The 72,089-nt window shown below is 42.1% G+C and overlaps 1 protein-coding gene and 1 non-coding gene across 10 annotated transcripts; one reads left to right on the top strand and one right to left on the bottom strand.

Moving 5' to 3' along the window:
* Positions 1 to 14,953: 14,953 nt before the first annotated feature.
* Ctnnd1 (catenin delta 1) lies at positions 14,954 to 71,775 on the bottom strand. 9 transcript variants are annotated; one of them, XM_042675566.1, is made up of 22 exons: positions 71,479 to 71,775; positions 57,329 to 57,437; positions 43,064 to 43,184; positions 41,571 to 41,860; positions 38,926 to 38,997; positions 37,756 to 37,908; positions 36,831 to 37,366; positions 32,037 to 32,500; positions 30,128 to 30,311; positions 29,366 to 29,483; positions 28,592 to 28,745; positions 28,143 to 28,160; positions 27,615 to 27,683; positions 25,144 to 25,271; positions 24,894 to 25,044; positions 24,041 to 24,233; positions 23,585 to 23,699; positions 22,386 to 22,473; positions 20,169 to 20,231; positions 18,683 to 18,786; positions 18,199 to 18,276; positions 14,954 to 17,895 (listed from the first exon to the last, which is right to left on the bottom strand). In XM_042675566.1, the coding sequence occupies exons 4-22, from the start codon at positions 41,763 to 41,765 to the stop codon at positions 17,884 to 17,886; spliced, it is 2,895 nt and encodes a 964-aa protein (XP_042531500.1). In that variant the 5' UTR covers positions 41,766 to 41,860; positions 43,064 to 43,184; positions 57,329 to 57,437; positions 71,479 to 71,775; the 3' UTR covers positions 14,954 to 17,883. The 9 variants fall into 9 exon arrangements, with proteins under 9 accessions (XP_042531500.1, XP_042531498.1, XP_042531501.1 ...); XM_042675564.1 differs by lacking the exon at positions 57,329 to 57,437; XM_042675567.1 differs by lacking the exon at positions 57,329 to 57,437 and having other exon boundaries at positions 14,954 to 17,892.
* On the top strand, positions 63,029 to 63,135 carry LOC122105394. Its single transcript, XR_006147023.1, has one exon. It is a non-coding gene; the product is annotated as a U6 spliceosomal RNA (small nuclear RNA).
* Positions 71,776 to 72,089: the final 314 nt, after the last annotated feature.

Genomic DNA, 72,089 nt, shown 5'->3' with positions numbered 1-72,089 from the left:
TTGTGGTGCTAAGGATTAAACCAAAGCCCCCATACGTGCTAGGAAAGCACTCTACACCAAGCCACACTACCCAATCCAAATATGTTTTAACAACTTCATAGATGTTAGCTATCTCCTTTGAGTTATATGAGCAGCCATTGATGCTTGATGGCGAGGTCCATGTACCAGGGATGGCAAAAATAATGCTATTCTATCTCAATCATTCCATTTATTAGATGAAGCATTTCTACACAGAGAACCACCCCCTATTTGGAAGTCTAGCAAATCACATTCTGCTTACATTTCTAGTTTTGCACAGCATTCATATGGCATAAATAACTTCCACATCTTCTCCAATAAGCAGAATTCTAATTATCCTTTCAAACCAACCCAACTACCCCCTCAAGGAAGCCTTGTCTTCCATTCGGAAAGTCTGTCTGTCTTCTAAATGTTGGAAGATGTCATTATAATAATGCTTACCTCGCTGATTCATTAATATATGGCACTTCAAAAACAGGAAGAGCCTTAAGCCCAAACATCTATAAAATTACTGTACAAATATTTGCCAGATAAATCTAAGAAAAGTCATTTCTCTTAAGTGACAATATGTAGAACATAGGTTAAAATAACTATTACCAAAATATGGGTTGCCAGAATCCAAGTCACCCTACCAAAAGAAAGGCAGAATCAGAGTTGAACTGCCAAATATTCAGTCAGGTATTTACCCGGCTCAGAAAGGAGAGCTTGGGGCTGACCTCTCAAAGCTACACAGAAGGCAAGAATCAGGTTGAGCCAGGTTCCTTCCCAGGAATCTCATCAGAAACAAGTTAGAAGCAATTAGTCTTTTTAAGTAAGACTCTAAGCCAATCACACCCCTGTCTTGCTTGTGTGCTCATTTCAGGCCAAGGCCAGGGATGTGAGGACTAAGGATAGCAAGCAAGGCAATGCTCAACTTTTCTGGCGGGGGATACGAGGCCAGAGGAAATTTATTTTCAGATCTAGGGAGGTGAGTGGAGGTGGGGCATTCACAGGATGAACCATAGACAGGAGTGGGCAGAGCTGTACATTCAGCTTCTACCCACAGAATCATAGGCGCTGGACCCAGGTCCAGCTTCCACTCCTGTGGAAGTGGGTTATACAGTTTCCACGGCAGCCGCAAAACAGCGGCCCAGAAACAGGAAGACAACAGATGTCAATAAAAATATGCCATAAGGAGGGGGTAACAATGCTCAATAGGAAATGTACTTATTACCTTACTCATGTAACTATAACCCCTCTGTAAGGTATCTTTGCAATAAAAATATATGTTAAAAAATATGCCACAGACTTATAATGGTCGTGAGGAACTTAAGGTAAAAACACACAGGAACATATGGTAGAACCATGCAAACCAAATGGAGAGATGTCCATGACATATTTCATGGAAACCAACAGCAGAACAACACATACATATAAAATTACTTCATTAGCAAAAAGCCTATGTTCATGAATCAAACTACTAAAGGACTACTTAGGAGCAAAAGGGAAAAAAGAAAGATAGTGAATAACATCATAAGACATTGTAACTACATAATACATTGTAACTTCATAATACATTCATATATATGAAAACTGTATAAAGAAACCCAATGAAAGCTGTTGATCAATAGGGGATGGGAGGTTGTGGGGTAACAGAAACAGATTCTGTCCCTCTGGGTGGATATTAGCAGGGGGAAAGGGTAGGCTAGGAAGGATGAAGGAGGTTGAACACTGTTCAAATAGATTATTTGTGACTATAGAAATAGAACAATGAAACTTGTTGGAATTGTTTGGGGAGGTGGAAGAGGGCAGGAAGAGAAGTGGAAGGGTGAGATTGATTGATACAGTATAAACATGTGGAAATGTTACAGTGAAGTTACCCTCTGTATAACTAAAGTAAGCTAATATTCAGTTAAGGGAGAGGAAGGGGAAGGGACGGGACAGGGAAAGAAAGGGGAGAGGGGAGAGGAGGCGAAAGAAAGAAAAGAGAAAGAAGGAAGGAAAGAAGGAAGGTTGGTTGGTTGTAAAAAAGAGAAAGGAAAGTCTATCTGGTATATACACATAGAAAAAGGTATCTGAAAAGATAAGCAACAAATGAATAATAGTTATCCCTTTAGGAAGTGACTTCTTTTTTTGGTCAGTCCTGGAGCTTGTCCCTCAGCTCTTCAGCCTAAGGCTAAAGCTCTACCACTTGAGCCACAGCGCTACTTCCGGTTTTCTGTGGTTAACTGGAGATAAGAGTCTCATGGACTTTCCTTGCCTGGGCTGGCTTTGAACCATGATCTTCAAATCTCAGCCTCCTGAGTAGCTAGGATTACAGGCATGAGCCACCAGTGCCCAGCTGGGAGTGACATTTTTAAAAGAGGAACTTGAACCTTAAATATGCTATACTAAATTTTGTCTTTAAGAAGTTACATAGGCTCTTGTGACTTAATGTTTATGTGTGTGTTAGCAGATGTGTGATTGATTCAAAGGCCTCGTGCAGGCTAAGCACACACTCTATCATTGAACTTCATGGGCCACGATTTTAAAAGTTCATCCATGTATGAGGTAGGGTGAGGGTGGGATGTGAACTTGCTAAAGGAGCATGCACATCTTGCTAGAGGTGGGACTCCTGGGTGGTGACAGGCTCTGCCAGCAGAGGGCACCCATACATTCATTATCTCCCCCATCACTGGTGCACACTGAACTGCAAACCTACACTGAACACACTGTGCTTGGGTGCTGTTCTTACATTATAATGGAATGCTGCCCCATAAGGACAAATTCCCAGCCTGCCTTGGTCCCATCTGGCCCCTGAAAGCCTGGATTATGTCGTAAGAGGGAAACAGAGTGAGCCTGAATTGATGTTGCAATAGGTGGGTTGGAATCAGGTTGGGTGAGGAACAGATCAAAGGGGATGTGTGTTCCTAGTCCTACCTACCAGTCTTTCAGGATCAGTCTTGAAAGAGCTGAGGATCTCTGCTGGACACTGTCGAGGAGAGCATCACATTAGGCTTCTCCTTCCTTCTATCAGCCACAAAGTAGAATATAGTTCTGCCCTACTGACTATGCTTGCTCACCTTTCTTAGAGGGATGAAATTCTGAACAGAGACCTAAAACTAGAGATTTGTGGTTTGTTATAGGTTTGTAGGTAGGATGCGTAGAGTGGCAACAACTAGAGACACAGTAGGAGAGAGGAGAGAGGGGAAAGGAGAGGGAGGGGGAGGGAGAGAGGAGGAGGGAGGGAGGGAGGGAGGGAGGGAGGGAGGGAGGGGAATCGTGGGACAAATCAGAGAAGTAGGGAGTACAGAAATGTGACAGGTCAGGCATAGGCTGATAGGGGTGAGCTAGTGTTCATTTTGCCCTGCTGTTACTACGGTCCTTCCTTCAGGATAGTGTACCCTAATTTTACAGCAGAGAGAAAGAGGTAAATGAGAAATTGAATTCTAGGGGGTTGGGGGGGGGAGGGGGAGGATGGGAAGGGATGGGAAGGGGAAATAAAGGAGGAGGCTACAATGCTTGATAAGAAATGTACTCATTATCTTGCCCATGTAATTGTAACCCCTTTGTACAGTATTTTCACAATAAAAAATAAATAAAAAGTTGAAAAAACAAATTGAATTCTAGACCACAGACTAAGATGCACAAGATATTTTTTTGTTACAAGATTGCAAGAACAGACAGGTTCTAAATGCTCACATTTATGATCCTAGTACTCAAGAGGCTGAGATCTGAAGATCCCAGTTCAAAGTCAACCTTGGGCAGGAAAGTCCAGGAGACTTTTAATGCCAATTAACCAGCAAAAAGCTAGAAGTGGAGCTATTGCTCAAGTGAGCATAGCACTAACCTTGAGTGAAAAAGCTAAAGGACAGTACCTAAGCCTGTGTTCAAGTTCCAGTACCAAAACCAAACATATAATATATAATATGTATTACATGTTATATATAAATAGCAAAAACATTTAACATATCCAAAAATGAAACAAATCAAAGCCATCCTCACTAGGTTTTACTGCTGGTTATGTCTCTGTACCAGGAGGTTACAAAAACTCCTAAAAATAAATAAATTAAAAGTCTTTGGGGCTGGGAAGGTGGCTCAGTGGTAGAGCGCTTGCCTTGCATGCATGAGGCGCTGGGTTTGATTTCTCAGAACCACATAAGCAGAAAAAGTCGAAAGTGGTGCTGTGGCTCAAGTGGTAGCCTTGAGCTGAAGAGCTGAGGGACAGCGCCCAGGCCCAGAGTTCAGGCCCCACAACTGGGGAGGGGTGGGGGGAAGGAAGGGAACAAAAGTCTTCTAGGGCTGGGAATGCAGCTTAGTGATAGAGTCCTTGCATAGCACGTATGAAGCCCTGGGTTGGATTCCTCAGTACCACGTACACAGAAAAAGCCAGAAGTGGTGCTGTGGCTTGGGTGGTAGAGTACTGGCCTTGAGCCAGGGAGGCTCAAGGACAGTGCCCGGGCCCTGAGTTTAAGCCCCGGGAATCACAGGCAGAGAGTTTCCTGACTTTTCAAGCTTTCCTTTCCCCTCTCAAATAGGCTCAGGTGCTCTTCTCCCACTAACGCTCCATGGCCTGCCCATATATCCCCACACCTCAAAGTACAACCTAAAGTTGACCACCAGATCTAGACCTAAAACCCAAGTCTCTCTCTCCCTCTCAATCCAGCAACTCATGACAAACTTCCACTTCAATGTCTCAGTCACATCAACCTCTTTGCTTTTAAGTAAACATATCCAAAGCATCCTTTACTCTTTACCCTTTCCCAGCTCCATCAGTGGTTATTTCCAGCCAAATACTGGATTATCATCCTTAACTCATCCTCAGTTCTCACCTTGTGATCTGCCAGTTCTACCTTTTATACATCTGAAGCAATTTTGATTAGTAGTTTAATACAAAGGATTTCAAATCAAACAAATCTGACCAAAGTCTGACCATTGCTTCTCACCTAAGAAACATTAGGAAACTATCTGAAGGTTTAATTTCTTTATCTGCATGATGGGGATAATTAACACATAAGAAGTAGGGATAATTCAAGCCTTTAAGCACAAAGCCAGAAAATATTTGTTATTATGTATGCTTATGCCATTCCCTTCCATACTGATTGGTATAAAGATTAGATGACAATATAGTCAAAATACTTGAAAAAATATCTTACAAACAGTAAGCACTAAACACTACCTATTGCTATCATTATCACATAGGCCTGAGAATGATAAACTTTTCTCTACACAGTGATCTAAAAGTCTGGGCTGGGAAGGTAGCTCAGTGGTAGAGTGCTTGCCTTGCATACATGAGGCTCTAGATTCGATTCCTCAGCACCACATAAACAGAAAAAGCCGGAAATGGCACTGTGGCTCAAGTGGTATAGCACTAGCCTTGAGCTGAAGAGCTGAGGGACAGTGCCCAGGCCCAGAGCTCAGGTCCCAAGACCAACAAAAATAAAAATAATAAATAATAAAAGTCTAAGTTGCCATTAATTCTTGCTCCAGTTTCCTTTAACTGGTCATTCAATCTTTCCCCTCCATACTAATCTCTAAATGTTGTCCTCCGGGCAAAGTAATTTACCACAAGTTCCTAGAGGATCAAGGCCTGTGGTCACTATAACCTCTATTACCAGTGCAAGGCTAGAATGTAACAAAGTACTATAAATTCATGTAGCTTTTTTGTTTGTTCTTTCATTCCACTGGATCTCTTCATGTCTCACGTGGACTTTGCATAAAGATTACTTATCTCTCAGACATTCAGAAAAACTTGGGTATTTTATGGGGAAGTCTTTCCCCACTTTTTCAGCCTATATGTTATCACAAGTTCTACAAGACTTAAAGATGCTTTCAACCTGGGCACGACACAAAGTGATATCTAAACCCTTACTTTAATTCCTGCAAGGATTGATTGTTTGTAAAATGCCTAGAATGGGGCCTGGACCAAAGAGATGTAAGAATCCATCAAATAGCTAGTGCTATTATTCTTTTCCTAATCCAGAGGGCTGAATACATACATTACTTGCTTGTTGTTTTGGATTTGCCCCTTGAAATTGTCTCTGAAGTAGCTGGACATAAGAAGTGAGCAGTAAGAAAACATAAAACATCTATGATGGACATATGCAGAAGTACCTGGCCATAAGCCCAAAAATACAATTGCACTTGCTTTTCCAAGTGCAATTACATTCAATGTCTTATTTTCTTTTCATGCTGTGTAGGTTTAGTAACCAAGACAAGAGGCACCAAAAGCTTAATAAATCCACTGTGGCTACACAGCTAAGTGACCGACTAAAAGCTTGAACTCAGGCAGACTGATTCTAAAACCTGTCTTGGTGCTGAGTAGTTTTCTATACATTACTATTCTGAATCATTTCAAAAGTATGTGGGCTTGATCTCAAGATACTAACTTCAATGAAAAGAAATAGGCTTTAAAGCAACAGGTATTTAAATAAGACATTCAATGTCACATGTTGATGCCATGTAAAATCTCTGGGTTTGCAGTGTAGATATGTTTCAGGTTTATCACAAAGGAAAGAAATGTCTATTACAAAACGATCCTGTGATGTATTATCCACAGTCCAAAATCTCAGTGAATGCCCCAATGCCCTTCTTGTAGCCCAGAAAGTGACTAATGATGCTGAGATGGGCTTGAACAACACAACGCTTCCCCTTGACCTCTCCTACTTTATTGCCAACAGATGGACCCTCACAGAAGGCTGGTCTCCATCATGGCAAAGGGTGGCTTCAGCCAATTTCAGCCCAGCCCTTCTTTGTTTGGAGCAAGCCTTACTAGAATACGAGATACTACTCAGCCAAGTAAGACTTTAGACTCAAAAATGTATGAGCAATTTATGAGATGAGGTAAGATCCGTAAGAGAGTATTCTGTTCTGCCCTTCCTTCTGCCTCTAAGCCAAGCTGACCAACCTAGAGAAGCCAATGTACTTAGGTTTAAATTAACTTGGCATTTCAGAGATTGTCTTTGATCTGTCCCCTTGGTCTTATCCTTACTCCTCTCTCTGCTCTTTTGTGCACACATCTATTCAGCACCTATTTATTCACATGCCAAATGTTCATGCCAGCACTGGGATACAGACACAACTAGGTGCCTACCCAGTACCTCCAGCCATAAACATGGAAGCTTAGCTTGTTCTAGCAGAAGCAGCACCAGGGCTGGGAATGTGGCTTAGTGGTAGAGTACTTGCCCAGCATGCATGAAGCCCTGGGTTCGATTCCTCAGTACCACATACACAGAAAAAGCCAGAAGTGGTGCTGTGGCACAAGTGGTAGAGTGCTAGCCATCAGCATAAAGAGGCTCAGGGACAGTGCCCAGGCACTGAGTTCAAGCCCTAGCACTGGCAAAAAAAAAAAAAAAAAAAAAGCAACAGCTGCAGCACTAATTCAAACTCCCCCACTCCACTTTCCTGTCTTTTTCCCTCTCTACTTGTTACATGCGCTATGACTATTTTAGTGGTTTATTCTAGCTAATATGTATATTTCCACCAAAATCTTGAGCAGTATTATCATCCTGAAATATAAGGACCCGAAACTTTCAAAGCTCTCACCATCCTTCCTACATAGGAATTGTTGCCAGTGCTCTGTACTTCCCTCATACAAACTACATAGTGCTTTTTTTTTTTTTTTTTTGGTCAGTCATGGGGCTTGAACTCTGGGCCTGGGCACTGTCCCAGAGCTCTTCAGCTCAAGGCTAGCACTCTACCACTTAAACTACAACACCACTTCCTGTTTTCTGGTAGTTAATTGGAGATAAGAGTCTCATGGGCTTTTCTTGCCCAGGCTGGCTTTGAACTGCGATCCTCAGATCTCAGACTCCTGAGTAGCTAGCATTACAAGCATGAGCCACTGGTGCCCAGCCATATTGCTTTTACAGCATCTATATCTGTTAAGTGTGACTTTTTAACCAACTTTCTATCTGAGATGATTTTCCTCCCACCTCTAAGACATCCATTGTAGTACAAATTCTGCTTCTGTCTGAAAATGGTATTAGCCCTTGGGTGTTGGGTTGGGTTGTTAGCTTCTTTTTTGCTACTGCTGTCCCAGTCTCAAACAAGGCTTACAGAACACACTTGCAACCAATTTGTTAGCCCTTTCTTAATAGGCAGTGTCTTTAGGTACAAGCTTCTTTGATAAAGTTTTTTTTTTTTTTTAAAACGTAATGGAGACATTTGATTTGGGGGATTGTTTGGATTTGGATTTTACTGTTGATGCTAAAAAGTTACACACTTGGCTCTTTTCTACAGATAGTATTATCCTCTCTAGCTCTCTAAAATAGTTTTCTATGTTTTCCCCTAGTACCTCAACATGGGTTGCTGTGTATGTGTGTGTGTGTGATTACAGGGTTTGAACTCCAGTTCTTGTGCTTGCTGGACAAGGGCTTTAAACACTAAGTCATACCTCAGCCCATTAATTGTTTTATATCTGAGTTTGGTACCTTTATATCTGAATTGGGAATCAGGAGCCAAGTCCTAGGGCTTAAACTCAGGGCCTGGGTCCTGTCCCTGAGCTTCTTTATGCTCAAGGCTAGTGCCCTACCTCAGATCACAGTGCCACACCCAGCTTTTTCTTACTAGTTTATTGGAGATAAGAGTCTCACAGACTTTCCCGCTTGGGCTGGCTTCCAAAGGCAATTCTTAGATCTCAGCCTCCTAAGTAGCTGAGCCACTGGTACCTGGCTATATTTGAATTTCTTTAAATCATCATTTTTTTAAAATGCTGTCTCTTACTATTTTCCTCCTGAAGCTCCAAATCATAGCCATTTGATTCTCTTACTCTATCCCTATACCTCACTCAGATGTTTCTTTTTTCTTCTTCCCTCTTTTTTCCTTATCTGGAGTGCATTCTAGATAATTCGTTGAGAACTGTTAATTCACTAATATTCCTTCAACTTATCTAATCAAACCATTGAATGTTAGCTGCAAGTTTGTTGTCATTTCTAACTCAAAAAGGGCTTCCCTTCCCCCAAACCACAAACCTGCTGATTTATTGTTTTGAGACAAAACCTCAAAGCATAGCCCAGGCAGGCCTTGACCTCTCCATCCTCCAGTCTCCGCCTCCCAAGTGCTGGAATTTCAGGCATGCACCACCATGCCCCAGTCTGTGGAGTTTTAAATCTCACTTTCAAAGCTTTTTCTTTTGTGCTAGTACTGGGGCTTGAATTCAGGGCCCCAGCACTGGACATTAGCTTTTGCACTAGTCTTGTTCTCTACTGCTTGAGCCCCATATCTTCACTTTTTGGCATTTTGCTGGTTGATTGGAGTAAAGGGTCTCAGACTTCTCTGCCTAGGCTGGTTTTGAACTTTCATCCCCAGATCTTAGCCTCCTGACTAGCTAGGATTATAGGAATGTGCCACCAGCACCCAGCTTGCTTTAATCAACTTCAATGCTCTATACATCCCTTCAACTTATATGATGCTGTCCAGTATTTCTGTACATCTCTCGTACAAATTACATATTGCTTTAATGGCTAAGTCTTACTTTAACAATATCTTTGCTCAGTGTGCCTAAACTCCTATTTTGTTAGTCGGTAATAATGCCAACGTCTTCAGTATTTGAAGATGAGCAATGTGCCCATTTGTTTCCATTTTTATTCATGCTGCCATATTTGTATTAAAATTTTTTTGACCAAGGCTGCTCAGTTGCCTTGAAAGTTGACCTATGGGAATTGTTTTACAGCTTCAGAATTACATTAGCATCTAGAAACTTTCTAGAGGCATGACCTAAATTCCACTTTAAAGTCCCCATTCGAGGTTTTTTGAACCACACAGGGAGCCTAAATTTAGGCTGTGAATTCACATTTTTTCTAGTTACCAAGACTAAGAAACTACGAAAGTTTGCATCTACTCATCTTTACACTGAGGGTAAGAAACTTCATGTGGGAACCTACTAGAATGCTCGTCTTCATTTCACGTGGTCCCTGGATGCCTTAGGTCTGCGGAGTTGGGCAACTTGGGTGGAAAAGCTGCTTAATCAGATATTTTTTGAGATTCCAGCTTTGGCTTCATCTTGAACAACGGGTTGCTTACTTTTCAGCCTCTTCAGCAATTTTAAGAGTATTTTTTAAATTTTGTTTTACTTGAGTAGCAAGAAAAAAAGAAAAATATAATTATTGAGTATTAGATATGTTTGTTCACCTAAGAAACCTTCAAGGATATTTCTTTTAAAAATAAAAATTAAAAAATGGCCCACACCTGTAATACTAGCTACTCAGGAGGCGGAAATCTGAGGGTTGCAGTTGGCAAGCAACCTGGGTAGGAAAGTCTGTGAGACTTTGTTAAGAGCACTAGCCTGGAGCAAAAAAAGCTCAGAAATAGTGTTCAGGCCCTGATTTTAAACCCCATGACCGACCCCCAAAAAGTCTTTTGGAGTGTAAAGATCATTTATTTTTATTTAGTGGTTATACTTTTCAACTTTAACAATATTTAACGTTTCTGCCAAGATAAAATAATAAATTCAATTATGTGTCTTTAAAAAAAATTTTTAAGGGGGGCTGGGAAGGTGGCTCAGTGGTAGAGCGCTTGCCTTGCATGCCTGAGGCCCTGGGTTCGATTCCTCAGCACCACATAAGCAAAAAAAGAAAAAAAGCCGGAAGTGGCGCGGTGGCTCAAGTGGTAGAGCGCTAGCCTTGAGCTGAAGAGCTGAGGGACAGTGCCCAGGCCCAGAGTTCAGGCCCCACAACCAGACCAAAAAAAAAATTTTTTTTAAAGTAGTTTTTAGCCAGGCACTGGTGGCTGAGATTGTTGGTATCAAGGTTCTAGGCCAGTCCAGGGAGAAAAATTTACAAGACTCTTTCTCATTGAAGAGCTGGACTTTGGTGGGGACCACCTGGTTTTCTGGCTATAACTACTAGGAAGTCTATATGACCAAAAAACTCTCCTTGGGCAGGGAAGGTCTATCTAGCTCAAAAATTATAAGCAGAAAATAAGGTAAGAGGTATGGCTCAGCAATTAGAACACACAAAACAAGCGAGACCAGAATTTAAATCCTGAACCAAAAAACAGGTACATTTTTCTAGAATTGGGTTGTAGCTCAGTAGTTCAATGCACTCCAGTGGGAAGCACTGGGTTCCTGGCACCAAAAAAAAAAAAAAAAAAAAAGTGGTTCTTTTTGTTGTTGTTTTAGGGTACTGGAGTTTGAAGTCAGGGCCTCATACTTGCTAGGCAGGTAGATGTTCCACTAATTGTACCACACACACACCCCAAATCAAAAGTTGTTTTTGCTGGTTTTGGAGCTTGAACTCAGCACCTAGGCCCTGTCCTTGAGCTTCTTTGTCCAAGGCTAGCGCTCTACTACTTGAGCCACATCTCCACAGCTGGCTTTTTTTTTTAAACATAGTTTATTGGAGTCTCATACTTTACTTCAGATCTCAACCTCCTGAGTAGCTAGGGTTACAGGTGTGAGCCACTGGCACCTGGCCTAAAAAGTTATTTTTATGAATATATTTACCCAAAATGACAGCCTAAATTAGTTGCAAATACTCACACCATACTCTTCCTGTCCGACTCTGACAAGAATGAGTTGTGAAATAAACCAAGCTAAGCCTTAAAAAGGATTAAGATGAGGAAAAAAGCAAAATGACTAGACACGTAATCTTGGCCATATATATATATATAAATGTTTAAACATATATATATATATGCACATCTGAGGGAAGCTAGGAGGAAGACAGAGAATCAGAGGGAAAGGGAAAAAATACAACAGAGGGGCCTATCAGTTGCACTGGACATTGATGAAAATGAACCAAACAACTCAAGGGCAACGATGGGAGGGAGGGAATGAGAGGGAAAGAGGGAACAGCTCACACTAAGCAAAAACAAAGAAGTATACATATCACCTGATGTAGAAGAAATAGCTGTATTGTCAAAGCTTATAGAATTCACAAACTATACAGACCAACATAATGACAATTTGCCTTGTGAAGGTTAAAATGTTTGTAACTTTAACTAAGTATCACTATCCTACAATACTGTGAAATTTGTTAAATTTATGTAAATCACTTAATCTCAATAAAAAATTATTTTAAAAAAAGAAATGACTAGAACATGACAGAATAGTCCTTATTTTTCTTTACGTAAAAAATACCTGTGGGATTTACACTTATCTGTCCATTAGCACTGGCAAAAAGACCAAGGTAGAAATAAACCCCTTTGTGACCTCAATCAAAATGGAAGAGCCTATCCTTTTCACACTTGTAATCCTAGCTACTCCAGAGGCTGAAATCTGAGGATCACAGTTCAAAGCCAGCCTGGGCAGGAACGTCTATAAGACTCTTAATTTCACAATTAATTATTTCACAATTAACCACCAGAAAACTGGGAGTGGTGCTGTGGCTCAAGTGGTAGAGTGCTAGCCTCGAGCTGAAGAATTCAGGGGCAGTACCCAGGCCCAGAGTTCAAGCCTGGAGACTGACAAAAAAATAAAAAATAAAAAAAGCTCTTGACTACCCATACTCACTCATTGATAGCTGACACTGCTCTCTACCTACTGCCTAAAAAGTGAAAAACTTAAAGTCAGGTCATACATAATGATGTAAACAGAACACTGTGATTATTATAACCATGTTCTACCTACCTCTCTTCCTCTAGCTCTCCATCCATGTCTGCCACCAAATTCTTGGTGGAATATCTGAAGGATTAATGCTTTACTTAAGCAAGTTGATGGCAGGGGAGTCAGGTGGACTAAATTTTATGAGAAAAAAAAAAACGTTTGCTTCTAGCAACTTCTTCATTTTAGGATTTCCTGAGGTAGAACCTCTTTCTGGAGTCAAGTTTTCCAGACCTGATCTCTTTAGCTTTAGACAATTGAGACCACTTGCTTCAGTTAATGAATGAATGAATGAATGAATGAATGATCTCTTCAGAAGATTCTGCTCTAAACACCGTCACAGCCTCTCTCCTCTCAATGGCCTGAGTACTACCTGAATAAGTTGTAGGAGATGCCACATACTAGCCTCTCAAAATACTATGCAAGTCATTCCTTTACACACCAATTCCTTTATGAGTTCTCTAAGTTATTATCACCCATTATCTCCAACTCTTAAGAAAGTAGTATTGCTGTTGAGTTGGAACTAGTCATTGGAGCTCACCTCAAGCAACTGTCCACATAGATCATCTCAGATCCAAGTCCCACTTATTGAATTTCCAAAACAGAACAAGGGGATCTTTCTAGAACAGACACAAAGGCCTCACACAGACTATGCATATTGGTATTGGTATATTGGTATTTTCAGCAAATGGCTTAGGTAACTTATACATACTTGCTTGGGTCATAAAGTTCTAGTTGGTCTATATTTGTACTGAAAGCACCAAGAACCTTTAGATACAAAAATGGACAAAATGAAAAAGATTAGTCCTTAGTTCTTCCCAGTGAGAAACTTCTGCTTCATAACACAGTACTACAGTTTAGATAGAATAACTGACCAAATGAGGTCACAGATCTGAGCTGTCAGAATGTATATCAAAGCAATTCATTACAAAATTACAAACAGCGGTCTCACATCTCTCTCTCTCTCTCTCTCTCTCACACACACACACACACACACACACACACACACACACACACACACACACACACACACGCAAGCCATACAAGTCTTCATCATAATCTTCAGCCACTTCCAGAAAAACAGGCTTTAAATAATCTTTAGTCAGGTACCAGTGGCTCACACCTGTAATCCTAAATACTCTAGAGGCTAAGATGTGATGGCTGCTCTTCAAAGCCAGACTAGATAGGAAAGTCTGAGACTCTTCATTCCAGTTTATCACTAGAAGCAGGAAATAGAGGTGTGGCTCAAGTGATAGAACACCAGTCTTGAGCAAAAGAGCTAAGCGACAGTGCCCTGAGTTTAAGTGTCAGTACTGGCACAAAAATAAGTAAATAAATAAATGAAAATAAAGGATATTCAAGAATGTGGGCACATCTTGACAAAATTCGAAGGATTTCTGATGGTTGGTGTAAACAAGTATTATCAAAAGGCTTAAAAGAATTGCTTACACAGAAATGGAGGGACAAAGGGTGAACAAATGCAGCAGTCACTAGACACTACATTGAAAATGAACTATACAACTTGTGGGTGGGAACAAGAGGGAAAAGTTGGGAGAGAGCAACGGAAGAGGTGACACTGTCCAAAAAGAAATGCACTCATCATTGACTTATACAACTTTAATCCTGTTGTGTATCACCTTTATAGTAACTATAAAAAATATATTTTATTAAAGAATTGCTTAATATGTCAAGAAAGTTGATAAGGCTTTTATAGATTATTCTAACATCTCACTTTAGATTAGAATATACACCTTTTTTTTTTTTAGACAGTTTTGCTCTGTTGCCTAAGGGCTGGCCTCCAATTCATAATCCTTCTGCCTCAGCCTCTCAAATGTTGGAATTACAGGCTTGCTCCAAACACCTAGCTTGACCTATGATCCCAGCTACTCAGGAGGCTGTAGCAGAAAGATTTTAAGTTTGTGGTATGTAGGATACATAGTAAGACCCTGCCTCAATTAAAAAAAAAAGTCACAGATCTTAGCTACATGGAATTCTTGTGGATTGCAATCTATGAGAAAGATCCCATCTGTTTCATTCTTTAACCTAAATTTAACCTCTACAACAATGCTTGGCATATTTCTCAAGTGAGATAAAACAAATGCAACAATCCAGAATAAAGAAGAGTGACATTTTATCAACTAGCTCCATGCTAGTGAATAATAAGGAATGGAATGGAAATAAAATACTGACCAGCAGCCAGGTTTTTCTATATAAATAAAAACCATCTCAAACGGGACTACCAAAGCTCCCTGAAAGACAAATTCTAGTGGCTTTTTGGTCTTTTTTTTTTTTTTTTTACTTCATCCTTCTAAGACTATTATTTATCAGACACAAATTAAACCTTAAATTGTCACAGCTATAGAGCTGAGCTTTCCTGGTCTCCCTAGTGAAGTTCTCAAACCCAAGTTCTAGTTCAACAAAATGAGACAGGGCCATCAGGAGCAGCTGTATAATTTTAATCTAAAGATTTGAGGATACAGAAAGCATTTTACACAATTTTTTTTGAGGTTTTAAATTATATGACAGGACATAAGGGCCCCAGAAAAATAGGTCTTTTCTCATAATTAATCCTTGGCATCTGCAGTAAAGACGATTCCCTGGTAATCTAACAAGTACTTATTAGTCCCTCCCCAACACAATTTAGTAAGATGTCCTGTCAAATAAATAGCCTAAACTATAACATATAGCCTGAGAAGTAACAATATGGCCCAGTGACCAATACATACATACATAAGCCTTTTTTAAATTCTATATTTGTTTGTTTGTTTTTTAATTAGGATGGTGACTGGAGTTGCTAGCTTCTTATCTTCTACTAACAGTGTGATGTTCAAGAGGGCCAAGAGTTAATTGTAGAAGGTACTGTTCAATGTTAGTTTTGCCAAATGATGCACAAGGATCCCAGTGAAGGAAGCCATTAATTGTTTGTTTACACTTTAGTTTCCTATCTCTAAGTTAGCTATAGGCTCCCCATGCTCTATTTCAGTCACATGTAATTTTTAAGACTCTGCAGTGGGGTGGGGGGGAAATGTTTCACATATAATTAAGAAGAATGTTGCTTGATAAGAGCTGGGACTGAGCTCAAAATAAATCCATCCTGGCAAAACCTCCTTCTGCTTGCTCTGGAAAGAAAAAAGAACACGGACTGATACATAAGGAAGTAACCAAGATGAAAAGGAGGGAAGAAATACAGCTTGAAGTGAAGAAATGACACAGATCTCCCACATACACACTTTAAAAACTTTATTTATATAAAAAACTCATTTGTTTTTAAAAGCATTAACAAGAGAGAAAGAAAAAAAGAGGAAAGGTATGGAGCAGAAGACATGCCCCTTAGTAGTGTTCGGTGGGAAGGTGGGATTTTTGGTTCTCTGGAATTGAAAGTTTAGTGTTTATATAAATGAAAGAGAGGAAAAAAAAAAGTGTAAGGTCCCCAAAAGCCATGGCTATTCTATTACCCACACCCCACCGAGAACAAAGAGCACCAGGAAGAGCAGAGGAGGACAAGAGAACCAAGAGTGGAGCCAGGTGTGAATGGGGCAAGTTCCCCTGTGCAGTATGCTCTGAGGGTCTGAGAGCAAAGGACTCCTTGCCAGAAAAGGCAGATGAAGTGGAAAGAAATGGGGGGCAGGGGCAAAATAAGGAGGTTAATGCATGGGGAAGGGGGTTGGTGGGTTGTGCACTTTTCTCTTACCCCATAGCCTCAATATATTAAGGGAAGGGGAAGAGAGGGATAAAGAATTCCAGTTGAATTTTTGAATAGAGCTTTTAGATTAAGGAAAATAGAAGGTAAATAAGGAAAAGGTTCCAAAGGAAAAAAAAAAAAAAAATCAACCCACATAGCAGCTGATTCCTCTAGCCCAACCTAAATAAACACTAAAGTGAGAGCGAGCATACTGGGGAGAGGGAAAAATTGAGGAGACCATATAATTTCCTAAGACTTCTTCAGAGATGATAACAATTCTTGATAACTAAGGAGTAAAAGTTGGACACTCACTCCTGTGACAAATTCCCCTTTGAGATTCATCAGGGTGAGATTTTGATAAAAGCCTAATCACATGCTCTTGAGCAAAAAGCTCAGTATGGCTGAAATGAAAGACTACACCAATCTGCAGTAGGGAATCTGAGGTTCTCTAGGTCACCTCTCCTTTCTGCTACCAGGGGATAAGAAAGCAACAAAATATAACTCGCAAAATCATGAGAAATGAGACTGCAGAGGTAAAGAAAGGCACATGGAAGGGAAGGAGGAGATACACCCCAGGCCAAAGGCACAAAGAAGAGGCAAAGCCAGGGGCAATCTCCACCTTGTATGGGTAAAAGGGACAGGAGTTATGTACATCAAGTCCTATAGTTGGCCAACCAATCCAGGAAAAGAGGCAAGGGCCTGTAAGGGTAGGAAAGGGAGAGATGGGGCAGGGAGAGGGGGGAAGCCAACTTTGAAGCTTCCTGACAGTTTCAGACTAACCACTTCATGTACATTCCTTCTAGCTCCTCTTAGAGGTTCCTCTTCTTCCCAAAAGACATCTTTCTGCTCCTCTCAACCATAAAGTCTTCTTTGATATTATGTATACAGTCTCTTGCAAATGGCCAGGCCAAGTTAGCAGACTTAGCACTGGGCGGGAAAAGAGGGTTAAGGACAATCTTGGTAAAGGACAATGGAAGCAGCCCCAGAGTTGGCCTGAGGCTCACAGAAGAGAGGGAGTCTGTAGATCCTTGATGGCGCCGGCCTCAGAGAGGAGGAAGCAAGAGTTCTTGGGTTCTCAGTTTCAGTTCTAGGAGACCTTCACTTACTCCAGGGCCCTTGCCAGGTGGAATGTGCCAGCCTTCTTTGCTTCAAAAATAGCCACTGGAGTAAGGAAAGAACATAGACTTCCCATTCTCCAAAAGAAAAAGAAAAAGTCCCTTCCTCACCAGAAAAAAAAAATAATCTTAAGAATCATCAGTTTATCAGACTGCTGGACATTGCATACAGAGCATGTAACTTCCAATTCTTCCCACGGCTTCCAGTGAACATCTGCACTCTCTCCCTTTCTCCACGCAAAACCACAAGTTCCAGGGAGCGCTGACAAAAAAGAGCTAATCTGCAGCAGTTTCTCAAGGTTTGCAAATAACTGAGTCAGGTTTCTTGGGAGAAATTGGAGGGGTCGCAGGGTGGGACAGGGGACAGGTCAACGAAACCTCGATGGAAGAAGTTGGGAATTTATGGAATGAAGGCAGCCACTTTGGGCTATAAAGGGCAGGAGGCAGCCTGGCAGTTGGCACAATAGTCCAGCGAAGAAAGGGAGAAAAAAAAAATCATCAGTCCATTTCACCACCAAAAAAATAAAAGTACATATATTATAAGCCCAGATGGAGCAAGGATAATAGTTCTAAATCTTCTGCTGTAAGGAGAAAAAAAAAGAAAGAAAGAAAGAAAGAAAAGATGTTAATAAGGTTGGGTAGAAAATGACCTGAAAAAAACAGTTGAGCAAATCTGGGCAAATGAAAGCACCACACAACGGAGAATCAGATCACCAGCTGCATGTCCCAGTCTTGGAAGAGGTAATAATCACAGAAGCAGAGCAGCCCGGCCCCACATGGCTGAGACTCGTGTCTCTGGCCTGATCAGATCAGTGATTGGCAAACTGCTGGCAGACAGGAGCCTCCTTCCTCAAGGACCATTTGGGAGTGACTGGAGGACATACCATGGAGGGGTAAGACACTTGGTCCCCCTCATCATCCAAAACCAACTCTTCCTCCAGAGATTCCTGCCCCTCGTCCAGCTGTGAACACATGCCATTTGTTAGTATGAGAGTAGTGATAAGCACCTCATAGGTGTGTGCCAGACCTAGAGAAAATCTCAAAATTTGTAAATCCAAACAAACATGATAGTAAAAAAAGGTGAACCATTCATATATAGGCAGGAAGAGGGCAATATACGACAGATTAGTTGATGTTAGTTCTATCAGAAGCACCTCCATATGAAGATGTAATCTCCCTCCTCACAACTCCCTCAGTGTAGAATAATGGCCCAAGAAATCCCAAGATGGGGGGAGGGAGAACAATTCTTTTTTCCTGGAAAATTCCTAGCAGAAAAAGATGCTATCTTTCTCTTCATAGCTTTTTCTTTTTTTCTGTTCAAATCGAACCAGCTTTAGATACACAACAGTATATATAAAGAGGATTTACCATCAAGGGTGTGCCCTTCAATGGCTCCATGTCACCTAGATCCCCAGATCGATCCAGTGTTCTGTTATGGTCCCCTCTTTCATTCAGTGTGGAATAGTTGTTATCTATTTAAAAAAAAAAAGTACACAGAAACTTTATATTCTCATCTAATATACAACATATATCAAGCAGATACATGTGAAGGAAACATCACTGTTGGAAACTTTGCCTAATGTTTCAAAAAGCCATTAAAGTCTGATGGCCCCAGACTTAAAAGGAATTCAAATAAGGAAGATGATATATATGAAAGACCCAGGACTGGGACTGGGACATCCATTAGACCCGAAGTTCAATCCCCATTCATTGCAGAAACAAAACACCCAGACTGTGACACATGGTAATAAGGCTAAACTGAAGACACTGGTCTTTAAGAGGTATTCAAATTAAGAGGAGTTGGAGGTATGGTACAGTAGGTAGAACACTAGCCAATGATTGAAAGTGTCAGGTAAAAAGTTCAAATCTCAGTCTCAAAGAAAAAAAGAAATTAAGAGAAGAGTCACAGATGCTGCAATAGGAAGGCCCTGACAAAGGAAAAGTCACTCTGGACCATTTGGCGATGAAGAGAATTTAGAAAAGCACATGTGAAGGAGATTTCAGTAGAAGCAAAGTTGTTTTTAAATACAGAATGAAAAGATGGAACAGCAAGTGGACAGCTAGTCTGGAAAAGTGCATGAGGAAAAGACAAAGAGGCAGACTGGTGCAGAATGTGATGGGCTAACTTGAGACATACAAGCTGGCTTCTGTAACGATGGGGGAAGCACAAGAAGACTTCCTGAGATGTCTGAGTACATGAAAAAAAGGAGATGAATCAAGTTTTACTAACATTTACCACATACTTCCAAATGGAAATAATCAACCAACGTTCTTTTAGGCTAGTAAATGAGGGTGTTAGAAAACACTACAGTAGGCTGGGAAGGTGGCTCAGTGATAGAGTACTTGCCTTGCATGCATGAGGCCCTGGGTTCGATTCCTCAGCACCACATAAGCAAAAAGAAAAAAGCCAGAAGTGGCACTGTGGCTCAAGTGGTAGAGCGCTAGCCTTGAGCTGAAGAGCTGAGGGACAGTGCCCAGGCCCAGAGTTCAGGCCCCACGACCAACAAAAACAAAAAACAAAATACTACAGTAAGCCAGGCACTGATGGCTCATGCCTGATAATTCTAGCTACTCAGTAGGCTGAGATCTGAGGATCGCGGTTCAAAGCCAGCCTAGGTGGGAAAGTCCATGAGACTCATTTCCAATTAATCACCAGAAAACTGGAAATGGCACTGTGGCTCAAAGTGGTAGAGTGCTAACCTTAAGCAAAAGAGCTGAGGGACAGCACCCAGGCCCTGAGTTCAAACCCCATGACCAACAAAAAAGGAAAAAAGAAAACACCAGAGTGATGGTCAGCTCTATACATCCCAATGCAATAGTATTCCATATTGTTAGGCAGGAAATAATCACCTACCTAATAATTTTGTGTTTGATCCCATATTACTCATTTGAATTTCTTCCCGGTCAGGTTTCTTATCTATATGGAATTAGAAAGTTATCCAAGTTAAAAGCTAGATTTTCAAAATGTGCATAACACATTACAAATTGCCCTCTGGTCTGTCCTCCTTCCCTTCCTTCAATGAAATTTTTAGTTATCACTCATTACGTAAACATGAGTCCAAGTCTATATCTGTAACAAGCACCCAAGGGACTCTGAGAGATCCCTTTCCTACAGACTCTAAATATGAAAAGCACCTCCATTTATGCTAGAAGTTTTTGAAAATTATTCAGCATCAAAGCCCCTCTGTGATCTTAAAAATTATAATCAAGTCAGTGGGGATACAGCTCAATGGTAGAACAATTTTGTAGCCTCAGTGATATCCTAATAAAAAAAAGGCTGGGGGCTTTGTCTCAAGTAGTAAAGCAGTAGAATGTGTGTTAGCCAGCATAAAGCCCTGCATCTAAACTCCAGTACCACCAAAAAGAAAAAAAGGGAAGCCAGGCGCCAGTGGCTCACGCCTGTAACCCTAGCTACTCAGGAGGCTGAGATCTGAGGATCGAAGTTCAAAGCCAGCCTGGGCAGGAAAGTCTGTGAGACTCTTCTCTCCAATAAACCATTAGAAAACTGGAAGTGGCCCTGTGGCTCAAGCGGTAGAGCACTCGCCTTGAGCTGAAGAGCGCCAAGGACAGCACCCAAGCCCAGAGTTCAAGCCCCACGACTGACAAAAAAAAAAAAAAAGAAAAAGGAATATAGGAAGAGAGAGAGAAAGAGAAAAGAAGAATAGGAGGAAAAGGGATAAGAAAGAAAGGGAAAGGGGGAAGGAAGAAGAACAAGAAAAGAGAATATAAAGATCTAGGAATGATATAGTAGCTCAAGTGACAGAGTACTTGCCAGCAAGCCCAAGGCTCCTAAGTTCAAATTTCAATAACACCATCAAAAATATTAATAGGGTGCCAGTGGCTCACACCTGTAATACTAGCTACTCAGGAGGCTGAGATCTGAGGGTTGTGGTTCAAAGCCAGCTTGGGCAGGAAAGTCCATGAGACTCTATTCTCTAATTAACCACCAGAAAACTAGAAGTGGCACTGTGGCTCAAAGTGGTAGAGCAAAAAAACTCAAGGACAACACCCAGACCCTGAGTTCAAGCACCACACCAACCAAAAAAAAAAAAAAAATAGTCAGGCACTAGTGGCTCTTGCCTATTAAGCCTAGCTATCAGGAAGCTCTGATCTGAGAATTACAGTTCCAAGACAACCCAGGCAGGAAAGTCCATGAGATTCTTTTATCCCTAATTAACCACCAAAAAGCCAGAAGTGGAGCTGTGTATCTTAAGTGGTAGAAGCACTAACTAGCTTTGAGCATAAAAGCTCAGGTACAGTGCCCAGCCCTGAGTTCAAGTCCTAGGACTTGTGTACACACGCACACGCACTCACGCACATGCACACGCACACACATGTACACACACACACACACACACACAAAGGAAAAGATAATAAATGTGTAACTTATGATCTAAGTAAAAGAGGAAAAACTTACAAAGCAAAATGTATTCATCATCTCCTGAAGAAAAATGTGTTTGTTTACATGGTAAAAGGATTTAAAAGCTATAATCCAAAATAATAATGGTTTTCTGGTTATATTATTTAGTATTATATAAGAATTTAAAAGAGAAAAAAATAAAGAGAAACTAGAATTCACTGCCTAGTAATTTTAAGTTCATGAAAAAAAGAGAAATGGTACCCAAGCTAATTGTTTATTTTGAATTCAAATGATCATATCTATCCTCTTATGCACAATGGTGCACACCTGTAACACTCAAGAGGCTGAGACAAAATGAACAAGAGTTCAAGGCCAGTTTGGGCTACAGAGCAAGACATCTTATCTCATAAAACTCAAAGGGTTTAGGGAGCAATGCATTATTGTCCTCTCACAATGACTAGCTCATTGAGAAACAAATATGTGCTCTATTTCTTAGTTTAATAAGCTCATTAAGGAATAGCAGGAGTCATAGGTTGGGTGAGGTAGTGCACATCTGTAATTTCAGCATTCAGGAGAGTGAGGAAAGAACACTGTGAATTCAAAAATTGTCTTGGCTACCTAGCAAGATCAAAGCACCTTGCCCTCTCCCCACAATAAAAAGGAACACAGGAATGGCTCAAAGAAAAAAGGTGTGTCTGTTGGGTTCCATACCTGGTTTTTGGTTCCGGTCAATGAGAGGGAGAGTACTATCATCATATGAATGACTGCTCTGACTTCTAGAAGCATTATTTAGATTCACCTGTAACAAATATAAAATGCAATATCATAGAATACTAAATTTGAAATACACCTACATATTTTTAAATCCCTCTTCCAACGTGGCCTACTTCCCCAACTCTGCACCGCAATTATGAGTTCCTTCCTCAGCCTATTTTCACATGCATATCTCCCACCCCCTGCGACTCCTCATTCATCTTATTTCCTAATAGGTTTAAGCATCTAAGTTCCTATTAACAACTACAACTCTTTTTTTTCTTTTTTTTTTTTTGCTGGACATGGGGCCTGAACTCTGGGCCTGGGCGTTGTCCCTCAGCTCTTCAGCTCAAGGCTAGTGCTCTACCACTTGAGCCACAGCGCCACTTCCAGCTTTTTCTGATTATGTGGTGCTGAGGAATCGAACCCAGGGCCTCATGCATGCAAGGCAAGCACTCTGCCACTGAGCCACCTTCCCAGCCCCAAACAACTACAACTGTTAAGAAAGGAAACTTGCCAGGTGCCTGTGGCTCACACCTGTAATCCTAGGTACTCAGGAACCTGAGATCTGAGGATCACGGTTCAAAGCCAGCCCTAGCAAGAAAGTCCTTGAGACTCTTATCTCCAATACACCATCAGAAAACTGGAAGTTGCACTGTGGCTCAAGTGGTAGAGCGCTTGCCTTGAGCTGAAGAGCTGTGGGACAGCACCTAAGCCCAGAGTTCAAGACCCAGGACCGACAAAAAAGAAAAAAAAAAAAAGAAAAGAAAGAAAAAAAGAAAAAGAAAAGAAAATGAAAACTATTGGGTTGAATAAATATTCTACATAACGAAAAAATAAGCTTCTATTTGTATTCCTGAACAAAAGTACAAACACTTATGCTATATTAGAAGGAAAAGTCTCAGAGAATAGTAAACTCCCTGAAAGTGTCGGGATAGGTTTGAGATAGTCACAGGAGTCATCATTCATTACATCAGTACTCACTGCAAGTTATGACATGGAAGACTAGAGCTATTTCAGTGCAGCAATCTCTCACTAATTGGAAGACTTGGGTCAAAAGCAGATTTAGGGGGATGGTGAAATAGAAGAAACTAAAGAATACAGAAGTATTAACTACAACTGAAGGGGGGCGGCAGTCTTGGCTTTCAGAATTATACCTGAAAATCTGATTTCTTCCATCCTTCTTTTTCCAGTGGCTTCCGCAGTTCCTTATACCCCCAGATTGTCTGTAATACAAGTGCTGCTGCTCGAACCTCTTTTTCTGAGCGATTCCTTTTGAAGAAAGTAACATCTCATGAAATTTGGATATGTGAGAAGGAATAGAACTTAGCACCTGTATCCTCTAACAACATATGAATATAAGTACCAAAAAGGGTAAAAAAAAAATCGGTCTTTTACCAAATCCTGTATTCTGCACCAAATACTAAAATAATCTTGTTTGAAGAATCTATTACCAATTTATATATCAGTATTTTGACCGAAAATAAAGAAGCAATAACTTCATATTTCACAGGCAAAGGGTAATAAGGGGAAATACTCTCAGGAGGCAGAAACGCAAACCCCATATCATAGTCAAATTCCTCCAGCTATGAATGTTGTAATTTAAGACTCACCCTGACTTGTTGATCAATACCAGCTTCTCAATACCCTGTGTCTCTCGAAGCTTTTTGGCAGCCTCCAAGTTTTCAGCAATGACTTCATTGATGGTATTCAAAATAGAGACCACAGTATCCTCAGAGAAATTCCAGGAGGAGTTCTGCTGTCCTCCTGGCAGATTCTTTACCAAGTTAGGAATAGCATGTTTACCTATAGCAGTTAAAGGCAAAGTCAGGTCATTATATGGTATATACTGGTCAAATGAAGTAAAAACACTGTCCATATGAATCCAATTCATTATGCTATAGGATTATCATATTAAAGGACAGGAAACAGATATGCAGTACTGTCTGGTCCTTCATTTCTTCCCCCTTCTTCAATCACATTCATAGTGTGAATACTGAATATATCAAATGTGCTACCCAGTCTTCTCTGGTACTCTAATGAGAACTATTAAATACTGTAGAAATTCAATTCAGTGGTCATTATAAACTTAAAGAATTAACAAATTGGGCTCTGCCATTAACTAGTGATCTGGGCAGATCACTTTTGTGATCCAGTTTCCTTATCATATTAAGAGAAAAAAAAGGACTTTGGTAAAATGGTGAGGAGAAGATAAAGACACAGAGAAAGGCTTAACAATAACTAGTAACAATGTAGGTACTTAATAAGGAAGAGTCTTTTTTGTTTAAGAGCATAAGAACCATTTCTAAGAACCATTAAAAGATGAACTCTCAGCAATGTGCAGACATACTAACTGTAAGGCTATAGCCCCAGCCTTCCCTTCTGTGATTTTAGTAAAAAAACTGCCAATAAGCACCTGCTCAATTACGCACAATGCTAACCACTCGCTGGCATTCAGCTCCTTACCGATTAGCTCTTTGTTGCGAGCATCCACGGCCAGATTTCTCAGTGCTCCAGATGCAGCTTTCACTACTCGCTCATGTTCATTGGTCAGGAGGTCAGCTATGGCAGAGAGCGCCTTCTCTTGACGCAGAGCAGAGCGGATGTATCGACCATACTAAGTAGCATATGGAAGTAGCAGAACAAATTACCAATGGCAGCAAACTAGTGACCTAAGTTGTCCTACTTGCAAATCCATTTTCTAATGAATACTCACTGTCCAGCGCCCAGCACACAAATTCTGGATGGCTCCAGCAGAAGCTTCAAGGATAGCAGGAGTCTTGCTCTCCTTAAGGAGTGAGATGTATATCCGAACCACCTCCGGCTGAAATAAAAGCTCATAGCCTGTACGAGAAAGAGCCGGGAGGGCAGAAGATGCCAATCACTACGACAAACAAGACTTTGGCTGTTTAGAGTCCAGTCTTATCACTACGGGTGAGGGGATTTACGCTCCTAAAAACAAACTCAGGGCCTTGATTCTATACCTCATTCTTTCATTCATTTATTCATTTTGTGGTATTGGGTTTAAACTCAGAGATTCAAACTCAAGTTTACTAAGCCAACCGCTCCAACCCTTTTAGCTTTTGTTTATCTTTTTTTAGATCAAGAGGGCTCATACTTTTGCCCGCATTGGTCTCACCTCAGACTGTGATTCTCTTCTCTCTCTGCCTTCAAGTTCCTGCAATTACAGGTGCATGCCACCACACACCTTGTTGTTGTTTTTTTTCTATTGTTATTATAAAGGTGATGTACAGAGGGGTTACAGTTTCATAAGTATACCTTGTTGGGTTTTTTCTGAGTGTTTATAAAGCATTTTTTTATTTTCCTATTGTAAAGATACTGTACAGAGGGGTTACATTTACATGAGCAAGGTAGTGAGTACATTTCCTATAGAGCATTGTTGCTATCTCTTTGTTTTTCTCCTACCATTCCTTCCCTCCCCCAAATCCTCCCTCCTCCCCTACCCCCAAGTTGTAAAGTTTTCAACATAGTGTTTTGTATTATCTCATTGTTACAATGGGTCAACCTGCATCCTTGTTTCAGCATTTTGTTATTTCCCTTCTAATCCCCAAATTAGAAAAATGTATATATAAGATGCAGGGCACTGGAATCACATACAGTGAAAACAGGTGTTATACCATGGGGGGGAAGAAAATACAAAAGAAGCAAAAAAATCACAGTACATTTAAAAAGAAAATAGCAACAAATTAAAAAACCTCTTGTGTCCCTATCTTGGAGTTCATTCTGCTTAGCATCATTTTATATGGCACACCTTGGTTTTTTTGGCTTTTTTTTTTCCAGTCATGGTGTCTGAACTCTGGGCCTGAACACTGTCCCTCAGCTCTTCAGCTCAAGGAGAGCACTCTACCACTTGAGCCACAGCACCACTTCCAGCCTTTTCTGTTTATGTGGTGCTGAGGAATTGACCCCAGGGCCTCATGCATGCAAAGCAAGAACTTTACCACTGAGCCACATTCCCAGCCTCTACCCCTTGTTTTTTAATATAGGGTCTCGTTAACTTTTTTGTTCAGGTTAGCTTTGAAGCACAACCCTACCTCCCAAGATTTGGGTTTTTCTTGAGAAAGAGTCTGGCCATGTAACCATGCAAGCCTTAAGCTCATGAGTTTCCTGCCTAAGCCTCTGAGTCCTGAGGTATGCATCATCACATATGGGTGAGTCCTTGCCTTCATAAGAATTAGGCCATGGTAGGGCTAACGTGTTGCTTTAGAGTGGTAGAATGCTTACCTTACAAGTGTAAGGCTCTAAGTTCAAACCCCAGTACCAGAAGGAAAAACAAAGGACTTGATCCATAGTAAAAGCAAAATGGAGCATATATCAGCTCATCAGGTTCAGCTCATCTCTCTCCTTCTTCTTCACCTTCCCCCTCACCCCCCAGCTTATTTTGGCCTTGGTTCTACCATGAGCACTCTAGAAATTCATTCATCTCATTCACTGCATTCAAGGTTAAAAAAATTCCTTCTCTCAAATGAATTACTTATAATTTAACCCAATTATTCTCCCTACCATTACTGTTACAAAATAAGAGATCACCATAGGTTTAGCAATATTTACATTTTTTAATAGCCAGGGACAACTATGAGCTTCATGTTGATCAAAACAGTGATTCCAAAGATCCTAACTATGATGGAAACTTCTTTTAATATTAAGGTTTATGAGCCCCCGAAAAGTCCAGTAACAAGGTAGCTAAGTTTCCTGCTCTAGACTACCATTGAGACCTTTCTCTATCCTCAAGTAACCTGAAATGCTGCCTAAACAAGCAGTCCTTCAGAGGTCACTGGTGTAAACTATAAAATTTTCCAATACTTTCACTGTCTCTTTCACCATAAGTTAAAAAGAAAAAAAAAAAAAAAACAGGGTTGGGAAGGTAGCTCAGTGGTAGACTGCTCGCCTCACATGCATGAGGCTCTGGGTTCAATTCCTCAGTACTATCTAAGCAGAAAAAGCTGGAAGAGGCACTGTGGCTCAAGTGCCTTGAGTTGAAGAACTGCGCCCAGGCCCACAGTTCAGCCCCCAAGACTAACAAAAAACTAAACTAAACAGTAAACATATTGTACAAAGTCAGCTGTTACCATGCCCAGATACCATATCTGTATGTTTTTAAGACCCTGGGAGACTAAGCGGGCGGGGGGGGGGGGGGGGGGGGGGGCGGGCGGGAGGGGAACCTACCTCGAGCAGGACTAGTTCTTTTTGGAAAATCCACTGTATCATTTGCTGGATCCTCTGTGGGCTTCTTCCCTATAGAAACAGGGAGGGTGGGGAAAGGCAAGGAGAATAGGGATAAAGAATTTAAGAAAGAATATTCCATAACACATTTTTTTCCTGCATTCTTCAGTCAGGATCTTTGGATCAAAGATGTATCAAAAAGGCCAAAAGAAGAGGAGGTCCTCCCATACTTGACCTAGCAGGGGGCTATGCAGAGACAAAGGACAGAAAACAAGCAGCAGACAGGCACAAGGGTGACCAGTCTTGTGGCTATGGAACTGAGTTCTGAGAACAAACATTGCTGCTCAGAAATAGCATGCCATTAGCCATGAGCTCAGAAGAAATCAAACTTGGAGGTAGGGGGGAAGGTGTCGGCCTCAACTGAATTTTCCTACATGCATTCACAGAGAAGGGTTAAGCAAGGAGATACTACCGAAGCTAAAACCAAAACATGCAAATTAGCAGACAGGTGCCTTAAAAGATTCCACTCACCTCTGGAGAACCACTCATCTTCCAGTGCATCACCAAGGAAAGCAGAGGAGACAAATGAAGGAAGAGAAAGATGTCAACAGGATCACAGGCAAGTAAGCAGGAAAGCACAGAAAAGAAACATGAAAACAGAGGAAACACAAAGGAGGAATGGAGAAGGCCCCAGATTAGTTGCCTTTATTGTAATAGTCACCGATACTGATCTTCTACTACCACCAGCACCACCACTACCACCACCACCACCACCACCACCACCACCACCAAGCAACACCACGACCAGCACCACCACCACCACTACCTTGATTGAGACATAAAACACAAAGGAAACAGAAACAGAGCAAAAGACAGTCAAGAGCAGGCTAAATTCCATACTATGTGCAAGTTCCTAAAACTAAGTTCCTTCCTTCCCCTGTCCCACATTAAAGAGCAAGAAGCGAGGAACTAAGACTCACCTTTACCCTTCTTGGTCCCAAAGCAACTGGCAGCATGTGGCCCAGTATTGTTGGCAACACTGGGAGGGGCTTCTTGGTAACGCTCTGCCTGTGGGATCTCCCGATGAACTTGATAGGATAAATTCCGAAGGAGACAAACACAGTTCTCCACAAGCTTAGGGACCCAAGAGAAAAGGATGAATCAGAAGATAGTGCGTGCGTGCGTGCATGCGTGCGTATGTGTGTGTGTGTGTGTGTGTGTGTGTGTGTGTGTGTGTGTACACATATGCATGCATGAGAGTTCTGGGGCTAGAACTCAGGGACTGGATGCTGACTCTTAGCTAGAAGGATAACACTCTAGCGCTCTACCAAGACTTGAGCTATAGCTCCACTTCCAGCCTTTTGGTAGTTCATTGGATATGAATCTCACAAACTTCCCTGCCCAGGATGGCTTCATACCATAATCCTCAGATCTCAGCCTCCGGAGCAGGTAGGATTATAGGCATAATTGTGGATTTAATGGCTTTTGCCACTATCTGATGTATGACCCCAAACTCAGATCACTGTTTTTCCTACTTAGAAAATGTACAATCTTGGAAGTTCTTCTAAGCACCTTTAATACACACATGTAAAAGAAATTCTACTGAAAACTATTTCCTTCTAAGCTGAATATTCCCTTTAGGGAGAAAGGGCTAGAATAACTATTTTATATAATTTAATAGCCTGAGGTGGTATGTCTTTACTACAGGTACCTTGGAGATATAGTGAGTGGAATTCACTGGCTCATTAACCTACCTTGCTGTCTGAATCCTTCTGCCCAATCTCAGCTTGCACAATGAAAATGAGAGCATCAACTAAACCATCACATTCCCGAAGTTTCCGGCGAGCTTCACTCCTCTCTGAGCTTACATTCCTGAGGGGAAACCAAGAGGTGCTTAAGAAGACTGAAAACCAGGAAAGCTCTCTTAAATAACCTTCAGCATCAACAAGTTTCCTCAATACCTTTTGTATACACTCTAATGAGTACCTATTATTAGAAGCAAGACATTAGAGAGAAAGTTGACTGACTGTCTTCTGAACTTGTATAACCCTGTGAATGGGTGAAACGTATGAATCCTGTTTAGTAATGGACACCAAGCCTGGTATGTAACTCAGTGGAAGAGTACTTGCCAAGTATATACAATGCCATGAGTTTTAAACTCAAACCCAAGAAGAAGAAGAAGAATGTTTTTGTTTTGTACTTCTTTGTGTATGCACTGGCATTGGGTTTGAACTCAGGGCCTGGGCACTCAATGTCCCTTAGTTTATTTTTCACTCAGGACTGGCACTCATCACTTGAGGCACAGCTCCACTTTTTGGTGGCTCACTGGAGATAATAGTCTCATGCCCTTTGTCTGACTGGTCTAGCTTCAAACCATGATCACATCTCAGCCTCTTGAGTAGCTAGGAATACAGCATGAGCCACTGGCACCTGACTTAATTTTCTTTAAAAACAAAAACAACTTTTATTAGTCCTCAAAATATCAATCTTTGTATTCCCAAAGCCCCTTCATTTACCTAAGGCAGCCAGCTGTGTTGGTGAGTACAGATTCCCACTCAATATGGCGTGGCTTGCAATCTTCATTAGGTTCCCTTTCCCAACCAGAATGTGGAATGATCACTTCATCAGTCAAGGCGTGCAGTGCATGGTCCACAATCTCCATTTTGATTGAGTCATGGGATGAGAGATTCCACAGGGTTCCTGGCAGAGACAATTAATCAGCTAGCTCTCCGATACCCAAGATAGTATGTTTGAAGAACGTCAAAGAGAGCATCTGACTCTATCATTTCTCAGGACTAAACACCATGTGGTATTATTTAAGCTTTGTTTATGACACACAGTAAAATATATTTTTTGTCAGAGCTCAATAAGATAAACTTAGCCGGGCGCCAGTGGCTCATGCCTATAATCCTAGCTACTCAGGAGGCTGAGATCTGAGGATCGCAGTTCAAAGCCAGCCCGGGCAGGAAAGTCCATGAGACTCTCATCTCCAATAAACCACTAGCAAACCGGAAGTGGCGCTGTGGCTCAAGCAGTAGAGCGCTCGCCTTGAGCTGAAGAGCGCAGAGACAACGCCCAAGCCCAGAGTTCAAGCCCCATGATCGACCAAAAAAAAAATAAAAAAATACAAAACTTTTATAAAAACCAATACATATTATAAGCAATGCTCACTGACCCATCTATACCACTTTCTCCATATTAGTACTATGGTCACTTTGGGCCACATAATGCTTTGGTGTGGAAAGCTGTCCTGTCTATTCCTGGACATTTACTCACTGGATAACAGTACTTTCTTCCCCTAACCCAAATTATGATCATTATAAAGGGGGAGGGGATAGAAATCTCTTCCAATTAAGAAGCAATCATCTATTACTTCCTTTCTGTCTTGGAATGGTGACTGTGACACATAGAATTGTGTTCAACTCGGGCCGGGCGCCAGTAAGTAGCTCACGCCTGTAATCCTAGCTACTCGGGAGACTGACATCTGAGGATCGCAGTTCAAAGCCAGTCCGGGCAGAAAAGTCCATGAGACTCTTATCTCCAATAAACCACTAGAAAACCAGAAGTGGCACTGTGGCTCAAGTGGTAGAGTGCTAGCCTTGAGCTGAAGAGCTGAGGGACAGTGCCCAGGCCCAGAGTTCAAAAAGAATTGTGTTCAATTCATACTAGTGGATAACAACCTGGAAAGCTATCATTGTAAACAAAGCAAGGACTACAAACTCAAATGTCTAGAAGGGCCAGGCAGTTGAGTTGGGACAGGCCGACATTTAAAAAGAATCACAAGACTACAAGTATTGACAGCTTTCATGTTAGGGAAACAACTTTCTTTATGACTGCAGTTAGTTGGAAATAACAGAACGTACTGACAGTTACTACAAACTGGGGAATACAGGCTTGGCCCCCAAATCAGCTCAGCCCAAACACTGACAGAGAAAAACAAATCGTCTTTACCAGCTCTTCCACATTTTTAATGGAAGCCAAATAATCTAGAATTGTAGGCAATTAATATCTTCTTAATTTTAAACATTAGCAAACAACACTTTAAAATTTCAAAAGCCTTGTATTATCTAAACAAACCTATGAGATGGCTTTAACGCACAGGTCACCAGTTTAGAACCTATAATTAAAAGTTAAAGTCTGGGGGGTTAGGAAGGTGACTTAGTGGTAGGGTGCTTGACTAGCATGCATGAAGCCCTGGGTTCGATTCCTCAGTACCACAGATACTGAAAAATCCAGAAGTGGCGCTGTGGCTAGCCCTGAGCAAAAGAAGCTCAGAGACAGTGCCCAGGCCCAGAATTCAAGCCCCATGACTGGCAAAACAAACAAACAAAAAAGTTAAAGTCTGGAAACCCCAAAGGGGCTCTCAACTTCTCTAGGGGATAACAGGGAGTCTAGTCCAGCAACTGCCTCTGGCCCAGAACTCACCAGTAATGACTTCAGTAAGGTCCATATCACGAGCCTTTCTAAGCAATCGCACCAGGGCAGGAACACCATCACAGTTTTTTATGGCAATCTTGTTATCTTGGTCACGTCCAAAAGAGATATTCTTGAGAGCTCCGCAAGCTCCAAGGTGCACTTCCTTTTTGGGGTGGTCTAACAATCCCACCAGTACTGGGATCCCCTTGAGCTTCCGCACGTCAGTCTTCACCTTATCATTGCGATAGCATAAGTGCTGCAGGTAGGCAGCCGCGTTGGACTTGACAGCATCCAGCCGGAACCCCAGCATGGCGATCACCTCTGGAAGCTCAGGCTGTCTCCAGTTTGGAGGGGGAGGTCCTCCCTTGCGCAGGCTATCTAAGCTTGCTAAACTTCCCCGTTCGTGTTGGGCCAGAGGGGCCCAATAGTACTGGTCCGATGGCACCTCTTCGCCAATCATATCTTCATAGCTCCTGCAAAGTTTTGGAAGAATCAAGAACCGAGCAGTTAAATCGAGCTTCTTGTATCCTGTCATTTATTCCTTCATCTTCTCAGCTCTAGTACACAGATCCTATCTCTCCTCTGAATGCATCGTACACTGGGCAATTTAAATCATTTTAAAGACAACTGCAATTAGGTTTAACCCTTTGTTTTTCCTGTGAAGTTTGCTGGGTCACAAAGTAACAGGCATCCAGAGAAGTTAATGCCAAAGAGCGAACCAAATTCTGATTCCTTAGCACTTATTTGAATGACACTTGACTACTATTAACTTCTCTAGACAGAGAGTAAAATAAACCTTCAGACAGCGGAGCTTAACCAAGGCAACTGACTCAGTGTCCCAGAAGTCAGCAAACAAAGCCTGGGAACAATTCTTATAAGCCCTTAGCTAAACAGTAAATGAATGAGGTGTTTACACGCAGGGAAACAGCTGGTGGAATAAGAAAGACCCTTAAACATATTTCATTATCTCAGCTTCTCCTTACCCTATTTTGGAATTATATAAGAGGAACTGAGTAGGGTGTGGTGGTACATGCCTATAATCCCACCCTTGAAAATACTAAAACAGATTCTATCAAGGTGACAGCCCACCTGAGCTATATGGCCCGGTCTCAAAAAGTAAAACAAAACAACTAAAAGGAAAGGATTCCCCTGCCCCACTCTAATGGTATTGGGATTGAACTCGGGGTTTCATGCTTGCACCCTGCCACTAGAGCCACATCCCCTCTCCCCCAGCCTTCCCTAGCTTAATTATTTTTCAGGTAGGACTCTCCAATTTTTGCTCAGGGCTGACCCAGGTTATAATCCTCCTTCCTACAGCCTTCTTCATAGCTGGAATCATAGACATTCACAGCTATACCTAGCTTATTGGCTGAGATGGAGTTTTGCCTGTTTTGGTCTGGTTTGGTCTAAACTCAGCAGGCATGTTTGAGAATGAGTTCCAAACATAACATTTTGAGTGCCTAGCCACTAGGAACAAAGCAATTGAAAGAAAAGTCAAATGGGGGATTTTTTTTTTTTAACTTTTTCCAGTACTACCAACATCCACTAGAGGGGGAGTCTGTGTTATTTATTCATAACACCAGGAAGGAAGCAACCCATTATCTGTGAGCTCATCTCACCCTATGGCTCCAAGAGAGGAGAGTCTATTGTGTGGAACTCTCCAAATAAGACCATTGTTTGTACCATGAAACCACTCCCACCGTCACTAAACCCTTAAGGTGAAGCTGAATAGAAAATCTGCCTTATGTGGACCACTCGATAGGTATTCAGTGGGACAAATCACTTAGTTAAAAAAAAAAAACTATATTATTGAACAAAATGAACAGGTTATACAGCTAAACACTTAAGAGAACAAGATGTTCATTTTACCAGGGGAGAGAGATAGGGTATAAAAAAGTACTCAAAGGATATGCACCAAAATGTTAACAGTGGTACTTTAAGTACTTTGAGGTTTCTGTATTGAGCACACTTTGTTATTTTAAGATAAGCAATTATAAGCAATGCTGGTGCTCATGCCTGTAATCCTAGCTACTGTAGTAGGCTGAGATCTGAGGATCACCATTCAAAGCCAGCGTGGGCAGGAGTCTGTGAGACTGATCTCCAATTAACCATTCAAAAACCAGAAGTAGTAGAGCTGTGGCTCAAAGTGGTAGAGTGTTTATCTTGAACAAAATAGCTCAAGGACAGCAACCAGGCCCTGAGTTCAAGCCCCACAACAGACAAAAAAAAAAAAAAAGGTAAGCAATCACAAAAATAATTACCATAACTGGATTTCAGCCACTCTACTTGCATTTTCTTCTCTTATAGACAGAAGATCAAAGTCTTTCTTTGACTTGCTTGAGGCTATGTAGCTAGTACAGAGACAGCTAGAACTCAGGTTTCTTTCAGTGCTTTGTATAAACCACTGCTTCACTATTTAAAGTTTGACCTTGTATTACTCTCCTAGGCCGGGAACAGGAAGTAGCAAATGTTCTTGCTAGTTGAGCAGGTTTCCAAGTCCAGTGCCACACTGGAACAAACCCAAGTACCGGGCCTCAAACCCTCACAACGTCCACCCAGATAGTGACAGCAGAGAGAGAATGGTCTGGCCATCCACACCCACTGAGTTCAATAACTCTTTTCTAATGAGGAAGTCAGAAAAGCAGACTTGCAGAAGAGTGAGCCATCATCCAAAACACTGCTTCAAAGATAGCAGTTATCTACTACTGCTACAGGCTGCCCCTCCAGGAATAAAAGGTGAGTCACCTGGGAGCTGGATTAGCTAACCTAGACATCTGACTCAGGCTGAGGCAATGGGGCCTCTACCCCAGCCCAGTTCAGTTCACTATTAGCCAATACTACGTAATTCATAAAGGAGGTCATAACCTCACAGGAGAAATCCCCCACCATCAAGACAACCATAAATATCCCTATTTTCTTACTATCATCTCACTTTGACAGCGAAACACTGACTCTGATTTGTTCTACAACAGACTGTGTAGCCAGCCATGGGCCTTTGCTGACAATGTCAAAAGAATCATTTTCATGTTTAAAAAACAGAATAACATGACAAAGATGATAACATGTAGCCAACAAAGCCTAAATAAGTTTGGAAAATGCTTGCTGATCCCATTCTAAAGCATCTTCTCAAGGCAACCAAGAAAACCACCACACTAGTCTAAATTCCAACTACTCAGCCTAAGCTAACTCAGGAGACTGAGATATGAGGACCAAAAATTGAAGCCAGGCAGGGCATGGAAAGCCCAAGAAACTTGTATCTCCAATTAACCACCAATAAGCCAGAAGTGGAACTGTGGCTCAAGTGGGAGAGCTAACAACAACAACAAAAAAAAAAAAAAGCTCAGGGCTGGGAAGGTGGCTCAGCGGTAGAGTGGTTGCCTTGCAAGCATGAGGCCCTGGGTTCGATTCCTCAGCACCAAATAAACAGAAAAAGCCGGAAGTGGTGCTGTGGCTCAAGTGGTAGTGCTAGCCTTGAGCTGAAGAGCTGAGGGACAGCACCCAGACCCAGAGTTCAGGCCCCATGAGCGGCAAAAAAAAAAAAAAAAAAACTCAGAAAGCTCAGAGACAGTGCCCAAACCCTAAGTTCAAGCCACAGGATGAGCACAAGCGAGCGTGCGTGCACGCACGCACGCACGCACACACACACACACACACACACGCACGCACGCACGCACGCACACACACATGCATCCAATCATTTCTTTTTTCATCATCAAAGAATCCCCAGGGACAAGTAAAGTCAGAAGAGGCAGACCTTTTGGGAGTGTTGCTAATGTATATCCTTTGATGTATGCCCTTTGTAACCAAATGTAAGACACAAAGTATAAGGGCTTTGTGAGGTTAAGGGTATTTTTGTTATTGTTTTACCACTGAGATTTAGGACCAACACAAAAATGGTTCTTAAAATATTCCCTTTGGGGCTGGGAAGTTGGCTCAGTGGTAGAGCCCTTGCCTTGCATGCCTGAGGCCCTGGGTTCGATTCCTCAGCACCACATAAGCAAAAAGAAAAAAAAGCCAGAAGTGGTGCTGTGACTCAAGTGGTAGAGCGCTAGCCTTGAGCTGAAGAGCTGAAGGACAGCGCCTAGGCCCAGAGGTCAGGCCCCACGACCAAACCAAAAAAAAAAAAAATCCCTAAACTATCCTTTCTGGCTCTGAAAGCCTAATAATCTCAACTGTGTTCCTAAGAGAAACTAGAAGCTAAAGAAATTCCCAGCAACAAGTAAGTATTCAGAGGCACCAAATGCCTCCTTCCGCAGCTTCTACCCCCAAAAGGAGGCCTCTTAGCCAGAGACCACAGAAACCACAGAATACAAGCAAAGTCCACTCTCTAGGATATAGACCAAGGACCATCACAAGTCACTTCCTACAATTAAAATATGACTTCCATTTTTTTTTTTTTTGGTCAGTCATGGGGCTGGAACCTGGGCTTGGGCGCTGTCCCTCAGCATTTCAGCTCAAGGCGAGCGCTCTACCACTTGAGCTACAGTGACACTTCTGGTTTTCTGGTGGTTTATTAGAGATACAGAGTCTCACGTCTGGGCTGGCTTTGAACCTCGATCCTCAGATCTCAGCCTCCTGAGTAGCTAGGATTACAGGCGTGAGCCACCAACACCCGGCTCAGTAATTTTTTTAAAAAGACAATTTAGCAAGTCAGAAAAGGGAAAAGCAGAGGGGGACAGGGAATAATAGATGGTTCCATAAAAGGAAAATGAAAGCAGTCATCCTGAGATCTGAGAAAGAAAGAAAAGCTACTCTCTTTCTCCTGTATTGGAAAGGACCTTCCCTTCCCCTATTCTTGCCTACCTGAGTCGTCGACGAGGGTCAGAGGGTGTCCCGGTCCGACGGGCAGTGCCATAATCAGACATCATGCCATAATCCAGGTCATCATAGGCCATGCTACGCTGGTCATCCTCTAGCCCGTAAGGCTCTGGATGAAAGCGATGCAGATCCACGCTGCTCCCACCTACCCGAACCTGGGGCTGGGGCCCATAGACATCCTGTCTACTGGGGGCCCGGTAGCCCTCCATGCTGGGCCTATACCGCTCTTCAATGCGGGTCACCCGGGACAGACTGCCATAGTTGTCACTGCCGCCCGGATAACCATCTTCATAGTGGCGGCTGTATCCGTCAGGAGGGTAGTGGAAGTTCCTAGGGAGGGTAGCAGTGCCTGCTTGGCCCACATAGGGACCAGGTCCCCCATTGCCATTCTTGCGGAAGTCACGACCCAAAGTCTGGATGTAGTTGTTCGAAACTGCTGAGGGATCCAGAGGCAGCCCATCTGGTCCCATAGGGACTGGCTGGACTGTCCGAGTTGTCACAGTCTTCACTACTTTCTTGACCTTTATTTAAGAATGGGAAAAAGAAAACCGGCCACACTAAGAAAAGACACTCTTCCCTTGGTATCTTTACCTAGAAATGGATTCTTTTCTATCATCAACCTTTCTTTTCTATCCTTTAGGAGTCACCAGCAGGAAAACTGCCCTGGCGGTAACTGTGCCTCTAAAGGAAGTTACTCCGCAGCTAAATATACCCGCTGTCTTCCTCATTCCATTGCATTTTCCTGGATCTCTTTTTATTTTTTCTGCTTGGCCAGAGATTACGGCATTTGTACAGCTCAGTCACCCTTCACCCACCTAACCCCTAACCAAGTGCTTAACCTTTCCCTTAATAGAGACCATAGGGGGGGCCTCTTCTGCTACTGCAAAAACCTCATGCAATCTCAACTTACAGTGGTCTCCGTGCGACGAGTGGTCCCATCATCTGAGGTTTCCACAGAGACAACAGACATGGCTCCCTCAGGGTCTTCCTCCGTGTAGGTCTCCACGATCTGCCCTGGCTCCTGCATCCTGGGGATGGTGCTATACAGAAGGTGACTGTGATCCTACAAAAGAAACAAGAATGTATCAATAATCCATCCTAATTAGAAGCACCAAGTGCCCCTGGAGAGAGCAGCACGTCACACATTTTGATGCTATCATATTTTAAACTTGTATAGTAGAAGTTACTCTAGCTACATTGGCAGAGATAGCGCATTTAACTACCAAGGTCACCAGAGGGTCATCTGAGTGATCCTTCAAAGGGGCATCTTATACTGGGAACATGGCTCAAGTGGTAGAGCATTGCATAAGAAGTGTAAGGATCTGAATTCAAACCCCAAAGACTGAGGGAAAAAAAAAGAAAGAAAGAAAACAAAAGGATGAGCAGCTTACCTGTAAAGGTATTTTAAGGTAAACCATAATAGTCCCCAAAACAGTTATTTTCTGACTGATTCTATGTTGTCTTACAGATATTATTCAGCTAGATTTGGGGTAGTTTTCTGCCAAGTAGAAACATGTCCCCAGCAAAAAAAGTACTTGAAGACCACCAGAGGAAAGAGACAGAAGGCAATGATAAAGACCAATGTTCATTAAAATATATTTCAATACAAAAGATAGGCTCACACCTATAATCCTAGCTACTCAAGAGGCTGAGATCTGAAAACTTCGAGCTGGAAGCCAGCTTGGAGAAACAAATTTGAGAGATTGTATCTCCAATTAAACTGCTAAAAGAAAACAATAAAATAAAATCAGAAAATAGAGGTATAGCTCTAGTAGTAGAGTCCATCCCAGGTCAAAAAAAAAAAAAAAAAAAAAAAAACTGAGTGAAAACACAGACTCTGAGTTCAAGCCTCAGTACCTGTATATGGTACACACACAAACACACATGCACATGCACACACACATGTGCATGCACACACACAAAGACATTATCTATTTTGGAGAGCTATCTTTTTGCTTTTCTAAATAACAGATGTTTATAATGTGCCAGGTACTTTGTAAGACACAAATATGTGTTAAAGGCTGGGAAAGTAAAAAGATAAAAGAGTGAAGCAACCCAAGCCTTGACCCAAAAGAATTACCTGGGGTCCGTTGAGTTTCAAATCTGCAAATTTCTGTCTCTCAAGGTCAGCATCGCCCACAAACCGGCCGTTCTGAAACACAGTCCACAAGAAGACAATTCATTTTGTGGCCTTCCTCTGCTCTATCAAACGTAAATGTCTTTTTTCCAAATGGAATATTGTGGCCTGAGGTCTTAATGCCCCTTAGGCTTAGCACTTTGCTCAATATTGAAATCAAGCCTGGGATTCGATGAGGCTGGGTGTCTGAGACATAAGAACCTAAGATCCATGAGGACACGGGGATTCTCCTTCATTTACTAGTTTTGTTTAAAGCTGTATCCTGGTGCCTTGAGCTGTGCTGTAACAGGCATTCAAAACTTACTTTCTGAATGAATAGCAGAGACTTAGGTGAGTTCCTTTTGGGAAAGCCCTAACAATATATGAAAAGTTGGAAAGACTAAGTTGGGGGAAGGTGGAGTGTCCAAATATGTTCTTTACTGTTCCATGACTTTTGGTGCTCTGCTACCACTGGGAAACACCCATTCCAAGCAGTTTTATTTTTAAAAATCTAAAGAGAAAAGTCTTCCTCTCCATATCTGAAGAAAAGAGATATCACAATCCCCCTCAAGAAAAGTCTCAACATCTTTATCATCAAATTAAAGCCAAAGAACACATTCCAAAATGTCATTCTTAGCTTCTTCTGTCTTAAGTAGTAGGAATTAACCCAATGACATCATACTATATAAAAATAAGTTTCTCTGTTCCTTTCTGAACAGAATGCAGTGAGATCCAACCACCCTGGGAGATTCTTTTCTATCCCACTCCCCTTTACATAGAGAGTAAATGCTAGAAGACAGGAAGTTAAACATTATTTTGAGGAAGAAGGAAGGGTGTGGTTTCATTGCTAAGCAGAAGTTTAAAATAAGAGACTGAAAGAGAAATCAAGAACAAGAACTAAATCCTGGAATTCCCCACTACCTCTGTATCATCCCTAATCCTCTACTCTAGTTACTATAAAACATAAAAAAGTTTTGCATGGTAGTGCACCCCTGTAGCCCCAGAACTTGAGAGGCTTGAAGCAAGAGGATCATGAGTTCCAGACCAGTCTGGAATACAGACTGAGACCCACTCTAATTAATTAATGAGTTAATTTGCAGGAATGATGCAAAGGCACAGCCTCTTTCAAACTCCTGATTATTCCCAGTTGGATTTCTGTCTTCTTCATCAACTGCAAAGCTTCTCAGTAAGAGGGAACATCTCTATCTTAAAATTTAAATAGGCAACCCAGCAAAATGCCTGTAATCCCAGCATGCAGGAGGCAGAGACAGGGAAATCGAAAATTTCAAAGCCAATCTGAGCTACACATTGACATCATGCCTCAAAGAAATTAGTAAATAAAATTTTAGAAAAGGTCTGTGAATATAACATAGTGACAGAACACTTATCTAGCATGCATAGGCCCTATGTCCAAGAACACTTATCTAGAAAGCACAGGCCCTATGTCCCATCCCCAACTGTTTTTTATTTTTAGGAATGAAACAGAAAGTTGGATGCCAATAGCTCACACCTGTAATCCTAGCTACTCAAAAGGCTGAGATCTGAGGATCATAGTTCAAACACAGACCGGGAAGGAAAGCACTCTTAACTACCAAAAAAAAAAAGCTGGAAGAGAAGGTGTGGTTCAAGTGGTAGAGGGGTAGCCTTAAGAGTAAAAAAAAGAGACAGAACTCAAGCCCTGAATTCCAGCCCCAGGACTGGCACAAAAAAAAAGATATAGACAGACAGACAGACAGATAGATAGATAGATAGATCTGGAATCTAGGTCTAGAACATGCAATGTCCCAAGTTCAAATCACCCCAGAAAAAAAAAATACTAATTTCTTATGCAATTAAGTAATCAAGAAAAAGATCTGTAAAGGTAGGCGTATTGTAGTAATAATAAGAGATCAGAAAGATCTCTTAAAATGCAGCCTATCAAGCAATGCCTAACACACACATGCAGATGCATACACACACACACATACACACTTGATTTTTTAAAATACCCCGATTACATCACAGCAGTCAGACTCCATAAACCTAGGAAACAGCAGATGCTTCTCATTTCTAACACCAAAGCTCCCAAGTCACCTCTCAGAGTGGGCCAAACCATAGACCACTGGCTCCTGTGGTTATTTAGGTTAAATAGCAGCATAATGCGCCCTCTCCATTCTAACCAACAGAATTAACAATGACCCTCCCCCCCCCCCCCAGACATGACTTATGCAGCCAACAAAAAGAGCACACAAGGACAATAAGAAACAGGAATATACAATTTATGAACACTGTAATGCCTTCTGGGAACAGATTGTTCTCTGAAGGAGACTGAACCCCCAACTTCTCCAACCACTAACTAGACATTTACTAAGCTTTTGATACAAAAAAAAAAAAAAAAAAATCAGAGAAAACAGAAGTCACTTGAGTATAGCTCCAAACGGCATTATCCGCCATTACTAGGACTGCAACCCAGTCCAGAACCCACTCTAGCAAAACAGGAAGTCAAATGCACGCCTCTCATGGCTACCCATCTCATCACCAAGAGGAGGGTGGGTAGCTTCCCGAGGATCAGAGCCTCTCTGTGACCATGCCAAAGTCCTACCTGCAGGTCTGATGGAGAGAGGGGTTACCTGATGCCGGCGGGTGAGGGTGCCGTTGGCCATGAGTGGGTTGGCATCTTGTGGTGAGACCCGGACGCGTTCCAGCTGCGCCGAGACGTGGCGCCGTTCCTCCTCCAGCGCCCGGGTCAGCTTCTCAAACTGGGCCTCTTGTTCCTTCACAGAGGCCAAGATGCTGGCGGTCGACTCCACCTCTGAGTCGTCCATGAAGGTAAGGGGCAGAGCCGCCGCGGGACAGGGTAAAAAGGAAGGTGGATCACAGAGGGAGCAGGAAGGAGGGAGAAGGTCCCCCTCACTTCACACTATCGGGAGGGTGAGAGAGAGAGAGGAGAGAAAAGATCACAGGTCAGAGGAGACAGATGAATTATTAATCCCGGAGCCAAAGACGCCCTCTTGTGGTTCTTATTGCAGGGCAGAAAGCAAGCCACCACCACCAAGCTGGGAGCCCACCACCACCACCAGGGTCTGCTCAAGCAGGGATGATGGATGGCCTTTGCCCACCAGCGCCTTCTCCACCTCACCGCACAGATCCGTGGGAAGGAAAGGCCCCTACACTGTGGGTAGGCCAGGGACGGTGTGACTGCGGGCTGTAGTCGTGATGCGAGATTAAAATTAGGCTCTCTTTTCCTGGAAGATTCTGCGGGCATCAGTTTATTCAAAGTTGTAACTCCCTGATATAAACAGGCACTTGGCTTCCTGCCTGGGAGGGACAAGCCACTTTGAGAGATAATGGGGCAATACAGACAGATTACTCTTCCTCTCCCCAAATCTCAACACTGAAACTACTGCAGAAGTGGCAAAACACACTAAGTTAATATGCTAAACTAAAAGGCCAATTGAGAAATGGAAATGGTAATAATTAATAATAATAATAATAGCCTATCATCAAAGGTAGAAGACAAAATTAAGACTTTCATGTTTCATACATTTATAAAGAGGGGTCTTTCTACCTTGTAATATATATTACAATACTAAGGGCAAAATGCATGTCTTAACTGAGACATGAGAGCCATATAATCACAAAACACTCTATGTGTAAAAATGAGTATTTTCAGAGACCTTTAGCTCTCAGGAACAGGGAACTGGGCTCAAACTCTAACGATGGAAAGTAGTTCAGTTCCCAACCTGTACACCTCAGTGGCTGGAACTTCTATGTCTCTATAATCCTGCAGAAAGCTCTAAATAGACTCTTTCCCCTTTCACATGTTCCAACTCAAAGTATCCATGTATCTAGACAGTTTATAGTGCTATAAGATACAATAAAACGCTACTTATGCAGAAACAAAGAGCTCCTCCAGTCCTTATATTAAGAAACAGCCCATGGTTAATAAATAGGCATGATGATCATACTATTAGACTCAGGGGTTTTCATGATCAGTTCAAAACATTCAGTTGAAAGGCAAGCTAGGAAATAATTCTCCCCTACTCCCCATCCTTTTATTGAAAAAAAAAAAAAGGCACTTCGATTTCTTTTTATTCTTAATAAACATATATTCCATACACACCTGTTAAAAGAAGGGTCGTAACTGATTGGTTTAACACAGAGACCAGCCCAGTCTAGATTCAAAAGAATCATGGAAGATGCATCCCAGCCACCACAGCAAGGAGGAAGCAGGAAGGAGAGAGCTGCAGAAATACGCGAAGGAAAAATGGGAATGAGAGGAAAATAAAATATACCCAATGCATAAACACCTCAGAGGAGTGTGGGGAAGTATTAGGAAGGAGAGGTAATCATCTAAAATATGACTTAGAATTGCTTACTGTGACAACTGCTCTTTGAACTTTACTCTGTTCAGATATTTGGGCTTTAGATGGAGGCTTATGTATATCTTTTATTAGTTATTTGACTTATTTGTGTATTCTTGTTAGTACTTGAACTCAGAATCCTGAGCTCTTGCTTGGCTTTCATGGTTCATGGCTAGGATACTACCACTTGGGCCACCCCTCCAGTCCAGCTTTTTGCTTATTTATTAAAGAAGGAGTCACAAAATTTTCCACCTGGGCTTGTTTTGAATCTTGCTTTACCACTTGAGCCACAGCACCACTTTTGGCCTTTTCTGTTTATGTGGTGCTGAGGAATCGAACCCAGGGCTTCACGCACCCTAGGCAAGCACTCTACCACTAAGCCACATTCCAAGCCCTTTGTTGTTTTGAATCTTGTTGTTCCAGGACTCTGCTTCCTTAGAAGTTAGGGTTGTAGGCATGGGCCATGGGCACCAGGCTTGGATATAGTTTTAGGTTCTATTAATGTGCCTGAGTTTCTCCACTTGTAATTCCACAAAGAACTATAATGGATTAGAATATGGATAAACACCCAAATATCTCCTGTTTACAAAAAACCAAACTGGAGAGGGAAAAAAAGAAAAGAATTGCTGTCAGATGCCCTTCCCCCTCCTTCCCACCCTTAAGGCAGAAACCTCAAAACCCAGTCCCAGCATGCCCATAAAGACATTGAGAAACCAGTGCAATAATCCTGGTGGGGAAGACATGTGAGGACTAGCCTAGGCTGAGCCTTTTGCTTAGGTTCTCTTTCCCACGCTCCCCAGAGCCCCACCAAGCACAAAAGCTTGGGCCTCTTTGCCTTGGCGTATATGCAGCGTTTAGCAAGCAAAAGTATCCTATCCAGAGATACCCAATAAACTCCGAATTGATTTGTCCCTAAATCCAGTGCCACCCCCCAACACCCCTACTAACCAACTCTAAGCTCCCACAATTGCTATCAACTCCTATTCTTGCTTTCTTCCAACAGGTTGCTCCAAGATCTTTCTTTTGTAAGTAGTCTTAGTCTTTAAAAAAAAAAAAAAAAAAATTGCTCCCTCTGCCAGGTGGCTCATACCTGTAATCCTAGTTTCCCAGGAGGCTGGAATCTAAGGATCAAGAAAGATCAAGAGCCAGGTGCCGGTGGCTCTCGCCTGTAATCCTAGCTACTTCAGGAGGCTGAGATCTGAGGATTGCGGTTCAAAGCCAGACCCGGTAGGAAAGTCCGTGAGACTGTTATCTTCAATTAACCACCAGAAAACTGGAAGTGGCACTGTGGCTCAAGTGGTAGAGCGCTCACCTTGAGCTGAAGACAAGGCCCAGGCCCAGAGTTCAAGCCCCACAACTGACAAAAACAAAGAAAGAAAGATCAAGAGAAATGCCCTGAGACTCTTATCTCTGATTAACAACCAAAAAACTGCAAGTAGTCGAGCGTTAGCCCTGAGAAAACAAAAACAAAAACAGAAGCTTACACTGCTTAGACTCAGGCCCTGAGTTCAAACTCCACCCAACTGCTCCCTTTTCAACTCATTCCTTCACTTTATAGTTAATTGTACATAGCTCTTATCCACTATATAAAATGACCTTCCATACCAAAAGGACCCAAATTAAGATTCTTCCAGTTACTGAGTTAGAAAAGGGCCAGTACTGGTTACCACTCTGGCAGCCTCCACCCTATAATCTTCTTTGCTCATAAAAGCTTAAACTACCACCACCACTGTACTACCAAGGGGCATACAAAAACAACACTCTCTGCTATAGGAATTGTCACCCTGCTATAAAGATCCACTTTTTACCCCCACAACTTTAATTCAACAACAAGAATTAGGAAGAAAGATTGAGGAAAATATGCAGAGTTCTACATGAGAAGGCAGTACTTCCCCATCTCCATGGCTTTACAGCTGACCACAAGGTTCTAATTTGGAGAAGACAGCACAGCTGAGGTCAGATTCCTGAATCTAAAAATTTGCAGAGATTTTTCTGCCTGATAGAGAAGAAACCCTGAGGTCTGGGTCTGGTCCCAGTCCTGGCTCTTGCCACTAGCCAACAATGGCAGTAAGCTCCTGCCATGGCCTCACCTCCGACAACAAATCATACCAGTTCAATCTAACACAGAGTTGCTATTAGGATAGGGTGAGATAATGTACATTATACAATTGTGAGGTATTAAGTTGTTTCAAGAGTTAGTTTCAATCTTCCAATTACATTACTTCATGGTAATGTCTCAGATCCAAAGTATTTTGTGAAGCAGTAGATTAAATTAACTGGATCAAGAACATAACTGGGTTCGAAAGAGTAGATGAGCTGGTTTTCCTACTCCTGCTGTGTTTACTAAGATGTTCCACCTAGGTCCCACCTTCAGTCCCAGTGTTTCTGGGACAGAAGGTGCTTCTCTAATGCCCAACAGTCATCACAGCATTACAAAGATCTTGAGTCTCTATAAGAGACCTTACTAGTTTATTACCATGGAAAATGGGAACATGGGGGGAAAATATTAATGCTTTATATTTCAAACAATAATTACAAACAAAAGTATTGTATTGCAATTACTGTATTGAGATAAAAGTAACCAAGGTCCCACAGTTAATAGCAAATTTAGAATTTAAGCTCAGTTCTATACATGCCATTCTAAAGGTGACATTCTCTTTCTAAACTATCTTGTCGAAATAAGGTAGATGGTCAAGAGCTTTATTTTTCCCTAACCATCATAGGAGAGGAGGGAAAGAAAAGGTTTCTTTTTTTTTTTTTGCTGGTCATGAGGTCTGAACTCTGGGCACTGTCCCTCAGCTCTTCAGCTCAAGGCTAGTGCTCTACCACTTGAGCCACAGCACCACTTCCAGCTTTTTCTGCTTATGTGGTGCAGAGGAATTGAACCCAGGGCCTCATGCATGCAAGGCAAGCACTCTACCACTGAGCCACCTTCCCAACCCCTCCATTTTTCTCTAAGTTAAAGAATTATTCATGTCTACATATGTATAAATAAGGGGGAACAAAAAAATGAGAGGAAAAAGAAACTATGAGTAGAAGAAGAGAACCAAGTATCAGACAATGTACAGTGGACAGTCTCATAACTCAAGAGACCTGATGAAGTCTCTTCTCCACACCATACACATCATAAAAAGATTACACTACAGACCAGAGTCTGCAAGCCATTAACTGACTTTGGCAGATAGTCAGGAAAATCTTATAAGTCTGCTCCAACACCTTTCAGATTTACCACTTCATGTTTTCAAATAAATTACCCTTTTTTTCCCCTAAAAAAAATAAATAAAGATCTCGGGTGGCTCATGCCTGTAATCCTAGCTACTCGGGAGGCTGAGATCTGAGGATGGAGGTTCAAAGCCAGCCCGAGCAGGAAAGTCCGTGAGATTCTTACCTCCAATAAACCACTAGAAAACCAGAAGTGGTGCTGTGGCTCAAGCGGTAGAGTGCTCACCTTGAGCTGGAGTGCAGGGATAGCGCCCAAGCCCAGAGTTCAAGCCACACAACCGACAAAAAAAAAAAAAAAAGTATGGCGTCAGTGGCTCACACCTGTAATCCTAGCTACTCAGGAGGCTAAGATCTGAGGATCATGGTTTGAAGCCAGCCTGGGCAGGAAAGTCCATGAGATTTTTTTTTTTCTCTTGTTAGTCATGGAGCTTGAACTCTTGGCCTAGCACTCTACCACTTCAGCCATTATGCCACTTACCATTTTCTAGTGGTTAATTGGAAATAAGAATCTCACGGACTTTCTTGTCACAGCTGGCTTCAGAGAACCTCAGATTTCAGCCTCCTGAGTAGCTAGGATTACAGGCTTGAGCCACTAGTGTCAGGTTCCATGAAATTTTATCTCCAATTAAATACAAAAAAAGCTTAAAATGGAACTGTAGCTCAAGTGTTAGAGCACTAGCCTTGAGCTTCCAAAGAAGCTCACAGAGCCCAGGCTCCTTCAAGCCCAAGGACATTTATACTCTCTCTCTCTCTCTGTCATCAGAATTCTAAACCAAAATCAGTTAACTTAAATCAAAGGCCCAGACAACTCAAAGAGTTAGACAATGCTAACCACAGTCCCTGGGATGGTTTTGTGCCACCATAAACTATATAAATATAATATCGAATTATGATTCTTAGAGGTTAAGAAACTAAGTTTGGGGGCCAGACACCAGTGCCTCATACCTGTATTCCTAGCTACTCAGGTTATGATCTGAACAACTTGGTTCAAAGTCAGCCTGGGTAGAAAAGTCTTCAAGACTCTTACCTCCAATTAACTAGCAAAAATAAAAATCTGGATTAGAGGCATGGTTCAAGTGGTAGAACACAAGCCATGAATGAGTAGAAAAAGTGGAGTAAACGTTTGAGGCTCTGAGTTCAAGCCCTCATATGAGAGATAAAGAAAGTAAGACAGACTGGGCACCAGTGGCTCAAGCCTGTAATCCGAGCTACCCAGGAGGCTGAGATCTGAGGACTGCAGTTCAAACCCAGCTCTTTCTATCTCCAGTTAACCACCAGAAAGCCAGAAGTAGAGCTGTGGCTCAAAGAGTGCTAGCCTTGTGTAAAATTGCTCAGGGACAGCACCAGGTGCTGAGTTCAAGCCCCACAAACAAACAAAAAAAAAGTAAGAGAATCTAAGTTTTCATATTTAGCTGAATTCAAATCCTAAATTTAATGAATACCTAACCATATAATAAGGTACCATATAATCATGCTGGGGATGCAACTCAGTGATGAGGGCCTAATTCCATTCCTAGCACTACCAAAAGAAAAAAACAAACAAAAAAAAAAAAAACACTAATCTATCCAAAATTCAGCCTTATTTCTGTAAAATGGAGGAATGAAAATACATAAGGTAGTTTATGAGGATTGAAAAGATCTTGATGAGGGCTGGGAAGGTGGCTCAGTGGGTAGAGCACTTGCCTTGCATGCATGAGGCCCTGGGTTCAATTCCTCAGCACCATATAAGCAAAAAAGAAAAAAGCTGGAAGTGGCACTGTGGCTCAAGTGGTAGAGCTCTAGCCTTGAGCTGAAGAGCTGAGGGACGGCGCCCAAGCCCAAAGTTCAGGCCCCACAACTGGACCCCTCCCCCCCACCACCAAAAAAGAAAAGAAAGAAAAGATCTTGATGAGCAGAAAGCTATTAATGTCACTGTAGTAGTAATTACTACTTATGAACACAAGGACCAGTGTTTTGATGTTGCTGGTAGGACTTTGGGATAAACCACACACACACCCTCTCCCATGTTCCCCTTAGTCTACAGAAATTCTTCTGTCTCTTAATGAGAAAAACAAAAATCAAACTCCAGACTGAGTCAAAAGACCAGGGGTCCAAACACTGGTTCTGCCAAAAACTAGGAGGCCTGGAAAAAATTCTAATTCAATTTCTATTACTTTTCGGGGTTTAGTTTTAATATGTCTCCCATGTCCATTCAGTTCAGGAAAGCATATGCAAAGCTATGATCAGAATTAGGCAAGAGCCCATTATGAAAGAGGGGGAGGGGCAAGCATTTGTCCTAAGATGGCAAAATCAAAAACTCACCTAGCTTTGTATTCTTGGGAAAGAAATTTCATCTTTAGCAGTCAGATTCAGATATAACTCTCTTACATCATTCCTACTGACGCATTATGAAATCAAAATCAATGCCACAAATTTATGCTCTCCTAAAAGCAATGGGAAGAAAACTCCATTTCCATGTCTTCTAGGGATATAAAAGGACTTTTTTTAATGCACTGAATGGCTTACTGCAGAACACTAATCAATAAATTATAGTACACGTATCATATCAGGACTATATGGCAGAAAATTCAAGTCAAAAAGGATTTGCCCCAAAATTCAAAGTTAACTATTCCTGTTCAGCACCAGCACACACAAAGAAAACTGCCATTTTGTTTCTAAATCAAAAGAATAATTTCCTTAACAGTTTTTCTAGGGCTTCTTATCAGGTAGAGTGCCGGTCCAAAGTCTCATGTACCCTCCCCACCCTTTTATTTGAGGTACTACCTTCTAAAGCTCCTTCAGAACAAAATTTAGTTCTCATTTCACCAGGAAGGCTCACTTCCAGACTTATCCCAAGTCTCCCAAGTCCCAGAAGCTGACCTTCATTATGATTTTATAAAAGGGTAGAGACAGGAGGATCAAGGTTCAAGGCCAGAAGACTCCACCTCAAAAACAAACTCGTAGTGTTCACTGGTAATCCCAGCTACTTGGAGCAAGGCCAAGTAGGAAGATCTCAAGGCTGGCACCCAGCAATTAGTGACCTATAGAGCCTATCTGAAAGTCTAACAGCGTCTCCAGCCATACTACCCTGAACGCGCCCGATCTCATTTGAAAGTCTAACAGCAAAAGGATTGAGGGTATGGATCAAGTGATAGAGTACTGACCTAGGAAACAAGAGGCCCTAAATTCAATTCCCAGAACCTCAAAGAAAGATTTAAAGAGGGCAGTCAGTGGTAGTGTCTGCAGTCAGATCTAACCAGGAGGTTAAAACAGGACTGTCGCTTGAGCCAGTTTGGAGCCAGCCCAGGCAAAAACAGTGTGGTGGAGAAAAAAAAGAAAGGAAAAACAAAAGGATTCAAAGCTCTGCTTACTTCACAATCATGGAGATTGAGTACCACTCAGTCACAAAACCTAGATTGTGGAAATGGACTTGTCTTAGCAGCTTCTGTGCTTCCCTGTTAATGGGCTTTGTGCTAGACTCAACTTCTCTATTGAAAGCACTCAAAAGGCTGACTAAAGCTGTCTGGCTTTAACAAGGAAGAACTGGTTCTCACTGTATTCCTCATCAATCTCTCTGATGCATTAAAGGCAAATTACCTGCCTCTTGGGAAAGAGTGATGAATTCTATCTGATCTGAGTGTCAGAGAAAATAAGGAATTTAAAGTAAACATCCAAAAATTAAATTTTCAAGTACCCCTTGTTAAGAGGGGGCATAGGGAGAGGTGGAGGGAGATGTCATTGTTAAAAGCCAGGCACAAGTTGGCACATATCTGTCAGTCCTCCTTGGAAGGTTAAGAGGATGGCTTGTGCCCAACAGTTCAAGGCCAGGTTGGGCAACAAAGCAGAACCTTGTCTCTCTTTTTTTTTTGTCAGTCGTGGGGCTTGAACTCTGGGCCTGGGCGCTGTCCTTCAGCTCTTCAGCTCAAGGCGATCACTCTACCACTTGAGCTACAGCGCCACTTCCGGTTTTCTGGTGGTTTATTGGAGATAGGAGTCTCACGGTCTCTCCTGCCCGGGCTGGCTTTGAACCGCGATCCTCAGATCTCAGCCTCCTGAGTAGCTAGGATTACAGGCGTGAGCCACCAGCGCCCGGCTCTTTTTTTTTTTTTTTTTTTTTTTAAAAGGGGGTGGGACTGGGAAGGTGGCTCAGTGGTAGAACACTTGCCTTGCATGCATGACGCACTGGGTTCGATTCCTCAGCACCACATAAGCAGAAAAAAAAGCCAGAAGTGGCGCTGTGGTTCAAGTGGTAGAGTGCTAGCCTTGAGCTGAAGAGCTGAGGGACAGCACCCAGGCCCAGAGTTCAGGCCCCACAACCGACCGCCCCCCCAAAAAAAGGGGGGGAGCAGTGGAAGGGGAGGAGCTTGGAATGTAGCTTAGTCAGTGCCAGCAAACAGGAAGTCTTCAAGTTCAATCCCCAGTACTACAACCAAAATTGCTGAGCACAGTGGTTCAAACCTTACAATCTCAGGACACAGGAAGCTGAGGCAGTAGGAACACTTGACGTTCAGGGGTTTGAGACTAGTGTAGGCAACACAAAGACAGCATCTTAAAAAATAAAAATAAAAAATAAATCACTCTGCCATCATGGTCTAGTAGGTACAGAAACCATATAACCATCCAAAACATCTTTCTTAACACTCCTTTTCCTAGCTACCCAAACTACAACATATTAAGATGGCTAAAGCTGGGCTGGCTTTGAAGCAAAGGAAGGGTGTGGCACTCAGCTAGTGAGGGGGCCCAGGAGAGAAAGGATACGGAAACAAAATCTGCTTCTTTGTATAGCTGCAACACACACACACACCACACATACCACACACACACACACCACACATACCACACACACACACACACACACACACACACACACACACACACACACCACACACACACACACACACAGACACACACACACAAACGCGCGAGCGCCACGAGGACTGGTCTAACAAGTCCTTCCAATCTCTCAGGACAGGCCACCTTCTTCTCCTCCCCCATTACCCACAAGCCTTCCCAAGGCCCTCGGCTAGGACAGATAACACTGAATTTTCTCACAATCCTTAAAGAGACTGAGACACAGAATTACTTACCTGGATTGGATCACTGGGCAGCCATGCCCAAGGTGCCTTACCCAGCCTTATAAGGAGAAAGCAGGACTTTGGGGAGAGGCAGATAAGGAAATAAAGATAAGAGGGAGGGGCAAAAAAAAAAAAAAAAAAACAGGGAGGTGTCAGACTAGAGGAAAGGGAGAGGCCAAATGCCCTCTCCTTCCGGCCAAGGGAGGGAGGGAGAGAGGGAGGTCAGGTACACAATGGGAAATGAGAAAGAATATAATTGAGATGAGCAAGTACTGTTTAACTCTTTGGTTATAAAAGAGAAATCCTAAAACGAACTGTGACACCTAATATTCTTCCCCATCCTAGGCTAGGGAAAAAAAGATATTCATGAGAATATGAAGCTTAACCTTAGGTTTTCATAGAGGCCATCCAACTGTTTCAGCTCTCTTTTTTTTTGGTGGGGGGAGGGACAGTTGGTAGTGGGGCTTGAACTCTGGGCCTGGGCACTGTTCCTGAACTCTTCAGCTCAAGGCTAGCGCTCTACCACTTGAGCCACGGCGGCACTTCAGGTTTTCTGGTGGTCAATTGGAGGTAAGAGTCTCACAGACTTTCCTGCCCAGGCTGGCTCTGAACCACGATCCTCAGATCTCAGCCTCTAGAGTAGCTAGGAATACAGGAGTGAGCCACTGCTGCCTGGCTACATTTTTTTTTTTTTAAGAGGCTACTTTTCACCAGACTCCTTAATTTTCTCTCTATGGGTTACCCCCATCCCTTTGTCCATCATTTGAAGATAGACTGAAAAAATTAAAAGCATGTAATTGAGCCAAATTTACAAGGTTCTAAAAGGAGCAAGAAGACATCCCTTCCATCAGTTTGGAGTTCATCTCCTTTAAGAAAAAAAATGGGAAGCCAGGCGCTGGTAGCTCATGCCTGTAATCCTAGCTACTCAGGAGGCTGAGATCTGAGGATCGCGGTTCAAAGCCAGCCGGGGCAGGAGAGACCCCGAGACTCCTATCTCCAATAAACCACCAAAAAACCGGAAGTGGCGCTGTAGCTCAAGTGGTAGAGCGCTCACCTTGAGCTGAAGAGCTGAGGGACAGTGCCCCACGACCGACAAAAAAAGGGGGGGGGGGGATTCTCTCCCTAAGTAAATGTCCCATTTTAGCTACAGAACAGGTTATCAGGAAGAAATGTTTCTTCCAATCTGAAAGATTATTATAAATTATTAAGTGTAATCCTCTCAATAACCTCTGTGGTAATGTCAGCCCAGTGTGTGTGTGTGTGTGTTAATGTCAGCCCAGTGTGTGTGTGTGTACAAGTGTTGAACTCAGGGCCTAGGTGATCCCAGTGTGTGTGTGTGTGTGTGTGTGTGTGTGTGTGTGTGTGTACAAGTGTTGAACTCAGGGCGTGTGTGTGTGTGTGTGTGTGTGTGTGTGTGTGTGTGTGTGTGTACAAGTGTTGAACTCAGGGCCTAGGTGATGTCCCTGAGTTTTTTTGCTCAAGGCTAGCACTCTACCACTTGAGTCATAGCTCCACTTGTGGCTTTTTGGTAGTTTATTGGAGATAAGTCTCAGGTATCAGATACTTTTCTGCCTAGTCTGGCTTCAAACAAGAGATTCTCAGATATCGGCCTCCTGAGTAGCTACGACTATAGACATAAGCTACTAACACCTGGCCCATCTTTTTTTTTTTTTTTTCTTTTTGTAAGCATAAATCTGTTGTGCAAGAGAAGTTTCATTGCTGGGTGTTGGTGGCTCTGCTAGAACACTAGCCTCTAGCACAAAAGCTCAGGGACAGCACTCAGGCCCTGAGTTCAAGCCCCACACTGACAATAAATAAATAAATAAATAAATAAATGAATGAATGAATGAATGAATGAATGAATGAGGAGTTTCATTGCAATACTCTCACACATGTATACAATGTGTCCCTAATCTCCTTTGAGCTGGACCTCTCCAGCTTCTTTACCTTTCTTTCTTGAGATGTGCCTCTGTATGTTGACCAAGCTAGTCTCAAACCCAAGGTTGGCTCAAATGATTCTCCTTCTCAGCCTACTAAGCATCTAGGACTACAAGCCACCTCGGTCACAGCCCAGATCATGGGCCCTTTCTATGATGAATAAACAACATATCAAAAGCAGTACCTTGACCAAAGTGGTGGACTACTGTGTCAGAACACAAATCTTCTCTATGTTCCTTCTTGACACATTAGAAGGAGTATGGTCTGTTCTTCCAGTGACTAAAGTCATTCTAAGTTCAATAGAGAGGTTAAACAAAAGAAAGGTTTGTGGGGCTGGGAAGGTGGCTCAGTGTAGAATGCCTGCTTCGCATGCATGAGGCCCTGGGTTCGATTCCTCAGCACCACATAAACAGAAAAGGCTGGGAATGGTGCTATGGCTCAAGTGGTAGAGCGCTAGCCTTGAGCTGAAGAGCTGAGGGACAGCGCCCAGGCCCAGAGTTCAAGCTCCACGACCAACAAAAAAAAAGAAAGAAAGACTTGTGTCTTTCTTCCTTCCTTCCCTCCTTCCTTCCTTCTTCCCTCCCTATCCCGCCCCCCTCTCTCTCCTTTAAGTAAGGCATGATGGCACAAGCCTTGGAATGACAACATTTGAGGCAGGAGGATCCCAAGTTTGAGGCTAGCCTAAGCTATATTATGGGCTCCTGTTTCAAAAGAGGAAAAAAAAGAGTCTGTGAATGGGGACATCACCAAGAGAAGATTGAGTAGAACTACTTAGATGTAAAGGTGCTTACTTCCCTTTGAAAAGCAAAATCTGGGGAAGAACAGCTTGCTAGTAATTTTACTTCCAACTTAGTCCCTTTTGATAAAGAAGAAGTACTCAGGAGGAAAGAAAAAATAAACAAATAAAAAAAAAGATACTCTGTACCAATCACCTACCTTTGAACTGGTGGCAAGCTGATTCTAGAAATCTGGCAACAGGCCATATCCTTTGATCTCCCTCAACCCGAGGGGGGAAAAAAATCTAATCACAAATTTTCCCACTCTCATTTTTAATGGGATATCTCACTAAGCCAAAACTAAAGATCAGAGTTGGGTGGGAAAGGGAAGGAACTAGAAGCCCAGAAGCCGGTGCTAGCCAGCATTAGAACAGAGGAGAGGGATTGTTCTGGCGGTATGTTAGCAATCTGCCTCTAGGGCAGCTGTCCTCTTGGGCAATCAAAGGCCGGTCTGTGTGAGTGTGCTCCGGGGCTAGCCAGTTTGGCAAAAAGTTGAGGACTCAGCCACCCAATCCACAAAGTGAGAAAAGATGCCTGTTTCACAGCTGGAATAGAGGGTAGGGAAAACACGAAACAAAGAAGAAAAGAAGGCAGGAGGAAGAGGACAAAGGGGTTCAGGTGCTATCTCAGTCTAGAGTTTAAGGGGGAGAAAAAAATCTCAGGAAACTCCCAACCATTCCCCAGTTACATGAGAATTGCCAGTAACTCTCAATACTGAAAATCAGAGAATGGGGTGAGTTTCTCTGATCTGAATCCCATAGAATGCCACCTGGAAGAATGCAATCTAAAACAGTAGGGTCCCAGCAGTACCTGGTTTGTTTTTTTGCTCCTTTCAGGCCCCCAAAAAAACCTGCAATTTATGTGCATTACATGAAAATTATGTAACATTTATCTTTGTCTACAATTCCCTCAATGAAATCCTAGACATCTATAAATAATAATAGTGCACAGAAAACTCTGTAAACTCCCCAATGATAAGAGATCGAGGCCATTTATATAACTCAAGTGCTAAAATGTAAAAGGCCATGGTCAGAACTTGCACCCCCTAATCCCTCGGAGTAGCTAGATGCTTGGAGACCCATTAGACACACAAAGACTGCTCTCTTCTCAGTGGTGCTCGGTGGCAGGGCTGCTCTTCAGGGACAAAGAGATTTCACAGGAGAACCACAAAGACATCGCCCCTCTCCCATTCCCCCACTCCCAGCTTTCTCACTTCCTGTCACAGTAGCACCAGACCACAGTCTCCCAGAAACAAACAAATACAAAGTGCTGGATTCTGGGCTGCAGGCCAACTGCATTCCAGGGCATCCTGTCTACCAATCACCAACCAGAGCTCCCACTTTACCCAGCTCAGTTCCTTATCATGTTCAGGGAAAACAACCCTCCTTCCCTGCCCCAAGCCAACACTGCATAGGACAAAGCTCAGGCCTTTAAGAATCCACAGACACTGTGTGTACAGGCCTAAGAGTGGAACCAGTGAGGGATTTTTAAGATTCCAACTTGCCAAGTTTCTTCACTTTGGAGACAGTGCACTAGGGATCTTAGAGCTAGTGTGGCTATTCTGTTCAATGCAACTACATCCCCAAGAAAACTTCATTGTGGCAATCTGATCACCAACCTGGATCCAAGTCAATGAATTTTCTCACCTGGAGAGCTACCGTAGGACCAATCCTGTCACTCACTTCCACGGTTTTAAAGCCTTTCAAACTCTTTTCCCTGAAAGCGAAGAGTTGATTCCAAAAACAGGCCCCACGGAGAACAAACAATGGCAGCAGACTCCACCCAACAGACAGGCAGTTTATCAAGTGCTAGGGGCAAAGTTCCCTACTTCCCTAGAGAACTGGAGGGAGGAGGGCCACTAGGAATTTCACTGTAAGTCTTAGCAGCTTAAGAGGTCAGGACAGTGACCTCAGCTTTTCCTGCTGGGTTGTAGATTTGCAGCCTGGTTTGGGGGGGGGACAGAGAGTCCCCTTCCTAATTAGAATCCTTAGCTGACTCCAAGAATGGACTAAATAATATTATCTCGCACAGCCCACTGCAGTTAAGCCTTAAGTCCCAAAAGCAAAGATACAGATGGAAGTCAAGTCCTATTAACCAAAGAGCTTCAAAATCTGGAAGACCAAACACCCTTTACCCTATGGTCTCTCAATTCCCTGGGTTCTCCAATCAGAGAAATTCCAAGCAATTATGCCATCTTTCTTCATCTTTTCTTTTTTGACATGCCACACTGAGGACTGAACCTGGAGCCTCCATTTTGCTAGGCAGACAAATACCCCTAGCTTTTCTCCCTTCCTTCATCCTAGTCTTCTCCTCTCTCCACTTTTTGGACCTGCTAGAAGCACTGAGGGCTAAATCCTGATCTATGTAGTACAAGAAGTACATAACGCAAAAGCTCAGTCTAAATAAAATAGCACAACTCAGAAGGATTTAGTTTTTATCTAGATCTGGTACAACCAGGTGGAGAGGTAGGACAGGAACATACACAATAGTCAGCTATTCTAGGGCAGGATAGAAAACAAGACAAAGAAAAAAAAAGCTAACAACATTATGCTTTAGAACAGAACTCAACAGCAGGGCCTATCCACTGTAAATTCTGTCACTGAATCACACAAAAGCAAGTTTATGATCTCCTTCCTAGCACCAAATCAAACTAACTCCCTTCCCCCTCCACCCTAGAATACTGAAAATATAGTTACAAATGTTAGTATTCTTACTCAGTGCTCCCTCTCACAGTCAAGACCAAAGAAATTAGTCAATTAAGGACCACAGAGTGAGATGGACATACAAAGACAAATTACGGGGGGAGGAAGGGACAGAGACTGTGAAAGAGGGGGTGAGATGGACTGGAATACAGAGGAAACTTAGGAAGATGTAACAATGTATATTATATATATACATATATATATATATATTAGTATAACTAACATAAGCTAATAAAAACAATTTAAGAACTAAAATAGTAGCACCTAAAGAGAAAGACTACTGAGATATTAAAAAAGACACACCTCAAATAGAGAACTGAACACACCTATACCAATGCTAAGGCTGCTCCCTCCTGAAGGATGGCAGGCAGGCTCTCTGCATCAAACTGAGCAAGGTGAGACAGAAGGGGAGTGCTGACTCAGAACTAGTCACCCTGGCGTCTGAGGGAGGGAAAAGGATGAGGAGTATAAATTAATCCAACTTAACTTTACCAAAGGTCCTGATTCCAAATTGTATCTCTAGCTGTTTCCAGATACATTTGGAAAAGCCAACCAAAGGAATAAAACATAGAAATCCCTGGAGGGCCCAGGGATTTAAGGGGGGCGGGGGGGGGGGGGGGAGGCGAGAGAGGTTGAATCGGTTTTGCTATCTACCTTCCCATGTCATGCTCCAAAGCAAGCCCCAAACTGAAAAGAATTAGAGCAAGGAGAGGCAGAGAAAAGAATGTGACTAAAAAAATGTAGCTACATTCCAACTAGCCAACATCCCACATAGTATTAAGAGCGCCTGAGAATCCATTCCTGCTACATGACAATTACTGGGAATCTGCTGCCAGAGTTCCAACTCCTCAGCCACCCCTCACTCCAAATACTCTGAAAAGAAGGGTGACGGAGCAGGCTTGATGAAGGCAACAGCTGTTTCCACCAAGTAACCCCCATCCCCTTTAATCTCCCCCACCCCCTGAGACCACAGTTCAGACTCACATCAAACACTTAATACAATTGACTGGTCAGTAGGAAGAAGCCCGGACTAAAATAGCAGGAAGAGTGCCAACTGGCCCCACTTGGAATGCTTTCTTGGCTCAAGTTAAAAATAAGAAAGCTTTGTTACCCTCACTCCCTTCTTGTCCAATTATTTTTTCCTTTCTACAACCTACCCCTCAGGATCAAATGGGTTACAGTTTTTCCCTCTACAACTCCTTGGCTATTTTTAAATATCAGAGAATATAAAGGAGGTGTATACAAAACTGAAAAATAATGTCAGGGAGATTAGAAGACTTCCTGAACAGCCAACCCTAATACAGGGCAGGAAAGAAAGAAAGACAGAAAGGAAGACGGAAAGAAAGGAAAGAAAGAAAGAGAGAGAGAGAGAGAAAAGAAATAAGAGCACACACAAAAGGGTAGCAAATATTATGCAACCAAACATAAACACTGGTGGAAGTCTCTTAAAGCACTAGTAACCACTTAAGAGTACTAACATAACCAGCTCCTACCCCCATCCCATATTCCAAGTTGACCAGAGTTAGTCAGTCAAGGAGGGAGGGAAGGAAGCCAGCACTTCCTTTTCAGACAGGAAGTAAATTGGCCTTTCCTGTCCAGTTCTAAACAAATTGTCCAGCTGAGTTTCAATGCTAACATCCTCTCCCGAAACTGTTCCACAATTTCAAAATGGAGAGAGGAAATGGATATAGTCTACAAGTTTCCCTTGGCCCTAGTAGGCAAGTTCTCTCTACTATGCCAAGTATTTGTATAACCTTCAAATCAATCAGAAATAACATCTGTATATTCAAACAATACCAAGTGACACAGGGGTACACCACTTCAAATTAACCAGATCCTCACCATGGCTACCTAACACGAACTAGTGGTCTTTCCCACTTCTCATTCTAAGTAACCACCTACTTGAGAAGCTTAATTCCAACGTCCAGGTTTTTGTGGTACTCAAACGTGATTGATCAAAATGACCTGGGAAGCTTTTGGAAAAACATTCAATAACCCATACCTCAATTTCTGGAAGGGGGGAATGGGAGTAGGGGGTGGGAAATTCATGTTTTCAAAGAGTCTTCATTGTAGTCTATTGGCAGTCTACTGGAGTAACCTATCCCTGACAACCCTCTAACCACAACATTTTCTTACAAAAAGTGCAATTACAAAATACATTATTTGGTCTCTTTTTACTGCTCACCAGTCAGCTCAGATCACTACACTGCACAGATTAGAGGCTCTTTGAAAGCATGGATTGTGTATAAGCATGGCTGCCATAGCACTGTCCTAAATCCTGTTTCTAAGTTCAGAGCCTAGAAGAGCTAGCTCACTTGCCAGCACTACCCTCTTAGGATTCCTGAGTTGCTTTATAGGAGTAAAATATTCCTGTTTACATTGCAGACTAAGCAACATAATTACTTTTAAAATGTCTTAGTTAAAATTTCCTCCAAGGAACAAAGAGATTATTAGACTGGTTCCATAGCGTATCATAAAAGAAGTCCAAAGTCATAAATGTACCATTTGAGGCCACTAGATGTTTCTAGCCTACTAGATAATGTAGGATAGTGAAAAATAACCAGAAACTCAATTCAAGGATAATCTAACACTTATCCAAGAAAGTCACTTTAACATGAGGTTTTAGTAAGAACAAGCAAGTAGCAAAATGTCTTTTAAAGGTCTATGGAAGCTGGATGCTCATGCCTATAATCCTAGCTACTCAGGAAGCTGACTATCTGAAGACTACAATTCAAAGGCAGGCCAGATAAGTCTGTGAGACCAATGAACCATCAGAAAACCAAAAGTGGAGTTGTGGGCCAAAGTGGTAGAGCACTAGCCTTGAGCAAAATAGCTCAAGGACAGTGCCTAGACCTCATGACCACCACCACCAACAAAACAATAACAAAAATCTATAGAAGCCAGGTGCCAGAGGCTCATGCCTCTACTCCTAGCTATTTTGGAGACTGAGATCTGAGGATCAAGGTTCACAGCCCGGCAGAAAAGTCAGTGAGACTCTATCTCCAATTAACCACCAAAAGAGAAACAAAAACTGGGAAGTGGAGCTGTGGCTCAAGTGTTAGAGCACTATCCTTGAACACAGAAGTTCAGGGATCAGCCCCCAATCCCTGAGTTCAAGTGCCAAGGACAGCACACACAAAGTTTATGAACATTTCCATGAGGAAAAAATTTATGAACATTTCCATAAGGAAGCATGTGTCACTGAAGACTTAGTAAATTAAAAAAAAAATTAAGCAGCATTAAAAGACACATTCTCAGGACAACTACAAACATCTTGGCCTCATCGGTATGTGCTGAAGTAACACAACCAGTACTTCAAAATCTTGGGGATTCTGTGATTGCCTGGAGTATTTTCCATCCAAAACAAGATAGCAACCTGACAGATAAGAGAATTAGGGGTGGGGGGGGAGGGAAGTGTCTTATGGTAGTATAGCACCCCTGCCTAAGAAGCTCCAGATCCTAAATTCAAATAATTTACCACCAAAAATTTTAAAAGGGGGCAGGTTTAGTGGCTCAAGCCTGTAATCCTGGCTACTTGGGAAGTAGAAATGAGGGGATGGAGTTGGCAGACCATGATTTAAGGCCAGCAGGGCCTAAAAGTTCAGAGACTCAATCTCAACTAATGGCTGAGTGCTGGCAGACTGGTAGAGCACCTGTTCAGCAAGCATGAAGCTCTTGAGTTCAAAACCCAGTTTCAGGGGGGAAAAATACTATTGATTGAGGTCATCTCCCAAGGATGATATTGAGTAACAGAATGACAACTAGAGAGGTACAATTAAAACGTAGAACAGAGGGTAATCAGGTCAAGTACCAGGGTTAAAACTCCAAACAGAGAGAGGAAGACAGAGAGTCTTTTACTAAGGGACTAGCTAAACCAGAAATCTTGAGAGGGAAAGTGAGAAGAGTGGGTGATTCAAAAGACAGATACTCTGGTAATCAAATACCCTCTTACTTTCCCATCCAAAGTTGACAGAGACCTTCAAGTCACTTGGTACTTCTTCCCCAGCTCCAAAGTCAACCAAACGAAGCTTCTCAGCATATATATTTTGACAGTCCTTAAGGAACCAAGCATACATATTTAGAAAGGGAAAAACAGAGCCTGACAGTTACTTAACAGGGATGATCATCACCCTTGATATGCAAAACAGAAGTATGGGTATGATTAGTCAGGCACTGGTAGCTCACACCTGTAATCCTAGCTATTCAGAAGGCTGAGATCCAAGGACAATGACCTCTAATTAACTCACAAAAAAGGGAGAAGTGGACCTACTGCTCAAGTGGTACAGCAAGAGGCCCTAAGTTCAAGCCCCAGGACTGGCAAAAATTAATCAATCAATTAATTAATTAATTACATGGTAACCGATGAAGAAAGAAAAGGGAAAGAAAGAAAACAGGGATAAGACACAGACACAGAAAGAAAAACAAGCTAGCAAGAACTTTTTGGTCAAATGAACCAAACCAGAAGCAGCAGGTAAATGTGGTAAGTCTAACATGTGATCACAAACATCAAAGCAACAAATGTACTCAAGGTCTTAGCTGTTACTTCTGTTCACTAAAAACTGCTCTCCTGGAGCTTCTACAATGGAAGAAAGATGGAGGCAAGCTGCCTCAACTTAGGAGGAATTCAGCAAAAACAATTAACAGCTGCTGTCTCTGGAGCCTGAAGTAAGGCGATGACTTGGTAATGAGGAATCAAACCCAGGGCTTCATGCACGCTATGCAAGCATTCTACCACTAAGCCATATTCCCAGCCCTCCACCCTTCATTTCTTTGGTCTTTCTCCCATATATCTTATACATAAGGCCTCCCCTGACTACTCTTTAAAAATAGAATAACCTCATTCCCATCTTATCCTCCACTCTCCATCCTACTTCCTCTGCTTGCTTTCTTCTCAACTGTAGTATCACACCCGGGTATATTACACATGTATTTGCTTATATTGTATTTGTCTCTCACAAATGTGTTGTTGTTTTGATTTGTTTTTGTTTTTTTGTCGGTTGTGGGCCTGACTCTGGGTCTGGGTGCTGACCCTCAGCTCTTCAGCTCCAGGCTAGCACTCTACCACTTGAGCCACAGCGCCACTTCCGGCTTTTTCTGTTTATGTGGTGCTGAGGAATCGAACCCAGGGCCTCATGCATGCAAGGCAAGCGCTCTACCACTGAGCTTGGTTTGGTTTTGATAGCACTGGGGTGTGAACTCAAGACATCCCACCACTACTGGCGCCACACCACCAGCTGCTTCTCACAACTAGAATGTAAGCGCTGTGAGGGCAAACATTAATGAGTTCTATTTGGCTGAATGTAGACTACAACAGATTCCATACTTTTCATTTTTCCCTAATTGTGATATTGGGTCTGTGAACTGGAGGCTCCTGCAGCCCTACCTTCCCACCTGACTGACCTTCAGCCAGGAAGACACACAAGTGGGCCACTGTGCCCTGGTTTACAAAGTCAGCCGTGGAGAGCAGAACAGCAGAGAGGTAACAGAACTTCCCCCATTCCAACAAAGAAGCAGGAAAGAAATCAGATTGGCACCCATTTTCTCTTTTAAAATAGACTCCTCTATTTTAAAAGTGTACTGAATATACACCAGCTACTTTACTTCAATGAGATGTGCCTCGCTTGCAGTGCGATGGGAACTGTAGATACTGTAATAAAGGTAACGAAAAGTTGACCTAGTTTCTAGAACAATGTCTTATCTCTTCAACCACCAGAATAAATTTTGGTTTCTTACGATATAAGATTCCTAAAACAAAAATATTTCCACCCCATAAAGAGAAATTTGCTATTTCAGTCCAATATAGAACAACATATGATGCACACACACAAAAATTGGAATTTACTAGGGGAAAAGTCAATTCCCTTTGCTTTACTGTCAATTGTACCACATGAATATAATCAATTAGGAAATGTATGAGAATCTACATCTGACTATCAAAGTCATCTGAATTACTTAGATCAATTTTCCCAAATTGCAAATGTAATCCTTCATCTCAATGAAATAAACAATAATATCCTATGAATCAGAAAGTTGGGCTCGCTTTGGCAGTACATATATTAAAACTGGAATGACACAGAAAAGAATAGCATGGCCCTTCTGCAATGATGGCACACAAATTCAGGAAGCATTCCCTATTTAAAAAAAAAATCAGAAAGTTCTCCCCTATCTAGTGAATTCACCAGCAAAATACCAGGCTGGAGGTGTGGCTCAAGTATACTGGTTTTTTTTTTTTCTTGTCGGTCATGGGGCTTGAACTCTGGGCCTGGGTGCTGTCCCTCAGCTCTTCAGCTCAAGGCTAGCGCTCTACCACTTGAGCCACAGCACCACTTCTGGGTTTTTCTGCTTATGTGGTGCTGAGGAATCGAACCCAGAGCCTCATACATGCAAGGCAAGCACTCTACCCCTGAGCCACCTTCCCAGCCCCTCAAGTATACTGTTATAGTGCCAACAGTGAGCAGGAAAGCCAAGTGAAGGCAAGAAAGCTGAGGCCCCTGAGTTCAAGTCCTGGTATAAGCAAAGAAAAAAAAAAGTGGGAAGGGGGATGAAGTGGGTCTGACAGGGCTACATTATATGTATGTAGGGAAAGTCACAATAAAACACCCCCTTGTAAAACTAGTATGTGCTACAAAAAATATGAGAGAAAGGGAGGAATGGAAGGTGGGAGAGAAAAGAAGAAAAGAGAAGCAAGAGGAAGAAAGAGGAGAACAGGAGGGAGGGAAAAGGGGAAGGAAGAGAGAGAGGGAGGGAGGGAGGGAAAGAGAGAAGGAAGGATGGAAGGAAGGAAGGAAATCCCAGGCTGGAAGAAACCTACAAGTTTCCAGGCAAGGCTTTATCTAACACATACATGGCCACAGACTGGCTTTTCCACCTAGAAAAGTAGACCCTTTTTAGAAACACACTTTTCACAGGAAGCAGTGGTGAACCCACAATTTCTACATGTCTGTTTGTGAATGTCCATAAATAAGGGCTTCAAGTACAGAATGTTTCCTGAAAGAAGAAAAAAGAAGGAGAGAGCTTATTGCAAGAAAAAGGATAGCATAACCCTGCCTTGGTTTCTGTGTAATTGTTTCCTGTACAAGCACTTCTGACTAAATGTTACCTTACTAACTCCTAGTTGGACAAGCAAGACTTGGAAGTAAAGAATCTGTTCATGGGGGGGGGGGGGGGGGGCAGGGGGAGTCTGGGAAGAGATGGGAAGGGGAAACAAAGGTGGAGGCTACAATGCTTGATAAGAAATGTACTCATTATCTTGCCCATGTAATTGTAACCCCTCTGTTCAGTATTTTCACAATTAAAAAAAGAATCTGTTCAAAGTCAAGAAGAATAAATCCAAACCAAACTCTCTGAACCCATTCTCTGCTGAAAATTTTAAAAAATTACACTTGTGATGCTCGAGTTCTGCTTCTTATACATACAGAAAGTTAAGAGTAACTTGTATTGCAGGGTTTTTTGTCCTAAGTATCAAAGTCTTTGAAGAAATTATTGTAAGATATTTAGTGTAAAAAAATTACTGTAAGACCCTATTGTTGGTCTCCCCCCTCATCCCCCCCATACCCCCCCCCTCCCCGCCATTTATACCTCATTATAGCCATTCTCAAACTGCCAGTTTTGGACAACCCCACCCATACAACTCCACTACTAAGAAAACTTATTTTCCCCAATTGTAAAAATAAATGAATAAAACAAAGTTAGCAGAGAGCATGATGGTACAGGCCTATAATCCAAGCACTTGGGAGGCCCAGGCAGGAGTTCCAGACCAGCCTGGGTTACAAGACTGTATCCAAAAAAACAACTCAGGTTTTAAGATACTTTAAAGAACATTTCATTCAGCTGGGTGCTAGTGGCTCTTGTCTGTAATCCTAGCTATTCAAGAAGCTGAGATCTCAGGATCGCTGTTCAAAGCCAGCCCTGGAGGAAAAGTCTATGAGACTCTTATCTCCAATTAGCCATCAGAAAACTAGAAGTGGAGCTGTGGCTCAAAGTGGCAGAGCACTAGCCTTGCGCAAAAGAGCTCAAGGACAGCTCCCAGACCCTGAGTTCAAGCCCCCTGACCAACCAAACAAAAAACAAAAACTTTTCATCTAACAAACAATTGAAGTGTGAGTTCATTCATTCTAGGTATTACTATGAGTTGTACAATATTCTATGAACTTTACATATCACATCACTTCATTGTCATACCAGTCTTATATGATAGCTTAATCATATTATCCTAACTTTACAGACAAGGAAACCAAGGCAGAATGATTAAACAATGTGTGAGTCAGAGCAAGATGTGAACCCAGTATGGCACCAGCATCAATGCTTTTAGCTACTATGCTATGCTGTCTTCCTCACTTATTGATGGAACACTTAGCTTCAAAATTGCCTTTTCGGTTAGCATATTGATCACAAAATATATAAAAGCGAAACATTTGGAGCAAAATATTAATAATCTGTGTCTAGGAGAATGAAGGAGATACAGAGTTACTGCAAATTTGAAATAAAAATGTGTTCCATCTAAACTGTGAGCTGCTAAGGTATAGATATGACCTTTACATTCACCAGCTTTTATCATCATACAATGGGACATGTTTTGTGACAATCATGATCAAATTACCTATTGCTGAACAATGCATAATACTTTACCTATTGCTGAACAATGCATAATATTTTAAGAAAAGTCTTTGAGGGGCTGCGAAGGTGGCTCAGTGGTAGAGCGCTTGCCTTGCATGCCTGAGGCCCTGGGTTCGATTCCTCAGCACCACATAAGCAAAAAGAAAAAAAGCCAGAAGTGGCGCTGTGACTCCAGTGGTAGAGCGCTAGCCTTCAGCTGAAGAGCTGAGGGACAGCGCCCAGACCCAGAGTTCAGGCCCCACAACCAGACGCCCCCCCCCCCCCAAAAAAAAGTCTTTGAATCATTATGATGCCCCCACTATATGCCTGAATAAATATCCATACTAGTCCCATCAACCAAAGAACTCACTGGAAATAAAATGGCCCTAAAAATGGGTATCACATTTGTTCCTGAACTTAATAAAGCCAGGTCTTATTCTTGGTACTTAATATTTAATAAGTAACAACATGCAAATCCAAGCAAATTAGGGGGAAAATGTACATTAAACACACACACACACACACACACACACACACACACACACACACACACACACACACACACACACACACACACACACACACACACACTTAGCCAAGTGCCAGTGGTTTGCTCCTGTAATCCTATCTACCACAGAGGCTGAGATCTGAGGATCGAAGTTCAAATCCAACCTGGGCAAGCAAAGTCCATGAGACTCTTGTCGCCAATTAACCACCAGAAAACCAGAAGTAGTGGCCCGGTAGCTCAAGTCGTAGAGCACGCACCTTGAGCTGAAAAGCTCAGGGATAGCGCCCAGGCCCAGAGTTCAAGCCCCAGGACTGACAAAAAAAAAAAAAAAAATACATTTTATAATTAAATACAAAGTCACACTCTAATTTCTCTCTTGTAAGTCCCAACCAGAGCAGTGGTTCTAGCCTCCTCCAGTCTCCCTGCTCGGCTATGCCAATGCACTATTGGAAACCTTAAAAGCAGCTCCCTCTTTTAGGGCAAGTAATGTCTATTTCAGCTCATATGACACTTAACCCTTTTCCCTGAGGGAAGGGAACATGAAAAAAGTATTTGTAGCTATTCATATCCGAATTACCTAGAGTTCATTCCTTCAGGCAAGTTTCCTGTTACAATTATGACTCTAAATTATCCATGAAAACTTATTTTGGCCCTTAAATATATAAACATCCCAATATAGTTCATGAACAAATTCTGTAAAAGTTCCCTGGCTGATTAAAATATATATATGTATGTGTGTATGTGCGTACACGCGTGCGCGCGCACACATACATATATCAAGGCTGGAGATGTATTTAGTGGCAGAATGCTTGCCTGTAGTTTGCTCAAAGCTGTAGGTTAAATCCTTAGAACTAGGGATGAAAAATGATCTCAAACATGCTTTTTTTTTTTTTTTTTTGCCAGTCACGGGGCCTGAACTCTGGGCCTGGGCACTTACCTCAGCTCTTCAGCTCAAGGCTAGCACTCTACCACTTGAGCCACAGTGTCACTTCTGGCTTTTTCTGTTTATGTAGTTCTGAGGAATCAAACCCAGGGCCTCATGCATGCAAGGCAAGGACTCTACCAATGAGCCACCCTCCCAGCCCCTCGAACATGCTTTTTGAAAGGCTAGTGTCCCAAACTACCATTTCAAAACCTTTTTTTTTTTTTTTGCTGGTTGTGGGGCCTGAACTCTGGGCCTGGGCGCTGTCCCTTAGCTCTTCAGCTCAAGGCTAGTGCTCTACCACTTGAGCCACAGCACCATTTCCAGCCTTTACTGCTTATGTGGTACTGAGGAATCGAACTCAGGGCCTCATGCATGCAAGGCAAGCATTGTACCACTGAGCCACCTTCCCAGCCCTCCAAAAACTTTAGGGTTTTTTTTTGTTTCATTTCATTTTTTAGTGCTGGTCCTAGGGTTTGAACTCAGAGTTTGGGCACTCTGCACTGTCCCTGAACTTTTGTACTCATGGATAGTGCTCTATCACTTGAACTACAACTCCACTTCTGGCTTTTGGAGGGTTAACTGGAAATAAAAAGTGTCACAGACATTCCTGCCTGGGCTGGTTTTGAACACAATCCACAGATCTCAGCCTCCTGAGTAACTAGGACTACAGGGAGCCTGCAGAACTATGCCTTAAGTTTTTATTAGCAGGTGTAAAAAACCCCTCATTCCAACCAGGGCTGAATTCCTCCTTGCTGCTGCTCTTTTTGGCTCTCCTTAGAAAATGGCTATACTTCAGGTTTTCAGCAAATAGCTGCCTGTTCTCAAATGATCTAAGTAGGACCCTACTTTTCATACTGTTCTTTGGAATGACTGCCCAAAAAATGGCTAAAATTTAAAATCTTCCATTATTTTCAGAAACACTGCTTAAAATAGGAGGGAAGAGGTGTATAAAAGACTGAAACCACAGTCTACCATAAAAGTTTCACAATTACATGGAAAGATTATTAATTTATGTTGTTTTGCTTCCTGTCTCAACTTCCTCTCAAGCTTTCCATACAAGTCCTCACTGATTCCTATAAAGTGCCTAAATTAACTAAGGCTTACTGAACATCTCAGTACATATAAGATACTGAGACAGGTACTAAAAAGTATGGCTAAGACGGTACCTACACCCAAATGGCTCATAGTCTAGAGGGAAGAAGAAAATAAGACAATTTAAATACAGTTTGACAAAAAGCATTGTTTGCACTATTCCCACAAGGTGGTATCATTCCAAACCAAGTGGCTGAAATTTCTCTGGATGAAGAAATTCCACTTCGAGACAATTCTAGGAAGTCAAAAATTAAGAAAACAAGACTGGGGATGTAACTCAGTAGCATAGCACTTACCTAGCATGCCTAAGAGGCTGAGTTCAATCCCCAGCATTGCTAAAATAAAGATAGCAATGGCATGCACATTCTAAGATCTCTGTTCTAAAGATCAAAAAGAATATCCTTTCTAACATCCAGTTCCCAAGGAATTTAAGAAAAAATGAATCTTTTATATATACTGTATTATCCCAGCATCAGGAAAGGATAAGGGATAGCTAAGGGATTACTGACCGTACCTGAGTTGAAACACCTCTACCTCTAGCAAGGGTTCATTTTAGCTCTAGTTGTTATTTCCATCACTCTCTGGAGAATTACAGTTTATTAGTGAAGTCCACAGACATTGTAGTTAGTCAGATAAGGGTTAATCCTGGCCTTCACCATTTATAGGTGTTCAGATTTTTGCAAACCTCAAGTTTCTGAATCTCAAATTCCTTTTGTTAAAAAAAATGGCTGTGGTCACAAATTAAGTAAATATTTTATGCTAAATGCTTAACACATGGCAAAAACAAAAAAACAAAACAATGAAAGGGAGGGTAGGAACAGGAAGACCTGGTAGTAACTAATGGGACCATCAGGTACCCAAATAGAAAACAATGAATTATACAGAACTAATCATTTTGTTATTCCAATTGATAGTGATCTATGTCTAATTTATTTATATGCCTCCTATCTCACTCATCCCTAGAGAGCAACCACTTGATAAACTAAGATTGTATCGTAATTATGTGGCTCTTTTATTTTTTCCAAGATCTATAGTCGTCTCAATTTAATACTCGCTGAGAACATGTTCCAACCTCTCTGTCAACACTGAAATCATAAGAAAGGTACCAAAACTCAAGCCAGTCAAAAGAGATCCCCACCTGAAACACAGACCACACTACTACCTTGTTCACATAACAAAGAAACCAATAGTACTACATGGGAGGCATGCAAAGAAAGAAGAATCAGTACAACTCATACTTGTTTGTCATCATTTTTTTTTACCCAGTAATCAAAATGAAGAACAAAAAAAAAAAAAAATCACAAAATAAAAGACTTACTCATCTGCACCCCTTCCTATGATCCTTGAAAGAACCAGGGGAGGTGAAGTAAGTAGAAGACACATCTTCCATCTTATCACCCCAAAGGCTCTAAACTACACACCAGTCAAAACAATGCATTGGCTCATGGAAATAGTCCCGGACCATAGTTAATATGGTGTTCATTATAGCTACACAAAGCCCAGAGTTAAAGCCGGACCCAAATCACCATCACTCAGTCATCCAGAACCTATTTTCAAACTGCCTTTGTACTCCGCCTTCAGATTCTCTCATCCCTCCCCCTAAAGGCTGAGTGGGAAACAGTCTCGGGCAGCAACAAGATCAGTCCTCCAAAGAGCCAAGAACCCTCCCTAGGCTAGATGCAAGGCAGAGAACATTTGGAATAAAATTGGAAAAATATTAAACGAGTACTGTGTTTGTATGCCCAAATGGACACACAAATTCTTTTTCTTTTCAATTGCATGTTATGAGATCCAGACATCAAATTTTTCCTGTCGTCCTCGCTTAGATTATGTTCAGAGGAACAAAGTTCTGTTTCCACCAGAAGCCACAACCTCACAAGGATGAAATCATCCTTCGAGAAATGGTTTCACTCTAGAAAAGAGGAAGTGTTCTAGTCTAAAAAGAATAGAGGAAGGGAATATTGGATCAGAGGATTATTAAATAATACCTACTAGCTTAAAGCTAATGAGTAGCTTACATATCTTGTTCCAATTAAGGAGGTGTCTATTCTAGCTATAATTTTCAGATTGATTGGCATTTAAAAGAGAGAGAACACCCCAGCGTCCAGCTCCTGATGAGTTGGCTGTATAATTATCCAGAATCAGTACTTCTGCAAAAATGTACTTCTAAAAACCCCAAACAAATTCTAAGATGAAATATGACATATGAAAACAGTCACAGACTTTCAGTCCTAACAAGTGTTCTGATTTCAGTAAAATAACCAAAAGAAAAAAAACTCACTTCCAAAAAACAACTTTATACTTGGGTTTACAAATAAAAACTCCCCTTTGTGCTTTCTCAAATGCATTTTCAATACTGAAGTTTGCATGAAGTAGTTTCTTTCAGCTTAAACTTACATAGCCCACACCCACCCACCCAAAGATCACGGAGCTGAAAATATTTTCAGGTGCGTGGCCACTAAATACAGGAGAGAGAGAAAGCGTAATTAGAATTTTCCATCCCTTAAAGCACGTCAGTCAAATGTTACTGTATTTTCAGGTTTAATCTAACACATTCAGAAATCTATGCCACCAAAGGTGGTTTCAGGAGGACGATTTGAGGGCCAAAACAGTAAACACCGATCCATTTGTTTTCTTTCACAAAGCAAAGCAGGAGGCTAAGTCTCGGGCTAAAGAGGCTCCCCACCCACTGCACCTGGAAAAGTAAAAGAGGGACCCACCCAAGAACAGCAGGGTTGAAACGGATCTAGGCCGTTCAAACTCTCCCGGGGAGAAAAAAACAATACCACCAAAACTTCAAGCTCCCACCAACTTTTCATCTACACAAATCCAATAATAAAAAGGAGGAGAAAGAAATGAAAGTTTTGGAGCATAGGAAGAACCGTCTGTGAAACTTAGCTTCAGACTAGGATAAATTCTTCTCCCAACCCACACGCAACATGCCAAAAACATAACTTTTGATTTGGGTTCTACAAACAGAAGTATGTTAGCTTAATCCAGAAAATATAAATAAATGCAAAGAACACACAGAAATACTAATTTACACAACTTTTCTCTCTAATCCCTCCCTGTATTAGACCTAGAAGTTTGTTCCTAGGTCTTGAATATTTTACTTTTTCTTTTTCACACAGGATACCAAAATCCCGGATACCAAAATCCCAGATACCAAAATCCCTCCCAAAGTATAGAAAGTAGAAAGGAGAAAAAAAAAAAATCATTTCTTAAAAGCCACCCGTCAGCTTAACAGTCTCGCCCCTTTTTAAATTTCCTCCAGTTACCGTCAGGATAAATTCAACTTGGATTCTCCTCCTTCACCCTACACAGTTTAACAAAAAAAAAAAGAAAGAAAGAAAAGCACACACCTCAGATGTGGATTTCTAAAACCCAGTCCTTTAAGAACGAAACCCAAGGCTTCACCAATGTGCTGAGAAAGATAAATCCAGCAAGGCAGTTGGTTTCCGCCACCTCTTCCTCCTTTCAGGTCCTTTCCTGCTCTTCTTTCTCTCTCTCTCTCTTTCTCGCTCTCTCCCTCTCTCCCTCACTTTCACTCTCCCTCCCGCTCTCCCTCTCTCTCTCTTTTTTTTCCTCCTCAGATCCAACACCTAAAATGGAAGTTGCACCCAGCCAAAGGCAAGGGAGCCTGGGTGGTGACAAACTGATCTGGCAGCCCTACCCCCTCTCTTTCCTAAGTGATGTCAGCTTCTGCAAGCTTCCAATAGGAGCCAGGCATAAATCAGGGAGCTGACCTCATCCAATAGGAAACTTTATTATAGGAAATTAAAAAAAAGAGAGAGAGGAGGAGGAGGAGAGAAAGAGACAGGGGGAAGTTTGAGATATTTATTTATTTATATTTAAAGCGGAGTCTATACAATCTCTGAGGAATTCTTGCCGGGATAGGGTGTGGAGGTGCAATCGCACTTAAGCCTCTGCTCTCTTGGATAAGGAGGTTTTGCGCCCTCTCCTTACCTATGCA

The sequence above is a fragment of the Dipodomys spectabilis genome, unplaced genomic scaffold (assembly GCF_019054845.1).
Source record: "Dipodomys spectabilis isolate Male_0828 unplaced genomic scaffold, ASM1905484v1 ptg000030l, whole genome shotgun sequence".
In the NCBI taxonomy this organism is placed as follows: Eukaryota; Metazoa; Chordata; class Mammalia; order Rodentia; family Heteromyidae; genus Dipodomys; species Dipodomys spectabilis.
Note: the sequence above shows the minus strand (reverse complement) of the source record. Positions and strands in the feature narration are given on the sequence as shown.

Bases quoted from the DNA above. Each gene is read 5' to 3' on its own strand.
- Ctnnd1 (XM_042675566.1), bottom strand. From the start codon at position 41,765: ATGGACGACTCAGAGGTGGAGTCGACCGCCAGCATCTTGGCCTCTGTG. The intron at 37,367-37,755 runs GTAAGTTGAGAT...TCTTAAATAAAG, and splicing joins CTCGTCGCACGGAGACCACT to GTCAAGAAAGTAGTGAAGAC. The intron at 30,312-32,036 runs GTGAGTTCTGGG...TGTCTCTGCCAG, and splicing joins CCTTACTGAAGTCATTACTG to GAACCCTGTGGAATCTCTCA.